General features: G+C 34.9%; 5 protein-coding genes and 2 pseudogenes across 6 annotated transcripts; 3 read left to right on the top strand and 4 right to left on the bottom strand.

The window, feature by feature from the left end:
- Positions 1–1,823: 1,823 nt before the first annotated feature.
- On the bottom strand, positions 1,824–3,047 carry LOC132172730 (serine/threonine-protein kinase ZRK1 pseudogene; annotated as a pseudogene).
- Positions 3,048–3,936: 889 nt separating this feature from the next.
- Positions 3,937–4,719, bottom strand: LOC132168486 (non-functional pseudokinase ZRK2-like; annotated as a pseudogene).
- A 1,560-nt stretch (positions 4,720–6,279) lies between these two features.
- LOC132170615 (auxin-responsive protein IAA9) lies at positions 6,280–11,472 on the bottom strand. 2 transcript variants are annotated; one of them, XM_059581651.2, is made up of 6 exons: positions 11,209–11,472; positions 9,471–10,184; positions 9,169–9,395; positions 8,865–9,006; positions 6,926–6,987; positions 6,280–6,719 (listed from the first exon to the last, which is right to left on the bottom strand). In XM_059581651.2, exons 2-6 carry the CDS (start codon positions 10,139–10,141, stop codon positions 6,682–6,684), a joined length of 1,140 nt encoding a protein of 379 aa, XP_059437634.2. In that variant the 5' UTR covers positions 10,142–10,184; positions 11,209–11,472; the 3' UTR covers positions 6,280–6,681. The 2 variants fall into 2 exon arrangements, with proteins under 2 accessions (XP_059437634.2, XP_059437633.2); XM_059581650.2 differs by having other exon boundaries at positions 9,471–10,160.
- Positions 11,473–34,025: 22,553 nt separating this feature from the next.
- LOC132171989 (hydroxyproline-rich glycoprotein family protein) lies at positions 34,026–34,806 on the top strand. Its single transcript, XM_059583407.2, has 2 exons — positions 34,026–34,335; positions 34,468–34,806. The coding sequence occupies exons 1-2, from the start codon at positions 34,105–34,107 to the stop codon at positions 34,633–34,635; spliced, it is 399 nt and encodes a 132-aa protein (XP_059439390.1). The 5' UTR covers positions 34,026–34,104; the 3' UTR covers positions 34,636–34,806.
- A 5,773-nt stretch (positions 34,807–40,579) lies between these two features.
- LOC132172219 (Homeodomain-like superfamily protein) lies at positions 40,580–43,847 on the top strand. Its single transcript, XM_059583682.2, has 2 exons — positions 40,580–41,562; positions 42,997–43,847. The coding sequence occupies exons 1-2, from the start codon at positions 40,636–40,638 to the stop codon at positions 43,759–43,761; spliced, it is 1,692 nt and encodes a 563-aa protein (XP_059439665.2). The 5' UTR covers positions 40,580–40,635; the 3' UTR covers positions 43,762–43,847.
- Positions 43,848–45,986: 2,139 nt separating this feature from the next.
- Positions 45,987–47,771, bottom strand: LOC132171016 (transcription factor bHLH93). Its single transcript, XM_059582210.2, has 4 exons — positions 47,094–47,771; positions 46,789–46,956; positions 46,509–46,676; positions 45,987–46,416 (listed from the first exon to the last, which is right to left on the bottom strand). The coding sequence occupies exons 1-4, from the start codon at positions 47,649–47,651 to the stop codon at positions 46,330–46,332; spliced, it is 981 nt and encodes a 326-aa protein (XP_059438193.1). The 5' UTR covers positions 47,652–47,771; the 3' UTR covers positions 45,987–46,329.
- Positions 47,772–66,283: 18,512 nt separating this feature from the next.
- Positions 66,284–69,882, top strand: LOC132170955 (Glycosyl hydrolase family protein). The gene is made up of 6 exons (XM_059582118.2): positions 66,284–67,133; positions 67,240–67,406; positions 67,505–67,602; positions 67,705–68,055; positions 68,422–68,838; positions 69,121–69,882. Exons 1-6 carry the CDS (start codon positions 66,360–66,362, stop codon positions 69,720–69,722), a joined length of 2,409 nt encoding a protein of 802 aa, XP_059438101.2. The 5' UTR covers positions 66,284–66,359; the 3' UTR covers positions 69,723–69,882.
- The last annotated feature ends 1,996 nt before the right edge of the window (positions 69,883–71,878 follow it).

Raw genomic sequence — 71,878 nt, 5'->3', positions numbered from 1 at the left:
TTTGCCGTTAAAGTTTACGTTTTCTTTTAGACGTGGTTAACTGGGTGTTTGATGATGTGGCTGATTTTGTACCTTAGATCATTTTAAAAAAAATCTGAGCCGTGAATTGGATGCTCTCCAGCTCAAATGAACTGGAGAGGATCCGGACCCTTTCCAATGTAAGACAACTTTCACTCAATGCTCTTTAAAACCTTCCATTTAAAAACACTCACAAGACACAAAATAATATCCATATTTGTATATATTTATTTTGAAAATATTTCAACAATCTTTCACCATTTTCAAAATCAAAATAACTCGAGTAGAATAAGAAAACTCATCCATAAATGAAGGTGTCTTGAGGATTTGAACCTTCACTTAGTGATAATATGTCAAAGTTAGTCAGAATAACATGGTAGATAAACTTTGAATTAGTTATCTTATTTGAGCAACCGGACATACCTCACACATTCTTTCTCTTCCCTTTGGGTATTTTCTTTTTAAGCCGACATGAGTTATACAGATTATTTTTGAGACGATGAGTTTTGGAAGATTCCGCACCATTTGCCGATAATAAGTTAATAACCTTATCTTTCTCTTTTCTTGTATTATTGCATTTTTTATTATTTGTTTCCACATCATAGCCGACCAACCCACCTAATTACTTTTTGTTTTCTTCTCCTTTCCCCATTTTTCAAACTAACGCAACTACTCCCGCTCTTCTTTTCCCTTTTTTTCTCCCTTATCCCCAAACTCATGCAACTACTTCCACTCCCGGATCGGGATTCTCAGCAATACTGCTAAAATTGCCCATCAAGTTTTCTTCAAATCCTAGCCATCCAATGTTATCCAACGGCCACCAGCTCGACACGTGTCCCACTCAAGATACATAATAAAATATTATTTATTTTTAAAAAAGAAAATGTAAAGAAAAATATTAAAATATTAAAATTAAAAAAATAAAACATTGGGGTGGCCAGCCACCCCAACTGAGCCCTTGCCACCCCCAAGGGCCAATTGGGGGTGGTTTGCCACCCCTATGGCCACGGGGTGGCTTCGGCCACCCGTCCCCCCCCCAAAAAAAAAAAAAATTTAAGGAAAAAAAAAAATAAATTAGGTATTTTTTACCAATTGGTCCCTCCCTAAAAAAATTTGGCCCTTGGTCCCTCCCCAAATTGAAAGTTGGATCCGTATCTGGAGGTACAGGAGTGTCACGCATGTCTGCGCCCAAGCTCTAGCTAGGTACCTCATTTGAAATTAATATTCCCTTTGATAACTGATAAATCTGAAATATCTATAATTTTGCTCATATTAAGTTTTCTGGAATTAGTCTCTTGGAGCAGCACATTCACTCCTCATTTCTACAAGTCTCTTTAAGCAACAACTTTTCTTTTTTTTTTTTTTGGAGGGTATTAATGAACATTTGGTCTATAATATATATAAGCAGCTTGTTCTCCGGACAACCCAATAATCCATAGCTTCATCTTCTCCTTTCATAAACTAAATTGTAAAGTAGTGTATTTTGAAAAAATTTTGAACGTAGTCATGCAAGATGAAGACATGTGTGTTATGTAAATTAACCATTTCTCATATTTTAACACTGAGAACCAATCATGTGCCATCCCACTAGTAAAGTTTATAAGAAAGGCAACGAATAGGCTTCAAAACATAAACATCGCATATAAATAATGGGATCACAAGATAATAAGCTCAATACAAGTTCTAAAAACTAAAATGATATCAAATTTAACTGCGTAATTAAATTTTGTTTTCTTATTTTACAAAGAAAGAAACAATCGAAAATTACAAAACATAATAGACTAACAGCCACTAATTGATTCAAGTAAAACTCAGGCTGATTGAACTGATTGAAGATATCAATGGAAGACATACTCAGATTTCAAGGGAAACGAGGCTCAAAATCAAGAATAAAATCAACTACAAAATATCTTATAAATTGACCCTTGATGGGAAGAAGAAATTAGATGGGCCAATTGAGAAAATAATCATCCGATGGACCTCTCAATCCGCCTAAGTTCTTTTGTAACATTCACCATCGTCGGCCTTATCTCTGGATCGTTCTCTATGCATATGAGAGCAAGCCGCAGGACAGCTTGCAATTGCGATTCCCCCAAACCAACTCCTCCATCCTCTGCTAGGATTGCAGGATCTACAATCTCATTTATAGCACAGTTTCTTACTAGCTCTAGTAAATTATGATCTCCAGTTGCGCGATTTTTATCAAATACAGGTCGTCCAGTTAAAATCTCTAGCATAACCACACCGAAGCTATAAACATCAGCTTTCTCCGTTATCCTTCCTGTAGCGACATAGCTAGGGCATGCATAACCACGAGTCCCCAGCACCTGATCGGACACATAAGTTTCACCCTCGGGAATTGAAATGGAAAGTTCAAAATTTGCAAGTTTGGGAACATCATGCTCGTCTAAGAAGATATTACTCAACTTTATATCTCTATGGATGATGGGCCTTGAGAATGCAGTGTGGACATATGAAATTGCGTGAGCAATCTGCCTTACAATCTTTAACCTGCTCTGCCACACTAAGGGCGTACCTTTTTGTCGGAATTGAAGTCTCGAGATAGCATCCTGCGAGTTGCAGAATATTCGATCGGCAAGGACTCCATTTTGAGCATATTCAAACACTAAAGCCGGAATTGAAGTCTCGAGACAGCATCCTGCGAGTTGCAGAATATGTTTGTGAGCGCTCATCTTTGCAGAAATACCTAAATCCGTTAGTGCATCGTTCTTGGTCGCATACACATGATCATAATTCTTAATGGAAAGTACTCGGGCTTCAAAAGAACCCTTGTACATATGAAAACACATGCCTTCATGTAGAATAAGGCGACGATGAAAGTTGTTGGTTGCCAAGAGAAGCTCTTTATAGGCGAAGGTGCGGATGGGAATAGGCCTTCCATTACAAGAGGCAACCAGCCTCTCCAATACAAGCCCTCCATTCTCATGAAATGCTCTCTTTCTCTCTCTCTTTTCCACTCTCTTTTCTACAAGAGCAGCAACCAGCTTCTTCGGTAGCATCCTTCCCCTTCTCTCTGTCTCTCCGCTCTGTAGGGCTTGAATATTGTGGCCTAGCTTTAATCCCCTTTCCCCTTATTTAACGTCGACAAGAGTAGAGGGAGATTTCGTGGAAAGTAAGCGGAGACGGGTCCCCGCCATTAATGTTCTACGCGTAAAGTCTCTCTCTCTCTCTCCAATCTATTCGTCTTCAATTATGCAGGCTTTATCAAAATCTCCATGAGTGAAGCACCACCCACCATGTTGGGTCCCAGTAATATCACTTTAAATTAAGGTAATTTGACTGAATTGTTGGGATCAAAGTTAATTTCAAAAATTGTCATGTAGCAACATGCTAGCATGGCATTTACTTTTAACTTCCATGTAGAATTTAAAAAGATACTTCCAAATTAACAGTCATTTCTGCAATCTAGCTAGCCATGGGTACCTTGCCATTTGCAAGGCCCCCGCTAGCTACTCTTCGTTTCTTCTTCTTGTTTTCTTTCTTTCAAATAATTACTCCGTTGCCATTAAATATTATCATATTCTATCCAAAATGAAATTAAGTTTATAGCAAAGACAACAAATAGGCTTGGAAACATAAACAACACATATGAGATCACAAGATAATATATAAGCTCAGTACAAGTTCTAAAAACTAAAATGATATCAAATTCAACTGCATAATTAACTTTTGTTTTTCTTCTTTTGAAAAGATAGAGACAATTGAAAATTACAAGAACAGAATCAACAAATTAACAACCTATGATAAATTCAAGTCAAACTTAGACAGAATGAAGATGTCAAGTACATACAAACTTAGATTTCAAACGAAACGAGGTTCAAAATTAACCATAAAACAAAAACATAATATAAATTGACTCATGATGGGAAGAGTTAGATGGGCCAAGTGAGAAAACAATTATGCGATGAACCTCTCAATCCGTCTAAGTTCTTTTGTAACATCCATCATTGTTGGCCTTATCTCTGGATCGACCTCTATGCATGTGAGACTAAGCTACCGCACAGCTTGCAATTGTTGCTCCACACCAGCTCCTCCTCCTCTGCCAGGATTGCAAGATCCCCGATCTCATTTAAAGCACGGTTTCTCAAATAATTCATCAACTCTTTATGTTCATGAGAAAAACAATTCCCCAACATGCCATTGTTTTTGGAAGCTAATGTCCATAGATTGAAATTATCTTGTCCAGTTAAAAGCTGAAACAGAACCATACCGAAGCTAAAGACATCGTTTTTTCTCAATTACTCTTTTCTTAGTCTAATAGCTAGGGCATAAGAAACCCACAGTCCCACACACCTCATCTTCCACGTCAGTTTCACCCTCGAGAATTGAAATGGAAAGTGAAAAACCTATAAGTTTGGGAACATCATGCTGGTCTAAGAAGATATTTTGTGGTTTTATATCTCTATAGATGATGGGTCTGGAGAATGCGGTGTGGAGATAAGAAATTGCATGAGCAATCTGTCTTACAATCTTTAACCTACTCTACCATACTGTGGACGTGCCTTGTCGTCGAGAGGTATAAATTCGATTGGCAAGGACTCCATTTTGAGCATATTCAAACCCTAAAGTTGGAATTGAAATCTCGAGACAACATCCTACCAGTCTTAAAATATTTTTGTGAGCACTCATCTTTGCAAAAATAGTCATATCCGTTAGGAATACTTTAATCCTATTTCCCATTGCGTCCATAAAAGTAAAGCTTCATTTCGTAGAAAGTAAGTGGAGCCTTCCCTCATCAATGTGTTAACTTGTTAAAACGTGGAAAGTCAGTCTCACTCACAAACAAGTGCTCCCTCCCTCCCTCTCTCGTCCACCAAAGTAGGACATCCAAACAAAACCTAGGTTTGTAAAATTTAGGGAAATTGGCCAATGCCCATCTTGATTTTTGACCTTGTGATAGATAAGGACCATGAACTTATAATTTTGACAAATAAGGATCTAAGTTTTGATAATGTAACAAATATATAGGTCATTTTGTCAATTTTTCTATCAAGTATTGAAGTGCCAGCTACCACCCTTTTCACATAAAACCAATAAAATTGTGTCACTTGTATTATAAAAAAAAACCATGTCATCATGCCACGTATATGCCATAAAAAAATAAATAAATAAATAACTACTAAAAAGGGTAGAGAGGCTGGCTCCACCCCCAACCCTCACCTCCACTCTATATGCAATCTAGCGTGTTATTTCGCTATCAATTTACTGTAAACTATGATAATGCTTAGTGCTTCAACTTGACAGCATATCATTTGTTTCAAATCCGCTTTAAGCACATAAAAGTTGACTACCACTTCATTTGTGACCCTATCATCTCAAGCAAGTTGTTCATAGCAAGTTAGCAACAAACAAGCAGCGAACGCTTGAACTAACCATAATTTTCTTTGCAATTTACTTTTTCCTGCCTACCTTTCTCAACTAACAGTATTTTTCATGTAAGATCAATAAAATTGTGCCACTTTTTCCTGCCTACCATGTCATCATGTTACATATGTCATAAATAACATATATAAAAAAGGAAAGAAAAAAAAATCTAATATAAAAAGAGTGGAGGAGTGACTCCACCTTCGCCACCACCCTCTGCCATGCTGCAGGGAGGTGGAGCAAGGGTACCAATACCTGCCACAAGGGCATAGGATGGAGCCACCCCTCCACTCCTCTCATCTTTATATATATTTTTATTTTTAATTTCATGTATACATCACATCAAGATGTAACTTTAATCATTGGTCTTACTCAGATTAAGAATATGGCAACTTCCGCTTCAGGTTTCAAAAACTTGCTGGCTATCATATGGTTAAAGCTCAAATCTTTAATTATCAAATTTTAAAACTCGACCTTTTCTTCCACATTGTTAAAGCTCAGGCAGATTTGAGACAATTTCCCGGAAATTTACTTTTACGAACATTGAATATGGTTTTAACAATATATCCAAAATTTACTATTAAAAAAAAAATCTAAAAGTTAATTGCTCAAATAGATCGCATGAAATTGAGTTTTTTTTTAAAAAAAATAAATAACATGAAATTGTGAATTTATTTATTGGTTAAAGAACAAAATTTGCCAAGAACTTGAGCTCAGTAAATCTTGCGACAGGACCCACAAGACTTTCCACCATAGACTGAGGTTTCCTTGAGCTATGAGAATGGGAAAAGTAGCGAAAGTTTAGAATTCTGAGAGTTTTGAGTTCATAAAAGAAAACCATTTTCAAGAGAGCGAGAGGAAGGATGCAAGAAGTCGCATTTAATCCATCATTACATAACTAAGAACACAGGCAGTCAACAAAGCAACAGAAGAACAGTATCCAAGTGATCTTCAATCAAACGAAGATTCATCAAATACAAAACACCTTGAACTAAGACTTTATAAGGACTATGAACTCCACAGTACTAATTTTTTTAATAGCTTTACGAGGTTTTAAATAACCTGACTTCAACTCAGACATAAGCAACTTTTTTGATTCAATCAAAACATAGATAAGTAAGACAGGATGTTCATCCGAACATGACCTATCATCCAGCAAAGAATCATCCTGTCATTTTCTTCATTCACAATTAAAAGCTTCCACCTCTTTCCTCACCCGCTTGAATTCCAAGCATTGAACTTGCCCGCCACAAAGCAATCAAGAGTTTCAGAGACTAGCTAGTTTCTATTCCTGGATTTCTCCATGGCCCTTGGAGCTATGGAACAAACGAAAAGTACAAAGTTCAGAGAACTAAGATATAGTCATCAATTGCAATTTAAAAATGTAATAACTGAAAAGGACTAAAAAAAAGGTAAATATTTCAGTTGACTTAACATCATCCAAAACAACAATTCACATGATAATATTGAGGGTGATAACTGATATATGCATACACTTGTGCATTCATAAAAATATACGCACCTAAGCCAATGGCATCAGATCCCTTCATGATCTTCAGCCTCTTGCATGAATCAATAAACATCCTGTAACAAACCAACTAGTAGTGAGATGTAGGAACATAATCTACAGTACCACAGAAGAACATAACGTTCATCAACAATAAAAACAGTTTATTCAAGGCAAAGATTAATATGTAATCATTTTCAAAAGTAACACAAAATTCTAATTTAGGCCTAATTTTTGCGCAATAGTTCAAAAGGGGAAACACTAGCTCAGCCTAGAAGTCTTGTACAATGGTAAAATTACAAAGCACCGAGTTCTCCACTTCAAAGTCTAGGTAACCTCAAAGCCACTGAGAAAGATACAAGTAGAACAAGAAGCTCATGTTAACATTATAGTTATCAAAGACACACCATGTATTTAAAATTCATAAGATTATCCACCTTAAATATTTGTGGATTCTAATTCACCCAACACATGCAATTATGTGACTTAAGATTTTCAATCTATAAGGTTTCAATAGGTCATGTATATAGTTGCTCAATAAAGCAGAAAACCGCATGCAAGTAAGTTTTAGAATACATATGGACTGACATGTAAAAGTGGAGATTTGAATAACAGTATTCATTTGGGTCTAAGAATCTACATTTATCTTGTTTTCTCTTTTACTGACTGGAGGATAAGGGAGGGGGTGAAGAGGTTGGGTTAATATTGTGACCAGGATTTACAATCATCAAAATTGATTGTCTTTATTATTTGGTAAGCCGATCCAAGAAGGCTGTATATGTATAGTACTCCAGTCTTTGAAGGATTGTGCATGATGTTTAGCTCCATGTTAACTGCACACTGAAATAACATATGACCACTATCTAGGATGAAACTTAAAACACCAAGCTCTGGGTCAGTGACTTCTGAACATAGAATCCAAATCTCTTATGCATCCTATATCATGTGTTTATGAGATCTAATAAAACATAGGGAACTTTTCCTGATATAGGACAACATGTGCGTTGACAGATCAGTCACTCTTCTAGTATGTCTATAATTTAAACTCTATGAGGGAATGCTACAGTCAATGGTGACAATCATCAAGTATCAGATTTGAACTCAAATCTTAGGAATTTGCCCTTTAATATAGACATCAAAATTATTTGCAAGTAACTCATTCTTGATGTAGAACTAACAATAATCACCAAAATCACACGGTGAAAATACGGAAAAGAGAGGATAAATAAGCTAAAAAAAAAAGGTGAGAAAGAAAGAAGCTAAGGGGAGAGAAAGAGAGAAACATCGAGATATACAATTCCACATATTTTTTATCTCATCAAAGTCTCCTCCAATAGAGTACAAAACACACTTGAATAGAATATCGACTAAACCCTAATCTAATTGACTTTGGGCAGAAGCCCATTTATTGAATAACAAAAACAACCTTGACTCTTGAAAATTAAATAAAAACATAAAACTAAATACTAATAACCCAATTAACTAATTGGGCCCAAATAAAACTGCATGGACAAACAGAATTGATATCTAAAATTAAATAAGACTAAATTAAAGTAAAATTTGTGTCTCTTCCCTTGCATCAACTCACCACTTTGTCACAATGTGTTGTTTTGCTCAACAAGTCTCATAGATAAAAATTCACATTCGCTATGTACTCTATAACTAAAAGAGTCAAAGCAGGATGAGTTAATCTAAATCTATCAATAAGATGATAGGCCATTGACTTTTCCACTTCCACTAATCCTTAACATTATTCACTAATAGAAGACAAATTTTGTAATTTCAAACGATTAGGCACATCAAGTTCAAAATGCTTCAGCTGAACCCTCAAAGTTAATTTTTCTTCTATACATCCCTTATAATTTCATTGTTATTTACTAATTTATTTCAAGGGAAACAATAGGAGGAATACGAAGGTTGATGAAAAAGATAGAAATGACAGATCAAAACTTACTCCCACGGAACATCCCCTACAAGCATCCAGTCACCATCTTTATCCTCGTATGTAAGTACATATTCTGATCCATGCAAAAGATCTCTTAACTTGCTCTCACTCAGCATTTCCCTCCCTGGTGTTCCTTGGGATCCACATTGACCTGATGTCATAATAAAGAATAGTAACCAAATCCAGGCAAAAATGAAGTGTTGTCCTTGTTCGACCAATAAGGATGATAATTCCAGAAATTTAAAAATTTAAATACTATAAATTAGTTCAAAAGCATATTGCCATTAAGATAAAAGCTAAAACATTCTCTCACCTATGGTGAAACAGCTGAACATCTTCTCAAGAGCAGTTGACAGCTCTTGATATTTAGAATAGGTTCTCAGATCGACCTTCCTGAGATAGGGAGCACCATCCATGCTGACCTTCACAAAAAGTGCACCAGGACCTGGTTTTCCATCCACTTCATCATTGTTTTTCGAAGTGGTAGCCAATGAATTCTTCCTAAATGATCTTATTGGAGGCCAACCAACAACCTGCGCCCTGTCATGGGGGGGATTAGATATAAATTACGAACAAAGCAAAACATCCATTATTCGTATATTATTCTTCACTTACTTCGGAGCTGGAGCACTGCTGTTGCCATTAGCATCAGTATTATTGCTGTGGCTAGTTCCATTGGTGGCACGAGGACATTCCTGCATCACCTTTGTGGGCAACTCTTTCATTATGGGTGACTGTGCCCCAGAAGGCCTGGATGATAGCACTACATTCATCCCTGAACTGCCAGGAAACTTTCCTTGCCCCACAGATTGTGGAGATTCAGAATCAGAAACTGCATGATACATCCAATTCCCCGCAGTATACACAGAACTTTTTACCTCTGAGAACCCATCCACAGTGTCAGAGAAACCTCTCTTGTTACCCGAAACAACATTCTTCTGTGATGACGAGCAGATTCCTTCCTTTGAAGGAAGTAAGGGAAACAGCGGCTTCTCATCAAGTTTCCCGGTGTTCAGCAAGCAGAGCTCAGGTATTCGATCGGGTGATTGGGATCCAGGAAGGCCAAGCCGCAACTCTGTAGCCTTCAAGTTCAGATTGTTCTTTTTCCCTTCTGACAAGCTCGAGACAGGAGAACTATCTACCGAAGAACAATCTGACAAACCCATGTAATTACGTTCTTTTAATCCTGAGCCACTTTGGGAGATACAGTCCATATTTGGTGACGAAGGCACTAGAGAGACATTGCTCTGCTCTCCCTCCTCAGCACTTAGCAGCGGAGGAGACATCAGACTCCAATATAATCAACTGTTTTGGAAGAGAAAAACCCACCTTCAACCAACATGTTTAATTGCCAAAATATGAAAACCCAGTAGTAATTTAGAAGGGGAAAATTAATTAGAGAACTCAAAATTTCCACATGACCAAAAAGAACTCTTTCAAGCACATCCCCTGCCTCTAGCTAATGATACCGTGCAAATTAAATTAGTCAATAATCAGACAACCGGAACCACAAGGTCCCAGATCACATACCTTTCCTGTTTCTTATGTTCTGGAAGAAATTAGTCACAATAACTAGAGTACGACTGGCTGGCTTATCAGAATATAATTTTACAGATTCTAAGACCCAAAATCCGTTGAAATTTGCTTCCAGAGAGAGGAAAAATACTTCAGTTTAAGCTAATTCTATAAGTAAGAGACGTAAAACAAAAAACTTGAAATTGTTGAAAGGAAAAACTGGACATAGTAACAAACAAGTCCAAAACCCTTCGCCGGCCCTCCTACAACCAATAATGGCAAAATAATATGCCATTAAAAATTATCAGATTCTTTAACAATACGAAAGTTCAGAATAAAGACAACAAAGAGACTCCAAAACATAAACATCACACACAAATGATGAGATCAGAGGATAGTAAGCTCAATCAACGTTCTAAAACACAAAATTTAACTGCTTACTTATCTGCAGGAGCTGAGCTTTCCTGAAAACTCAGAAAGTTCTAAACAGAATGTAGTTAACTCTTTTTTCTTTCTCATTTCCTCACTTTTCCCAGCAGACAAACAGACTCCAGGAAAAGTAAAACACTTAACGACACCCAAAAAAGGAAAAAAGTTGACCGAAAAAATGTACAATAACAAAGAAATCCTATGAAAAAGCCCAAAAAAAAAAAAAAAAAAAAAAAAAAAAACAACCACAGGATATTTCTAAAAAATAAAATAAAAACGGAACCAACCAACAGCAACTTATAGATTCAACTCAAACTCTGGTTTGAAGAGAGATGAAGCTCAACATCAAGCATAGAATCAACTACAAAATAAATAAATAAAACCGAAAGTGAAGATTCAAAACAAGTACCTGAGCTTTTTTGTGGATCAGACAAGGAAGAGAAGGCGGCCAACGCTTCTGGAATCTTTAAGAAAATGCACAAAACGTAGAAGTGGAAAAGCAGAGAGCGGAGCGGAGTGGAGAGAGAGAGAGAGAGAGAGCTCAAGGCCCTTCCATTAAGCAGAAAGCAACGGAAGAAGAAAGCTTTAGGCTGTGCTCGCCGAGAAACCCGAAGCTGAGAAATTAAAAATTGCGGAAGGGCAAACCGGCAAATAGAGCAAAAAGTTGGCGTTATTTTTTTAATTTTAGGAACGGCTTTGTTTTGTACTGCGGCGATATACGAAGGAATAATTATGATCCGACGGTTCAGATTAAAATCATGATGATCTGCTTTTCATTTGTCTTTTTTTTGTTTTTTTTTTTTGTTTTAATGATAAAATTTCATCTGTCTCTCTTGTGTGAACTACTTATTTTTTAATAGCATGTATTTTTTTTTTAATATTATTAAGGACATAAATATTTTATAAATTTGGTTATAAAAAAATTCTTCAACACAGTTTCTAAAAATATGATGTATAGTATTACTTATTTTTAATAATATAAATAAAAAATATATATACTTCTAACATAATTTTTATAATCCAATTTATAAGAAATTTATATCTTAGAATCAATAAAAACAAAAAAAAAAACAAAATACACGTACTTAAAGAATTTTTTTTTTTTTTGAAGTGTTAAAGAAATATTTTAATTTGTAAGAAATTTATATATTTTTTTTAATATAGAAAATTTCTCTATCTTTTTAAGGGGAAGAAAGTACACGAAAAGACGGTGGCTGATTCCGGCTTCCAAGTTGGGGCTAAAATCCGCTGGTTTGCAGGTCAAAAGTCGCTTTTGCCCTCTCCCATGTTTGCGCTAAAAATGACTAGAGTCTATGGCTTGTTTTTTTAACTCCTCTTTTGATTGCATTTCTGCGAGAGGTGGTGGCTATTACACAAATGGGAAAGTTACTTCGCTTGACCTCGCCAAAAAGCCCAGTTGAATTCAAATAAAATAAAAGATAATTTGGAGTATATTTATATATATATGAACTTTATTTACTCGTCCTTTTTTCTTTATTATTTAAGAAAAAAATCATTATGCTCTATTTAAAATGCAACTGAAATTTAATTATGTAATTCTTAAAACTATCAAACATGTGGGAATGACTCATGGTCATGGATGCTCGAAACACCCTCTACATTTTGTGTTTTGAAAAACCAAAATCATGTTTCGAATTTTTTGTTAATAATTTTGAAAAAAAAAAATTTGATTTTTGTTTTATTGTTTTCTCAATTATATAGGTTTAATTCATTTACCAGGGGATGGCTCGTGGACCTGGTACAAAATATCATGTTGTCTCCTTGATATCTCTCCAAAAAAAAAAAAAAATAGAAGTGGTGTGGCCCTGTGGAATTGAGATCTCTTTCAATTGGGGAGAAATTTGAAATTCTTCAATTGTTAATCGTGACCTTTCATTTTAAATTCAAATGTTGATAAAATGTCAGTTGTTTTTCTATAACCGAGGTATTAAATGTTGTTATTTGTTTTTATCGAGGTTTAAATTATTTTATAAATCATTAAATTTAAAATTAAGGATCACGATTAATAATTGGAAGATCTTCAATTTTTCTTCAATTGGAAGGGATCTAGATCGAGCCCTATGAATATGGCTGCGTTTGGGAATGGAATGGAAAAAATAGAGTGGAACAGTATGATAGGAAATTTAATTAATATGAAAGAAAAAAAGTATGAATGTTTTATTTTAAAAAGTTAAAAATTTTATTTTATAATAATTTTTTTATTTGTATAATAATAAAAAATAATTAATATAATATAAAAAATAAAAATATTAAAATTAATTTTAAGAATAATTTTTTAATTTTAAATCCGGTCCAATCTGACCATTTGCAAAACACAGCAATATGACTTTCCTTAAACAGAGTTTCATTTATAATGGCAAAGTATAAATCGAAGATCCCAAGACATCAAAACTAGCAGGTTGTTGCAGACATCAATTATTTCAAATTCAACCACTAATTTATAACTCTTGACTCATAATTTAATTTCATTGCGTGAATGACCAAAATGTCCGTCAACATGTTTGGCCAAAGCAAGTTTTCTATTTTATCGCATAAAAAAAAAAGGATAAGATTGACATAACGTGAAACAGAAAGGGTGAAGAGGGAAAACGGGAAGGAAGGAGAAAGAGAGCATTTAATGGGGGAGAGTTAGGATAAAGAGAGGGGAGGGGACAGAGGAAAACAGGGGAAATAGGTGTGATTGGGGGACAAGAAAGCGGCATTTGAAGTCGGTTTGCCGGGTGGTGAAGGGGACATCTAACCTGTCCCTTCATCAACTTTGGTCTTTTCCATCATTACCCTCTCTCTCTGTCTACTTTTAATTGGGTTTTGGTTGAAAGTCTTATATTACTAAAATATTTAGATTTGGTATTTCTTGGTCGCCCTGCCATCATCGACTGCAACTGCTTTTGCACGCTTGGTTTCATCTAACTTGCATGCCCCCGTTTCCGCCCATCATCACCCTCACATCACCCCACGTCACTTTTTAATAATGCCAAACTTTTTTTTTTTTGTTTTTTCCCCTTCCTGATTAAATTAAAGATTCGAAATGCGTTTGGTCGACCATCGATTGCGTGATAAAATTGCTCGTGAGTACGTGTGATTTGATGGATTTGAGGTTTTGGGCTCAATCTCACGGCTAATGACTAAAATGGAAGCTTCATCCCTTTTTTTTTTCTATAGTCTCACCAATTTTCTTTTTTTTTTTTTTTTTTCCATGTTTCCACAAGAAAGAGGAATGGGGAATAGGAATTTGAACTAGTCACCAAGTATGATTTTCAGCCCATTAAACTTATTAGAACATAATTATTAAATGATAAGAAGACTATACAAAAGTCTAAAGTCTATCAAACTTCCATCTTGTTTCAACGGTTACCAAAGTCTTTTTTTTTTAACATGTCCGCACAAAAGGAGGGAGGATATCAAAGTCCATTCTACTTCAAGTTCTAATAGTTACAAAAAATGAATAGTCTCAATTAATGTGGTTTTATTTAATTGTTATTTAATACATATATAAAAATGTCTCGTTAAATACCTTTGACTCCTATAGTTTAACAACTTATATTTTTTCCTCCTATGTTTTAGTTTTTATCATAAGTGGTACCACGGTTATTCATAAAGATGGAGATGGTACATACCTAACTTCCGTCCAAAATTTAACTGAAATCCACGTCAGCACTCCTAAAAACTTATGTCCATAGACTTAATTAAAAATAAAAAATAATTTTTTAAAAAAATAAAATGATTAAAAACATTAAAAAATTAAATTTAATTATATATATATATATATATAGAGAGAGAGAGAGAGAGAGAGAGAGAAAAGGGGTGGCTGATTTTGCCTTCAAGGGTAGCTGGCCACCCCAGGCCACTTTGGGGTAGTTCAGCCACCCCCAAGTTGCAAAGTGGGGGCGGTCGAAACCACTCCCAAGGCGGTTGAGCCACCCTATACTGGCTGATCTAGGGTGGCTGAACCACCCCCAAGCACCAAGCCTATTTATTTATTTTTTTTCATTGGCCTTTCTCGGCCTTTTGGGGTGGCTGAGACACCCCGCTGGGGTTTCGACCACCCCATTTTCAAGAAAAAAAATATTATTATTTGTTAAAAAAATTAAAAATTAAAATTTTAAATTGAAATTTTAATTTTTTTAATCATTTTAATTTTAAAAAATTTTATTTTTAATTTTTAATTAGGCATATAGACACATGTTGAGGTTTTAGGGGCACTGATGTGGATTTTCATCAAATTTTAGATGGATGTTAGACAAAGGTATAATCTCTATCTTTATCCATAACCAAAGTACTAGCTGTGATACAAAACGAAATGAAGAGGGTAAAAAATAAAGTTGTTAAATTACATGGGGCAAAAAAGTATTTAATCCTTAAAATAAATGAAGAAGTCTCCAACATATGAAGTGTGACGAACAATTATAAGCAGAGTTTGTTTGAGTTCTATTATGGTATCAAAACACCATTCATCATAAGTTAGTCTTATTGTTAATTGTGTTTAGGCTGTGATTCGATTATATATATACCAATTATTCAATCACCCTTTTCGGCTGTTCCTACCCTTTTGAAAAAAAAAAAAAAAATCGCTATTTTGGTAATCAATGTAGAGGAATGAACTTGGAGCCAATAAATATTCAACCCTATAACAATTTACTTCCCATTTTTTTAATAAAAAAGTGCATTACACCTTTGCATCAAAGGTTTGTATTTTTCTATTTTTTAAATCTACCATTAAATTTGTTACGGTAAATTATATATATATATATATATATATATATATATATATATAGTCTTTTGTTTGGTAACACTTTATTCTTGAGAATAGTCTATTTTCATGGGACTACTAATCTTATACACACAGGGTTAGCTAAGCCACTCAAAAACGAGTGGCTTAGCTAATCATTCCATGTGGGATTAAATTAATTGTGTAAATTGCCACAAAAAAACTTACTTGTAGGATTAAATTTCGTTCTCTCTCTGCTTCTTTTATATCTCTCTCTCTCTCTCTCTCTCTCTCTCTATATATATATATATATATATATATATATCTATTTCTCTTTTCTCCTTCTCTATATTTCGTTATCTCTCTTTCTATTTTCTCTTTGATTCTTCTGGTACAGTTTTTTCTGCAAGTGCAAACAGATTTTTTTTTTCTTTCTCTATGTCGTCTCCCTCTCTGCACTGTTTCTCAGTTTTTTTTTTTTTTTTTTAATTATGTTTTTTGATTTCTTTTGATTATCTGTACTGTCTCTCTTTGATTTTCTTCTCTCCGTTTCTCTGTTTTTTTTTTTTTTTTTTTTTTTTAATTTATGTACTTCTTTTCTTTTCTTTTTTTAATTTTTTTTTAAATTCTGTTTCTCCGAATCTCTTTTTTCTCAGTTTTTTTTTTCTTTGACGGATAAACAAAATCTGAAAGGTTTTTATAAAATACAAATATATAATATGTTTTATGATTTCTTTTGATTCTCTTTTCATTCTCCAACTATATTTTTTTGATTTCAAGATTGGGTTTGATTCTATTTTCTCAAACTATATATTTTATTTTGTATAAATAATTTTGTAGCATAATTGCAAAAAGAAAAAGAAAAAAGTCTACATACCTGACATAATTAAAAACAATAAAAAAAACAAAAAAAAAGAAATTATAGTAAAGTTGTATATATATATATATATAAAAGAATGAAAGTCCTTAATAATATAAATTATATTTGTATTATAAGGGTATTTTAAGAAATTTGATCACAATATGATTCAATTCACCAACATATTGTATTGTATCAAACAAAGGAATAAAATTAGCTAGTTATTTCAGCGTTACAATTAAACAAAGGAATATGAATAGCTAATCTATTCTACAATTTTCTATTCCCAATAGTAGTTAATTATTTTACATTGGACTAGACATTCCGCGAATCAAACGAGACATAAGTCCTTATCATGTTGGTTAATGACATTATTTTCTATATATATATATATATATATTCTAATTCAAGGAAATTATGATATTTTTCAGTTTATTTGAATTGAATAATATCTAATTAATTAAAGCGAAAGAATATAAAAAGACAAAAATTTCATTTCATTATAATTAATTTAATATTATTCAATTCAAATAAATTGAAAATGATCTTATTCCAATTCAAAGAAATTAACCAAGAACACGACTTAAAACATTAAAACTGTATTTACTTTTATTTTACTTCAAAAATTATTTTTTTTTTAAAAAAATAATAGAGATACTCTGAAAGTTCAATTGATTTCTATAGCATGGGTAATTGAGTGTAATGAGTATAATGAAAGTGACGGTGCCTAAAATAATAATTTAATAAAAAATGTGTAGAGTGGTACTTTGGTTTGGGGCCACGGATTGCGGTGCTGTGCTACGATAATGGGACCCAATGCCGGGTGATTTCCGCTTTTGCCGGTCACTTAAATCCTAACCACGGTTGAACTAACCACGGTCAAGGTACCGAGAGGTTTAGCCAACTGACTCCTGAGTAATGGTGATGGTTCCAAAGCAGAGACGTCAGATAAGCGTCCGAGACTCGGCACACTTTTTTCTGACGGTCTGTTATATCTAATAAGAGACTGACACGTCTTTATTATCTGGAAGCTTTGTGACAGGCATAATGGCACGTGGACTCTGACTGACGGGGATAGGGCCTGGGCTTGAAGGTCAATGAGGCTGACGAAGTAGGGGCCCGCTCTAACAGGCTCTTCTCTTCTCTGGTACTTCACGTGTGAAAGATACGTGTGTACGTGTATGCTTCATTGTCTTCTACCCCTTGACCTTTACGGATCGAAAAGTTGCTTCAATATGCTTTGAACACAAAAATTTATTTTTTGTTTTCACAAGAGCAGACAAATAAAATATTAATATTTTTTTACCCGTAGTTCCTATCACGAAATCACATCAATCCTTACACAGAAGGATTCAGGAAAAAAAATGAGTTATATTTGTGGTATTATCTTAAAAGGATTAATCAATTTAATTTTTTTTTAAAAATTTATTATAAAGTTCAATTTTACTTAAGCAATATAAAACTTAGTATTTATGACTATCTTTATAAATTACTCACTCTATATGAACTTCTTCTTATAGTTTTAATATAGGATCGGAGTGTTACAAACTCCCCCTCTTAAATTTTGTTCTGATACCACTTGTAACGACCCAAGAAAAAACGTTAGTCACATCTGTGCTATTACCTCAAAATAACTAATTAATTGAAGTTTTTCTAGAATTCATTATAAAGTTCAATTTTACTTAGTAACTAAGCAATATGAAACTTAGCATTCATAACTATTTTTATGAATCACACATTTTATGTGAGCTTCTTCTCATCTTCCCAATATGGGATCGGAGTATTACACCTTATCTTCTAGCCGTGGTTTTGGAAAAGATAAAGATAAAAAAAAAAAAAAAAAAAAAAACAAAAGGGTTTTGAGCAAACTTTTTTTTTTTTTTTTTTTTTTTGTATTGTATTGTATTGTATTGTATTGTATTGAATTCTACCATCATAGTTGGTGACCTTGCAGTTGATTATCGATTGTTTTGTGTACGTTTTCTTCACATTGCCTTTCTTGGTCTAGTCCGGACCGACGATTAGAGTTCTATAATTTTGTCTCGAATTCTAAGCTTTCAAGTTCGTTTTCTCAACTCGAATTGAACGAGCGAATTATATCTGGTCTATAAAATGGGATGATATATTTTCTTAGAACTAGATCGGACCTTCCAAAGAATCTATAAGACAATAGTCGAATTTGAAGACACATAATATAATTAGTTACTAGCATAAAAAGCAAAGCAAAACGTTTTTTGAGCATATTTTATAATTATAGTTTATCATCGTGTTTATTTTATAATTCTCATCATATTCTCAGTTGCAGAATATGATGGCAACACCCCTCCAAACAAAATGTCGTTTGACGTTGCTGCTTTCTGGGTAAGAATGTACAATCTCCCTTTATCTTGTATGGGAAGGGAGATGGGTTTCAAACTGGGAACAACAGTGGGCATAGTGGAAGATGTTGACACTGATGAAAATGGAGTTGGCTGGGGAGAATTTCTGAGGGTCAAAGCGCAAGTAAATGTTCTGAAACCTTTACCAAGGGGACGGATTCTGAAAATGAAAAACAAAACTCTGTGGATTGATTTCCAGTATGAAAGAATTCCGCACTTCTGTTTCAAATGTGGTGTAATCCGGCATGGTTCGGGGGGGTGCGTTAATGAAGTTTTACGTTGGAAACAAGGAAGGGGTGCCGTGAACGAATATGGACTATGGCTTCGTGCGGGTCACCCTCGGAGGCGGCAAACTCTGAGCAAAGGAAGCAATGGTGTTGAGGAAAACAATTACAGTGCCAACGCGTCTCCACGGAGGTCCTCCAGTTTCCGTCCGGCGAATGCAATGTCACCGGAGACTAACGGACTCCCAAAAAGGAAAGATGGAAGTAGCGGAGAGGAAGGCATGTCCGGATTTTCAGCAACCAATTTTAATGCTGCAACGGCTAAGTTTCCATTGACTAGGCCGATCTCCTTAATGGAGGAAGGTATTGCTGAGGCAGGAAGCGAAAATCGTGGAGGATTTATGAAGGAATCAAGGGACCAATTAAAAGAAAATTCGGCTGGAGGGAAGGGGGAGAATCACGCTACGGGGGGGAAGATTTTGGCAAATATCACGGAAAGAAGCGCTGTCCAGGGAGAAACGGAACCAATGAATGAGGAGCTAATGGGAAGGAAAATTGAATGTTACATGCAAAATAACGTCCCCTCCCAGTTGACTAAGGAGGCAATCTCATTGAATAACCCAGGAGGGGATTCGGTGCTAAATAAGGAAACATTTATGGCCTCTGTCATTGCGATTCCTACTGACCTGGCGAAAGTGCAATCAATTGAGGAAGCTGTCTATGCAGATTCTGGGGGACGAGTTACACGTGGGTCTAATGAGGGAACGGGGCTTTCTCAAGGTAGAAGGAGAAATTCATGGAAGAAGAGGGCCCGGGCTGGCCCATTGGCAAACTCTGAGCAGGGGAAGATGCAATGCTCTGGCCCACGAAAAGCGGAAGTTCTGGGATCAACTGAAATGATGAGCAATACAGTTAAGAAAGGTAAGTGGCAGGCGGAAGCGGACCAAGAAAATAAAAACACGGCGGCGGCTGCTTCCTAGCCCCGCCGGGAGCCATGATCATTTTAAGTTGGAACTGTCGGGGGCTTGGGAACCCCCGGACAGTTCGGGACCTTTGCCGTTTGGTAAAGGAAAAGAAGCCCAACTTGGTTTTCCTTATGGAAACCAAGCTTCTCTCACACCGGTTGGAAAAAATCAGAATTCGCACTGGTTTTGGAAGTGCGTTTGTTGTTGATAGCGTCGGAAGAAGTGGGGGTCTAGCTCTTCTCAGGAATTCGGAAGTAACGGTTGATATCCAAAACTACAGTCGTCGGCATATAAACGCTGTAGTGAAGGAGGCGGGGTACGGGCAAGATTGGAAGTTTACAGGTTTTTACGGTCATCCGGAAGTAGCAAAGAGAAGAGAATCATGGGCACTTCTTCGCCATCTTCGATCGTATATACCGTCGGCATGGCTGAGTATGGGCGACTTCAATGAAATCCTAAATGATGGTGAAAAAATGGGGGGACGCCGACAACCCAGATGGCAAATGGAGGCATTCCGTGATACCATTGAGGCTTGCCGGTTGAATGATCTTGGTGCGTCGGGGCCAAAATTCACTTGGACTAATGGCAAAAAGGATGACTTCTTCACGATGGAACGTCTGGATAGAGCTTTGGCGAATGACGAATGGAAGGACTTGTACCCTGTGTGCAGGGTGGAAATTCTGGCCTCTTGTGCTTCAGACCATGCCCCGGTTTTGATTAATTTCTCAAAAAATAATCCAGGACAGCTTAGAAGGAAGAGGATATTCAGGTATGAGTCTGCATGGCATAAATGTAAGCCACAAAAAGAAGTTATAAAAAAGGTGTGGAGGGTAAAACAGAAAAATAGAGACGGATGGAGCCTTGTCATGGGAAAATTAGAGGAATGTAAAAACTCTCTTACCCGATGGAAGAGAGAGAATAAAAACCCAGCTGATGATTGCTTAAAACAAATCATGGACAAAATATTGGAGATGCAGGGGGACACGGAGGAGTGGGATTTAGACGAGTTAAGGGAACTCCAATCAAAGGCGAACGACATTTTGGAGGAAGAGGAGATGAAGTGGCAACAACGTGCAAAAGCTGATTGGCTCAAGCACGGGGACAAAAACTCAAAATTTTTCCATGCCTGTGCCACCCAGAGGAGACGTGCAAACAAGATATCAAGGGTTATCGATGAAGAGGGGACCATTTGCGACCAAGCTGAGTCGATAGAAACAGCTTTTATCTCCTATTTCAAAGGAATTTTGACAACATCGAATCCCTCAGGATTGGAGGAGGCTCTTGCGGTCTTACCCCGGAGAATTACAGCTGCGATGAATGCGGATTTGGAGAAAGACCCTACCCTCGAGGAGGTCACTATGGCTCTCAGTCAAATGGCGCCCTTCAAATCTCCAGGTCCGGACGGGTTCCCAGCGGGTTTTTTCCAAGATAATTGGGCTGTTGTAGGAGAGGAGGTATTTATGGTTATAAAAGAATTTTTTTCCTCTGGATATATAAAATCTGAAGTCAATTCCACTTTCATTGCCCTTGTTCCCAAAAAACCAAATGCCACAAAAGTCTCTGATTTTCGCCCTATTTCATTGTGTAACGTTTTGTATAAAATCTTGGCAAAAGTTCTCGCGAATAGGTTGAAAATATTTTTACCCAATATCATCTCCTGCAACCAGTCTGCATTCATCCCGGGTAGGCTAATCTCGGACAACATTTTAGTAGCTTATGAAACCTTACATACTATGCATTCTAGGATGTATGGACGTACGGGTTACATGGCTCTAAAACTTGATATGAGTAAAGCCTACGACCGGGTGGAGTGGATTTTTTTGGAGAAAGGGATGGAAAAAATGGGGTTTTCCAGAAAATGGGTTCATATGGTGATGCAATGTGTTTCCACTGTCTCTTATTCTATCCTCATAAATGGAGAGCCAGTGGGGCTCTTAAAACCATCCAGAGGTATTCGCCAGGGCGATCCTCTCTCACCTTACCTGTTCATTCTTTGTGCGGAGGTTCTTAGTGCTCATCTTCAGCAATCAGAGATGTCTGGCATCCTTAGGGGGGTCCCTACCTCCCCAAGAGGTATACGAATAAATCACTTATTTTTTGCTGACGATAGTCTTCTATTTTGTAAAGCTTCTTCGCAGGATTGGGGGCATATGGTGAATATTTTGGACCTCTATGAACGAGCTTCAGGACAAAGGTTAAACAAAGAAAAAACTGCGGTTTTCTTTAGCCGTAATACACCTCAAGCTGCTCGTGATGAGTTGTCTTCTTTAGTGGGTGTTCCGATTTCACAACGCTATGACTCCTATTTAGGCCTTCCCGCTCTTGTGGGAAAATCCAGAGTGAGGGAATTTCAATTTTTGAAGGATAAGGTGAAGCGGAAAATTTCGGATTGGAAAACAAAATTGCTTTCACAAGCTGGGAAGGAAGTCTTACTCAAAGCGGTGATACAAGCCATACCGACGTACAGCATGAGTATCTTTTTACTCCCCAAAGAACTATGCAAGGACTTGAATAAGATGATGCAACAATTTTGGTGGGGTCATTCGGAGGAAGCAAACAAAATTCACTGGATGAGTTGGGAGAAAATGAGCACTGCCAAAGCAAACGGAGGGATGGGTTTTAGAGATATTGTGTGTTTCAACAAAGCACTATTGGCGAAACAAAGTTGGAGATTCATGCAAAACCCGGATAGTCTGGCTGCCAAGGTCATCTCGGCAAAGTATTTCCCTCGGGGTTCTTATATGACTGCAAAGATTGGGAACAAACCCTCTTATGCTTGGCGGAGTATCTTAGAGGGCAGGAAGCTTTTTCAGGAAGGAATTTTTTGGAGGATCGGGGATGGCCGAACAGTGTCCATTTGGGAGGATAAGTGGCTCCCCCGCCCGACAACCTATTCTGTTCAGGCCCCATGTAAGATTTTACCCAAGGAAGCGAAGGTGGCTGACCTTATAGACACAAACCCAGCTCAATGGAAAAGGGAGTTAATTCGGGAGATTTTTGGTGAGGTGGAGGCTGACATTATCTGCAATATCCCCATTAGTACCCATCATCAACCGGATAAATTAATTTGGCGTGGCACAAACACCGGGGAATTTTCTGTAAAAAGCGCGTATCACATTGAGAAGGAGCGCCAGGACAGAAAAAATGGAGAAGGATCTACCCCAGGGAGTGGAGAGGAGGTCTGGAAGACTCTATGGAATTTGAAGATCCCAAACTCCTCAAAAGTCTTTTCTTGGAGAGCATGTAAAAATATCCTGCCTACAAAGGTAAATCTTAAAAGAAGAGGCGTTATTGAGGATGAGATTTGCTTCTTCTGTTGCCAGGAGAGGGAAACGGTTATTCACATCTTATGGGGTTGTCCCTCGGCACAAGATGTATGGGGTTCTAGCACTCGGAAATTTCAAAAGTGCAGCATGGACTGTAGAAATTTTTTGGATCTCTTTGACGCTATGGCGCGGCAGCTGGACGAAGAAGACCTGAAACTTTTCGTTATCACGTCAAAAGGGATTTGGCAGCGTCGAAATGTGGTCCTGCATGGGGGTGATTTTACTCACCCAACTATAGTTGCAAACATGGCCAGAAATAGCCTGTTACAATTTTCACAGGCAAATTCTCAAGAGGCTAATGCAGGCGAAGAAGGGACAGCAAAGTTGAAATCCAAATGGCAGGCTCCACCTCCGGGTCTATACAAGGCAAACTGGGATATAGCTTTCTCAAAGGACAATAGCTGTATGGGAATTGGTGTGATCATACGAGACGAGGGAGGTCATGTTCTAGCAGCAAGAAGCAAATCGATCCAGGCCGTCCACGAACCTGTCACCGGAGAAGCATTGGCAGCCCTTCATGCAGCAGAATTCTGCCAGGAGCTTGGCTTCTTTGAGATTTTGCTAGAGGGAGACTCGATGTCGGTAGTCAAGGCCATCAGGGAGACATCTCAAAATTGGTTAAGGTATGGGCAGATTGTGGAAGACACGAAGACGGTGTTAAGGTCCTTTCGACATTGGGAGATTAGTCATGTGAAGCGCGAAGCAAATGAAGCTGCTCATATTTTGGCTAAGGAGGCATCTAGGACTGACACTGATAGAATTTGGATTGAGGAAATTCCTGTTTGTATTTCCAACATTGTCCTTTTAGAGCTTAGCGCTCTTTTTTCTTAGAGCTAAGGCTTTTGTATTCTTGTTCATTTATGAATAAAGAGTATTACCACTTCAAAAAAAAAAATAACGAACAATCAACCTGCATACTAATTATTATACTTTGGTATTACACTGATGAATATGGAATCCAACGCACAACACAATCATTATATAAAGTTGTCCGTATTATTTTATTATTGCTTTTTTGGTAATAAAATTTTACTCAACTCTTTTCTTGAATTATTATTATTTTTTTCGAAACCAATTTAATACAAAAATCTATCCACACATATGCATTGGATACGATCTCCTTACAACTTATGTAATGCCAAAACCAATAATGCTAGGATTAGAAATGATAGGAAGGATGTTGGGAACATGATGATGGCGGGGAGGCTAAGGTAAATATATAGGTTAATGCACTCTAAACAACCGACAAATTAAAAGCTTGTGATACTAATGGACATTGTTGTTAATCTTTTAGAAACATCTATAGTAACTTTTGAATCCACCCATTTGGTATAGAACACAAATTTTCCTTAGTTTATTTATTAAAATAAAAATGAAGATTTTAAAATGGAAATGGTGGAGATGGAGAGTAGGAGTTGGTGACTGATTTTACTTTTTTATTAATAAAATATTGGGAAAAGAAAGCCAGGCATTCGGTAGCATTAAAGAAAGTGAATTATTGAAACAAAAAAGAAAGGACCGTTCGATCGATCGACATCAAAAATTCAGAAACTGCAAGGCTTAATGAATGAAGTGAGTGATGATGAAGATGTATTGTTCTGACATGGCAGGGTAAATCAGTGAGTGAGGAGGAAGGGTGTATCTCGGAGGCAGTTTGGGAAAAAGAGATGTATAATTCTGGAAGAACATTCAATGCGTGACATGCAATTTCATTTAATTAAGCATTTAAAAGTTATAGTTTCACACGCTAGAATAATGGTCTTCTGATTCTATCGGGCGTTTATTTATTTAGATCCCAGAATCTAATATTTATGATGTCCGATAATTTATATTTGGATTAAATAATCTTTTATCTCTTAGAGTTTTAATATATATATATATATATTTTAAAGTTTTATTTTTATCACAGGACTACAGATTAAGATGGTACCTCCATTAAAATTTTATTTAAGATTTAACGGAACGTTACATCATTACCAATCACATATCGTCACATGTCATATAATTAATTTTTTTAAAAAAAATATTTAAAAAATATAATTTAGAAAGGCTCTTGACCGGTTTGGGGTGGCCCCACCCCCATCCGGCAGGATGGTGGCCAAGCCACCCCCATTCAGCCGTTGATAAAGCTTATTTCCACATCTACATTTCCAGGAGAGGAGATAGTAGCCTTCATCTTCTCCATGAGATGATATTATTGCATTGAAACCCATCTTTTTTTGGTAAGAAAGAATAACAAGAGTGGCAATGCAAGGCCTGCACTTTAAGCACCTGTTCTCGCAGCCAGGAGGCTTTGATCCTAGCACCATTTCCCTTTCCTTTAAATTCTCATTGTATCCTTTTTTTCATTCAGAACAAGAGTAGTAAAAATCTTTTTCCGTAACATTTTTTCCTTATTCAATTAAAAAAAAAAAAAAAAAATTCTCACCCCTGAGGATGATATGCCAAAGTAGGAAATAATTAATCAACAAGAAACACAAACTAAGCATTGTATATATTTGATAGAGCAAACAATGAAGAAATCATGAAAAGACTTTTTCCATGGAGAATAGGAAAACAACCAGATGGGTCTAATGTGAAAGAGAAAACACCCTGATAGGAAAACACTGTAGGGGTGGTGAGCGGGCCAGATGGGGTGGCCCTGCCACCCCCATGGCCAAACCACCCTCAACATTTTTTTTTTTTTTTTTTTTGAAAAAAAAAAATAGTTTTTTAATTTTTTTTAAAATTAATTATATGACACATTACGACATTTGATTGATGTTGGTGGAGCGTTTCATTAAGTTTTGGACTGAATATTAACGAATGTACCATTTTAGTCTTTATAAAAACCACAAGTACCTTTTGTGATAAAAATAAAATCCAAAAAAAATAAAAAAATAAAGTGTTAAAACCTTATGAAACAAAAGAGTATTTCACCCTTTATATTTTCTAATATGTCATCTCAAAGTCAAACCTCAAAAAAAAAAAAAAAAAAAAAAAAAAAAGTTAAGGCCCAATTAAGTAGTCAGATAGCTGCAAAGAGGGGACTTGGATCGGTCCTTTGCTTTTAAATTGGAAAAATTGTTATAAAAATAAATAAATAAAAAATAGAAATTGACAGTTTTGCCTCTATAAAAATAAAGGACATTTGAAATGAAAAAGACCCTTTCCCAAAGAGTAGTAGTCGACTTTGGGAAAGTAGTCGACCACCCCAAAACATGTTGGGGACTACTGGAGGCTTTCAAAATTTAGCTAGGATTTAACTTAAAGGTGGTAATATCTTACATGTTGCCCCCAAAAGCTGTTTTATTTTTATCTTCTTTCAATTTCAACTTTGTCTTATGAGAAGTGCTATTATATATATATATATATATATATATATATATATATAATAGCATTTCTCATAAGACAAAGTTGAAATTGAAAGAAGATAAAAATATATATATATTTTAAATGGTCATATGCCCATAAGTTGTTTTGACGATTTTGTGCACTCCCATGAAAATTGGTTCTTGCCGACCATTCAAGTAGCTGAAATCATGTTGGTAATTCTTATGGGTTTTGTTCTGTTTGCAGAATATTGTCATATTTAACCGTCTTCATTGGTAGTATCAGTTCATTTGATGGGCCATGTTATTTATTTGGCTCCTGCGTTATTTATTTGATTCATTCTCTTTTCTCCTTTTCCATATTAGATAAAAAATAAATTTAAAAAATCATTAAGAAAAAAAAAAAACTGAAATTGGACAAGCACCCAATTGTATTAGGGGAAATTTTTTTCAGCCAAATCTATTAAACATATATTCTTTTAACATATCAAATTAATAGGCCGAGTCGAATGAAGGTTCGGAACCTTATCCTTATTAAATTTGCATTGTGGACAATTTTCTGATTTTACGATCTTGAAAACCAGAAATGATGTGGCCCAAGTTACATCTACCAGGTCCATGCAAAGTAAGCCCAACATAGCGGAACTGCAGATGTTCAATGGCCAGTACTGGGCTGCTTCAGGTCCCTACATCCTCATATTTTAGGCCCAAGGCCCATCCCAGTAACATGTTTTAGTTGCTTTTGGAATATGAACCCCAAAATGACCCAAAACGGATTTGTTTTTTTTTGTTCCTTTTTAAAGCTCATTTACATTGTGGCTCGGTTGTAGTAACAAATTCAGTTTCTTGCGGAAGAGGATCCTCTTCAGTCTATTTTATCTAGTTAATAGTTAGGATCTCTTTTGCCATAAATAGGACATCTATCCAATTAATAAAAAAAATAATAAAATATTATATAGTTTTAAAAAACAATTATAAAACAAAATTATAAAAAATTAAGGGGTGGCTAACCACCCATTGGGGTGGTTAGGGGGTGGCCAGACCACCCTAGTTGGGGCTAGGGGTGGCCGAAGCCAACCCATGGCCCTTGGGGGTGGTCCGGCCACCCCTAAGAGCTAGATCAAAAAAAAAAAAAAAAAGTTTTGGCCCTTAGGCCACCCCCAAGGGCCAAATGATATAGATATATTTATTTTAGTTTGGGTTTAGAGGGTGGCTGGACCACCCCCAAGTGCCATGGAGTGGATAGGGTGGCTAGTCACCTTTTTTTTTATTATTATTATTATTAATTTGTTTATTATTTTTTTAATCTAAAATATTATTATTATTTTTTTTCTTTTTTATTTTTAGTGGGACAAGTGTTCTTTCCAGCTATGAACTGAATATTCTCCTGTCCATTATGGACTAGAGATGATCCTATTCCGTTTCTTGCATGGTCACAATTATTTTTTTACAAAGATCAACTAATTAAATCATTGAGAGTACTTAATTCAGAACAAGCTTAAGATTTATGCCCATGCTCTTCATCTATTTATCTCATTTTCTTAAACACTCAACAATTTAAAATCACCACTAATTTTAAAAGCTTAAGTTTTTAGATAATTTGTAATTTAACGTGGTATCAAATTAAATATCTTAATTTCGAACTCTACCTCCATATTTTGCTTCTCATTTTAATTAAATATTATATGATTTGAATCTCGATAAAAAGTTTGACCCGACACGGAAAGAAAAATGTTAGATTATTTTTTAGATAACCGATAATTTAACCAACAAAATATAACAAAAGATAAAGTATGAAGTCCTTTACAATTGCCATTGTGCTTCCTATAATTGGGAACACGAATTTGATAGCCACTAGCTCATAAGTCAGAGAGTAATCTACACAAAACACCACAATGTTAATTAGGAGCATAAACGTCGCATTAAAGTCATATCAATTAGTCAAAAAGTTAAAATTAAAAAATAAATAAATAAAAATGTAGAATTTCGTACCTTATAATCAAATCCATGGGCTGGAAAGCTTTGGTACCACATTCATCCAAACTCAACTTTCTACAAATAATTAAACAGAAAGAAACCTAATTGTATGTGCCTTACCCAATTAAGAATTCGATGACATCCATGTCATGATGTTCTTTTAAGAACACCTGAAATTGAAACTGTTGGCTGAAACATTTTGATAGGGAGCTTATTCATAGATGTCTGTCGTAAATATTGATGTTGATTAGACATGTGATCATATATATCCATATTATATTGTTACTTACTGTTTTTTATTTGGTATTTCCCTTATCTCTTGATGGAGTAGGAAACAAATTGTTGTTGTTTGATCTAGCACTAAGACGCAATATCGTGCTTTAGCCAACACCACCATAGAGTAACTTTGGTTGTAATGATAATAGGATATATGATTCTCTCCCATTTTTCTGCTACTCCTGTAATACAACAACAAAAGTATTATTCAAATTATCCATACTGACGTCTTCCATAAATGAACCAAATATATTGAGTTTGATTGTCACTTTGTTCATCATCATCTTTTTCAAGATTTGCTGCAGTTTCATTCCACTGAATATCACGATCAATTCGCAAACCTTTCACAAACTTATATCGTTCAGGGTGTTTTCGTAATATTGTCTCCAAATTCAAGTAAGTCCCTTGCAACCCCCATAAGTTTGAGGGGTTGCTAGGTTTATACGATTCAATATACATTCATACTTTCTACATATTTAGTCTAAGTTACACAGTTTTTCTTATCTTTTAACGGTGGGTTATTAAATCTTGGACAATTTTTTTTCAAATGGGGTTATAGAAAATTCTCTTAATTCAATCTATTAAATCAGACATGTATTCTTTATGTGATTTGTGAGAATCACATGTTCTATTAAGAATGTACGTTAGAACTAAAAATACATTTTTAATAAACTAAAATTAATTAACTTTTTCTCTAACTTTATTCTTAAATTTTGAACGTGACGTGTATATCACCATTTTGTGGTAGAAAACTCGTTAAAGCCGTGTTTCTTTTTAATGATGGTATATGCTATTCATCTTTCATTTTCCTAAATGCGTGTGCAGTTGGCATCATGAGCAATGATTTTGGTAGGCTTTTTTTTAGGCACCTTGTTGAGCCAAATGTGTTAATTTAACACACTTTAAGCCCACATCTCTGCCTGCTTTAAAGGCTGGCTGTCTTCTAAAATACTGCATAACTTCAAAATAATGCAAGCTGTTGTGTGATTAAAGAAAAATGCAAGACATTATTCATTCTCTTTGTCCTCTATATCTCATTCTTCTTAGTATCCGCCGGATTTGGGTTACGTGCTATTAAAAAAAATTACAATAAAGTATGTACTATGTACTATGTTGTACATAGTGCAATTTAGAAACTGTAGTCTATGACAAAGGCGGGATCAAACCCAAAAATTTTAAAAATTATTTTTCAAAATTAACTCAAATATTCTTACTTTTTACATCACATTAATTTTTTTTTTATTATTCAAATAAAAAAATCACTATAAAATAAAATTTTTCACTTTTTTATACAAAACATTCTGACTTTTTTCCTTCATATCAATCAAATATGTTACAATTTCATTTTTCTCATTTTTTCTATTACATTGCCAAACACAGCTATAAAGTTTAGAGTTTTCACTGCAAGTATTATGTGATCTGTAAAAGTGAAAAATGATGAGCATGCTAGATAGGATTCCCATGGTAAGTGATCAATCACAGAGAAAAGGACATATACCATCAATGGCAATGTCCAGAAAGAATCCAACCCTTTCAAAATGAGGAAGTTTCGTAAACATGCATTTTGCTTTATTCACAAAGATTTTGTGCTGCAAATTAAGCCTTTTTTTTTTTTTTTTTAATGGAAATTCCCTTGAAATTGCATGTTAAAGAGGATAAGATCAAAGAAAGAAGCTGCCAAGAAGCTGCAAGGGTGGGGGTGGGGGTGGGGCATAAAACTCCATTTCCGTTTGAGCAGAATGAAACAGTGAAGTGCTCTTCTTGGGCAGCAAGGCTGTGCCAGTGGGGCCGGTAGGTAGATGACGACTTGACTTGAGAAGATGCAAAGAAATTTGAAAATGACGTGCACTGGAAATTTGTGGTTTCTGCTTACGAAAACTCGTTTAAAATTTTTGTAATGGCCCAACTTTGAGCCTAATTATTTAATTAATTCATATTTTAATATAATCAAATTCATATATATATATATATATATATATATATATATATATTTTCTCCTCTATGATGTATTTATTTAATATAATTTCTTTCTTAGTGTAGAACGTTGTACTTGAATTTTTCTATTGGCTGTCTCTTAATTATTTTCTTCCGTCTTTTCAAACTTTAGGAGTAAAAAGAGTCAAGTCCAATCAAAATCTTGAATGACCACTAGATAGTGATTTAAGTGGCAAAATTAAAGCGATTAATTATACTGTCGGCTTCCAAAAATTCCTTTGTGAGTCCGCTAGATAATGATTGAGATACTCCACAACTAAAATAAAAATTACTATTTAAATTTATCTAATATATGTATATATATTATCTATTTGCACTATTTTCAAATAGGAGAGAATCATATTAATTAAATATTTTATTAGTTTTTTTTAAGAAATTTTTACAATTCAAACTTTAAAAAGTGGCATGAGTTTTTTTTAATAACAAACATGTCTAATAGTATTAATAACAAAACATATATTTCTTACATATTTAAAAGACCTGTTCTCTAGTTCAATGGGCTAATGACTACATCTCATAAAGTGTAGATTATTAGTTCGAATTTTATTTCTCTCAACTCTTGTTTAGACATGTTAAAAAAAAAAAAAAAAAAAAAGCCTGTCTTTTTTTAAAGCTAGATTATAAGAGTTCATATTACCTAATTTGTAAAAAAAATTATATATGTATATACACAAATTTGTTTAGCTAAAATAACTACCCAAATGCGAAACTTTTTTTTTTAAACTATTTTTTATAAAACTAGTCAAGATAATTTTTTTTTTAACTATTTTAACCACCCAAATTAATTCTGACATTCCGTAAGCAGAGGGGTAAAGTACAAAAAGATCCATCGTAGTCATTTCACAATTTGGATTCTACACGGCATATATTCTAGGATAGCAACCTAGGTTTTGTTGGCTGATAAACCATAGTCTCTGGCTGACTGAGAAACGGAACCTACAAACCTTCTTATGGCACGTATTAGCAGTACTCCAATGTACCTTGCACTGCACGGAGTAGAAAGGTCAAGTAGCTTTAGACTTTAATTTAGTCCAAGATATTTACAGATATTTTCAAATTTTATGTAAAATGACTAATTAATTTCTTAAAAGATATTTTCATTCCATTTTCCTACCACTCATTTTGAAGAAAAGTTTTATTATGTTCAAATTCGAATCCATTAATTTTTTAATATAATTGTAGTTAGTATATATATATATATATATAAAGCCTAATGGGTGTAAAGAACAAATTTTATGAAAATGATTATGACACCAAATGAACATTCAATGCAAATTACAAGACACAGAAGAAACAAATGTAACATCCATGTCGAAGCCCCAATGTTTGAATCCGTGGCCATGGTCCCCTGATGGAGTTACTTGAGACGTTGGAAAAGATGATATATATTCACAAGCTGCTGCTATCAAGAAGCTGGATATTTAGGAACATGCTCTGCAATTGAATGGCCCTCTTTGGTAGGGAAGCCAATGACACTGACTTGAGATTGAAATTAACTGTCTTTTACTACGAACTTTGACCTACTATCGTATATGACACGTTTGAAGATAAGTAGAGAAAGACAAGTTGGGCAAGTTGACACATTTTAATGCTTTAATTAATAGGTAGACTGTCACGTTAATTTGTGAAGATTGTAAGTGTTACGTATAACGTAATAAGTATTATGTAATAGTATTAACAGCTCTGTCGTCAATTAGTCAGTTGGGCTTCAAAAGTATGAGCTCAAGAAGTTAGAAAATGGCGGGGAAGTAAATTTCTTGCTTCAGAAGGTAAGTTGAATGGCATTTCAGGATTTAAATTCTACACGGCATTGTCTTGTGGGCATCTGGTGTATTGTTGGTGGTCACCGACTCACCGGCACAAACAACTGCAGACAGGTTTCACATACCTTTGTGTCGGTGGCATGAGGTTTTGGTGCCTTTCTAATATTCGCTTCACATCTTTTTATATTAACTACATCTTCATTATTTACACTCATGCAGTAGAAAATTTCTGAAGAATATTCCCAACTCTTAACTCTTTTCTTTAGAATAAGTTGCAGAATGAAATAAAATTCTCAAACTCCTATTTGGAAATGTTAATATATGCTCCAAATACTTCTGTCGAGGCCATTGTTGTGTGGAAGAAATATTACCACCAGTACTCTACCTCCACAAGGCCATGTTGTATAAAGATACTTGAAGCCCAAAGGAGTCATTATCCCCTCAATCTCCCTATTTTCTTAATGTTGCGTCATTTCTTTCTTTTTTATTTAGTTTTTTTAGTCTTCTATTTGAGTTATTAGAGTTTAAGTTTCCTCCTTCATCGCTGGCCTTCACTCTTGCGCATTTACTCGCGCCGCCACTTCTTTTGGTCTCTTGCAACATATCTCTTCCATCACATCTCTTTTAGCTCTCATTGTAGAGTCTTTTTGGTTTATCCAGAATTTCATATTTGGATCCGGATCTTAAAAATATTTGATCTTAGCGACTCTTTGCCTCATTGCCCTATATGACTACATGGTATCTCTTCCGCCGTTACACGTACACTAGCTCTTTTGTCTCTCTAGCTCCTTCATAAGCGAGACTTGGGTTAAATTAAAAAGGGTTTAGTTTTTTTATATATACACTATCTACAATGAATTGCTAAAACTAGCTTCGTTAACAGCTTTTTCGATTGTTTTCTCGACCTTTGGAAGATTATATTTTATTTTTAGTCTTTTGTATTTTGAATTTGTAATTTTCTGTTTTGAATTTATGTTATTTGTTGGTATTTTTTTTTTCTCGTCTTTAAAAAAAAAAAAAAAAAAAAAGGAAAAAGAAAAATTAGAAAGCCAAACTGATTTGAAAAGAAAGTAGAAAGCCAAACCAAACAAGAAAGCAAAGTTATTAAGGTGCCGGCCAGCTAATGGGCATTTTTCAATATCCATCTGATTTCATGCATTCACATTTACTGATTTACAAACATTTCTTGCCTTTTGTTTCCATCTTTTTGGTTTTGATTTTCCGTTTCTTTCCCTTTTCTTTAATTATTCCCCCAAGATTCCAATAAAACAAGCAAAAGGACGGTTTGCTTTAGCTAAGCACCAACCACGTGGGTCACATCCTTGTTCCGTACCATGGCCCGGACGTACCTTTACACGTACTCATCACCACCCATCTCTTCTATTTCTCTTTTATAAATTCTCACAAATCTCCCTCTCCTCCCCCTACTCCCTCAATCGCATTCCTTTCCCTCCTCTCTTCCTCCTCCAAACACATGAGAGAAGGAACAACCCCAACCGCAAATGATGGAGAGCCAGGATCTTTCGCCGCCCCACATGGACGCATCTCGTCCCTCGCTTGGGTTCCCCCTCGGTACGGCCCTCCTCTTGATCATCATCTTCAGCTTGAGTGGCATCTTCTCCTGCTGCTACCACTGGGACAAGTTCAGATCACTCCGTCGATCTTTTTCCCAAGACCCAGATCACGAGCCAGACATCGAAGCTTCACCCTCCAAATCTAAGCCCACATGCACGGTATCTAATCTCTCTCTCCCCCTCCCCAAGAAAATTCACTTTTTTCTTTCATGGGAATTAATTACTAGTTGATTAACTAGATATGAATCAGAAAATAACATGTTTGGTTTTTGATATTGTTCTTTTTAACAGGATTTAAAGCAAAACCTGAGTCAAAGCTTGCCTGTGTTGATGCCTGGGGATCGGATTCCGAAGTTCATAGCATTGCCATGTCCCTGCGAGCCTCCGCGTCCAGAAACCATCGTGGTGAAGGTGCAAAAGCCACCAAAACCACCTCGTATTGCAGTGCCTTTGTATTAGCTAAAAAATGACCATTTCATGTATATGTGACGCTGATTGGAAGCAAAATTTTTTACTTTCAATTCCCTTGTAAGGAGTAGATTTACCAATATTATTAGCCCATTTAGATAAGGTCATTCTGTAAATAGTTACCATTTCATTTTAATATGAGTGTTGTAGTAATTTTTGTAATTATCCAACTTGGTTGCTGAAGAATTTCAATTTCCTTTAACCTCTGTAGCCAATTTGATTTGAGAATATGGTTGATAAAGTAGACACTATTGCGAGTAAAATGGAGTTATTTGCAACCTAAAGGATGTGCCTTTTTCTGTTTTCAATATACTAGAGTAGTACAGAACAGAGTCCTCTGTTTTTGGTTATATTTTCTTCCGACAGTTTGTATCTTTCTTACATGGAAACGAATTTTAAAGAAAAAAACAATCATTGCTCTCTGTTTTTTCAGGAACAAGACAGCAAGTACAATGGAGTTTTGAATGCTCAAACTTGGTCTTCATCAGAAATTTAGGCAATCCTGCAAGATTTTTTTTGACCTTTTTTTATTGCAAGCATTGTTAGAAGTCAAGTATATTTGCTGTGCCCATGATTATGGTTGGTAAAGTACATCAAATCTTTCAAATGAGTTTCTGCTGGTGGTATTCTTATTGCTCCTTTTTCAGTCTTGCATGGAGGAAAGAAAGGCAAAATATCATTACCCATTTTAGTTATGTTGTGTGCCACATTTCAAGAATGTCATGTTGGCAGCAAATAAATTAGTCAGAATATCCACTGTTGGCAATTGCAGCAGCATGTTTTTGCCTTTTTGTGAAGCATTAGAGCATCGAGAATCCCAATAACTTGAAAACAATGAGATTTACCCACTGATTCACCAAGCTGACAAAGGAAAAAAAGTAAAATAAAGCATTGGTGGTGAAACAGGAAGGTACTTTACTCGGTCAAAAACCATAAATAACACACAGAAGTTGGTGCCTCAACATGTGATCACGAACAGAGATATGGTGCTCCACAGGCCCCCCACTTGGTTCCAGCGCCAGCTCCCCATGTCCTAATTTCACTGTTGCTAATCTAGACCACTTTCTTTTTCCCTTGAGTAGAAAATCTGTACTTTTTCCGTGATTGTTGCGAGTACATATCACTTTTCCGTTTCACTTTGCTTTCCGTCAAAGACTTGATATTGACAACATCATCTCATCTCATTCACTCAACTAAACAAGTGTCCCCACTTCTCACATTCATCCGTCATTCCTTAATTCAAATCAAATATCATTCCTTAATTCTTGACATGAAAAGAAGTAACCACGTTTTTCTAGCTTTCTTTTTCGTTGTAAAATGTGCATGTATTGGCCTTCTTGCCTTCTTTTCCTTGTTCATATCCTCGATTGTGAGTCGTGACAAAGATAGATGAGCATCCAAAGTTTTAGTTAAATTTATTTAAAATATCAATTTTTTTTATTTTAGCTATAAATTTTTTTAAAGCTTTTATCTCTAACTCAGCATTTTAATTATAAATTTTTAATATTTTATTTAAAATTTATTGTTTTTATTATTTTTTATTATTTATATAACTCTACGAGAGAGAGAGAGAGAGAGAGAGAGAGAGAGAGAGGGGGGGGGGGAGAAAAGTTTAAATAATTTTTAATTATAGGAGAAATGATGAAATAATTTTTTTATTAATAAAATTATAGATTGTTGAGCTATTGTGCTTAGCTTCTTAGCAAACTCTTGACTAGTTTGTTGAGCTGGCTGGGAGTGATTTTAACACTAACCAAAAGACTATTTTATTGAGCCGAATGTGAATGTTCTTAGTTTTTATTTGGTGAGTTTATTTTTAAGTGTGATCGACGAAAATCATAACAAAAAAAGAGGTGACCGAACCACCCATTCAACAAGAAGAATGGTTTACTCTTCCCCTAAGCCAATTATTTAAGTAATTGGATCACCCCATTTGACAAAGAAAGTGGTTGAACTACCCTATATTGACCACAAGGTGTGGACTGTGGTCGACGGGCGATTTGGTTATCTCATTAGCTACATTTTGAGCAACAAGCTGCCTCTCATTTTTGTTTTTTAAAATGTGTTATTGTGATTTACACCAAGTAGAAAGTATTGCATCAATCTCAATCCCAATCTTTTAACCCCATTTGGCAAACAAAAATGGGAAGTAAAAATAGTCTCGATCCGTTGTCCGAAAATCACATCGTTTAATTATCAATCTTTTCAAGGGTGCCTTGATGGAAAAGCTGATTTGGCAATTCGATGACATGGAGAAGAAAATATCTTGCAATGGACAAAAATAGTGTTTTAGGATGAATGTGGCGGCTTTTCTTTTTTTATTGTAAATAAAATCACTCCAAATGGTTGTAATTTTCTTCTTTTACCTTGATTAGCAGCCAGCTCTAAGATTGACCCGGACCCATTTTATGACCATCCCAAATGAATTTATCTACTCCACCTGCCTCTGCAATGAATAATATAAAAATAGTGTATTAGGAAAAAAAAAAAAAACAATAAGAAAGTAGTATTGTTTAGTAGAGGTTTTTATTTATTTTTTTAAATTTTTAATTTTTACAAATTTTGATTTAAAAATTAATTCTTATAAGAATATAATAATCTTAAACACATATATCATAGGAATAACTTCACTGAACATCATTGAATTTTCATCCAATTTAACAAACTCCCCTCCAAACTTCAAAATCTCTCAATTTGGTCCCTTGAACTTTCAATTGCTCTTAATGTGAACCCTCCGTCAGATTTTAAATGTTACATGACGTTTATACACTTGACTTTTGTATAAAATTCTAACTTTACCCTTAATTCCAAAATGATCAGGGATATTTTGATCTTTTTTGATATTTCTAACTGCTAAAATTGACGGAATGGTTCAAATTGATTGCAATTGAAAGTTCAAGGAACTAAATTGAGAGATTTTAAATTTTAAAAGAGATTTGTCAAATCGAATGAAAATTCAGAGATTTACAGTGAAATTACCCTATATCATAACTCTAATTGATTGTAATTGCATAATAGTGGCTTTATTTGTTATTGAGTTATTGAGTTTTGGAGATTTTTTTTTTTTTTTAATTTAAAAAATATTCTGATATGATATAATCATAAAAATTATTTTTAAACGTGATTTGCATTTAAATTTTTTGTTAATATAAAGAATAAAATATTTATGAAACGCAGCCACAAACTTTCTCAATGGAACTCATTTCAATATTGTCCGTTACGCACCCACTTAATATAATAAAAGCAAAGATGGTCGAGCCTGGCCCATGTGTTTGCTTTTGGATTCAAAGAAACTTTTAAGTGAAAAGCAGGATTTGTAAACGTACGATAAGGCAATGGGGGCCCATTCTAGGCGAAAATCACATGGGGACCGAGCCTTTCCAGGACAATGCTTAGTGGGTTCTGAGTGGTCTTATCCCAACAGTGGCCTATGATGTCAAAAACATTTTTCTTTTTTTTAAATCTCATCTTCTGTGTAGTGCCAAATATCATTGTCCCAATCAGATTTCATACCCTTCTCCTAATGCCACTTTAATCATGGTGGGATGAGCATAATTTTTGCAAAAAAGAATACAGCCGTTCATATAATTCCATCTTCATTTCTAGCATCAAAACAATCATCCAGAATCATTTAGGATAGGATGTCTTTTCGATTTTTTTAATGTTCTGATCTGTTTAATATTTTGAACTATTTGTTAAATCCATAAATGAATATGACTTTTCAAATCAATCAAAATTAGGGTTTGCAGTTTTTTGTACGATTTATGAATCTGACACGAACTCAATACGAAATGAATGAGTTATGATTAAAAGGTGTGTTTAATTAAATAAGTCGAATTAAAATTGATCACCCTTAATCAAAAAATGGGCAATTTTAGCTAGAAAACCAATTGGGTTTCATCCACTGATTGTCAAGTGTGGAATTATTAATGCCATCACATGATGCTAATTTGTTCAATCAGAATTTGCAAGCATAATTAAGAATCTAACATGAATGATTTTGTAATCAGCAAAGCAACAAAGGCAACACAGAATCCAATGCTTCATACCAATCAGTTTATAAAACTTGACATATACATCAGTTGCTACATCCAACAAAAGTGACAGAAACCAAATGAGGATAGGAGTGGAGCTTAAAAAGGAAAGAGAGCTTCATACTCAACTTAGAGTTAGAGATAGTAGGTTTTGGCCATAAATTTCAACAAGCTAATAGTGTAGGGAAGCACAATAAACCAATCAACTACTTCAATTACTTCATCTATAAATAATGCTTAATTATAGCGATAGTGGAAATCTTCTCGTAAAAAGTTAGGTATATATCTTAGAAAACACACACATATATATAATAGGAGAAACTTCGCTTTGATCCCTTGAACTTTCAAATTTCTTATTTTGAACCCTTGAACTTTTAATTACTCTCAATTAGAACATTCTATTAATTTTAGCCGTTAAAAATACAAAAAAGATTAAAATGTCATTGATTTTCATTTTTTAAAAAATAAAAAAGCATTTTGGAAGTTGAAATTTTATACAAAAGTCAGGAGTATAAACGTCATGTAATATTTAAAATCAGACGAAGGGGTTCATATTGAGAGAAAGTTCAGGGGTCCAAAATAAAAGATTTGAAAGTTTAAATAAAATTTGTAAAATAGAGTAAAAGTTCAAGGGATTAAAGTAAATTTTTTTTTATAAAATAATGTACATAGAGGATTAGTTAAAGAGTCGTTGATGCCCATGTAATATCAAAACTGAAAGGCTGGAATCATCATCATCATCATAATATATATATATATATATATATATATATAGTACCCCAGCCTCAAATGGATATCTTAATTTATTGGATTTGGTGAGATCATTGAGGATATGATTTCAAGATCAAGTGGTGGGGAAAGGCCATTGGAAAATGAGGTAGATAAGTGTCTTTTCTTCATCATATGCTATAATGTGGTTTGGGTGATCGATAAAACATTCGTCAAGTTGCATGAGTGGGATGCTTACTCCAACGTACATCCTCTTTTTATATTTAATTGTTTAATTTTTTTTTGTTTTCTTTTCCCGAGAATAAGATTCTTCCTGAAATTCAAGCATAAAATTTTAGTACATTCGGATCCCCAATTATATGGACAGTATGTAGTTTATATATAGATGTTGTTATATATTTACTGTTGTTATTGTATACAACAATAATAAATAATATAAAATTAAAAGATATTTGAAACACAAATTTACATAATTCAACAATATGCTTATGTTTATAGGAGATTACAACATAACATTTATATATATATATATATATATATATATATATAGAGGATAAAATTAAGTTCACGACTTAGTGAATAGTCACTTATGGAGCATGTCAATATGCAGTAAACTCAACCTTTTAAAAATATAAATAAACCACACAACATCATGCAACAGATTTTCCAGCAAGTAAAGCAAAAAATCATATTGGTATACTATAATAATAATAATAGATAATATCGAATGTGTTTTTGTAGTTATAACTGACCTCCATATGGCCTATATGTACCCATGTCATGCTCCAAATATTTGTCACATAGATTATAATGCTAAGCCAATGAATCCGTCAATTATGTAGTTAATAATTGTATGTGTTAGATGTAATAATTGTATTATTTATTTGTAAGTACTTGATGTTTTCAACCAAGACTTTGTACAAGAATGTCTAAATATTAACATGAGAGATGATTGCTGATATTGGAAATTGTGTGTTTTTCAAAGTGAAAATAGTAAATACTCACATATATACTACCAAAATTTAATTTCCAAAGTGTAAAAGTCCACTACTGTCCCTCTTTACTGAAACAGCAAATGAGCCCACTACCGTTGGGTTACGGCCCAAGGAAAGCTCTCTTTTAGTGTTTTTCTTAGCCATTTCGGGTTGTGTTAAAAAAGCCCACTTCTCTTTCGAGTTTGAATGGCGCATTTTCCCTCTCAAAGCTCCTGAAGAAGCACGAGCACCAAATGTTCGTGAAAATGCCAACAAGAAACCCCATCGTTGGCATCGAGCAACCCAAGACTCTCCGCAGATCTCCGAGATTTCTCCACCATAAAACCACCATAGAACCACAAACACCCACCTCTCTCCGAAAGTCCCCTAGACTCCACCCGAAGAATACAACCTCAGAACCCGAAGATCGGAAAACCCCCAAATCTAAGTCCAGAAACCACAGGGCACGCTCTCCTGGTCCTCCTCTCAGCTTAGCGCAAGATAAAAGGGATTACCCGGAAAAAGGTTCAAAGAAAACGAGTAAATCTGATTACGTGACAAGAAATGTCGCCAATTTATGTTCTGGGTCGAGAAGATCTCCAAGGTTGAACAATGGGGTCGAAGGGTCTCGGAGTCTCAGACGGTCGCCGAGGCTTTCTTATCAGCAAAACTTAGTCAATGAGTGTAAAGAATACTCGGAGAAAGTTTCGGGAAAGACGAGGAAATCCGATATTGGGTTGAGTAGTGGAGGTCTAAGTTCTGGGTCGAGCAAGTCTCCAAGTTCGAATTGTAGTATTAAGGAAGTTGGAGGCCTTAGACGATCTCAGAGGGTTTCTAATCAGCGAAATGTTGATGATGAACATGTCGAGAAGAGCGCTAAGTCTTCGGATAAAGTGGATTTAACAGATGACGGGGAAGCTGAAAGGGGATTGATCTCTTGTGAATACATTGTGGGGAAACGTGAAAGGAAGACAAAGGGGAGTTCTATTGGTCCTGAAGCGTTTATGGTGAAAGGCGAAGAGAGGACGGCTATGGAGATTGGGGTTAAGAAGAAGAGAAAGCGAGACGAGGAAGACAGTGGGATCAGTAATGGGTGGACAAAGGAACAAGAATTGGAATTGCAGAGAGCTTATTTTGCTGCCAAGCCGACACCCCATTTCTGGAAGAAGGTTTCCAAAATGGTATTTTGCTGTTCCTTTGATTCTCTAATTTGGAATATTTTGTTTATTTGTTCTGTTTGCTTCTCTGTTACATGCTTGAATTTCAACCGTGTAATGGGGTTGTTTGTGGTAGGTTCTTCATAGGGAACTTGAGCCTCACAACAAGGATTCAAGGAACTTGTTGATAAAAAAATTCTCTAGGATCCTTTATTGATTTTTGCTCTGTCTATGAATAGACTTTACAAATAAAGATATAAAATTAATCCTACTAACAAATCCTATCAAGATAAAATAATCAGCTTGCTCAAAGGATAATTACCCTTACTTGAATTATTTCACCTAATCTTATCACCTATTCCTAATTAATTATTAATTATAATCCTAATCTTATCACTAGGCTAAACACATGACATTATAGTTAAGGGCCTAACCATTGATCTAAAAGCCATAGGACTGTTGGATATTGGTTTGATTAAACCCTTAACCCTTATGATCATAACATTCCACCATGCTTTCGAATCTAATGTTCATGACGGCCTACTCTATTGACACTAACCCATTTCTCTTTTGATGGCTTTACTCACATATCAATATTCAATGACTTAATACTATGCTCATACATAAGACCAAAACATTTTAATTCAGTCAATAGGTCGTCTCCTTTGGGAGGAGGACTTGTGATGTGGTGCTTGCTCTCATATCAATTATTAAGGGCCTAATTATTTATCCCCAAGCCATAGGATTATTGGATACTGATTTGGTTAAACCTTTAACCCTTAGGATCATAACATGTTGTAAGGCCTAGGTTCCCTATGAAGAACTACCCCAAACAACCCCGTTATGCTCTTGAAATTTGAGCACTCAACATTATCATATGAATGAGGGGAGTATACTTTGGGAAAAGGGTGTAAACATGTTGTTTTCTCTTTAAGTATGATCTTGGAAGAGAAATGGCTTTTCAAGGAGTTATAAAGATGCTTTCTTATTGGAAAATGGTTGTGTAACATGTTCACGAAGTTTTAGTATTGTGGTTGAGACTGAAAATTAACTTTAATAACCGCAATGAAAAAACTATTTTCAGAGAAATCATTGCTCAACTTGAAGTGAAAGTTTTGGTACTTCAACTGATTGCAGGACCTATAAGAGAGCTTTGAAGCTCTATTGTTATTTCAAATAATCGAAATTGTTAACTTAAAATCATATACTAGAATTAGTTGTAAATATCAGTGTTATTCTGTCAAAAAAGGAATTAGAAAAGACAGAAACTAACTGTTTTCCTTGTAAGTCTAGAAGACAAGATTAACGCACGAGAACTAGATAAAGACATATGGTATCTGTCGTTAAGAATCTTTTTCTAAATCCTTGTGCCAACATATATTTGCTATTTAATATTTGAATTAGTGGAGTTAGCTTCTATCAATGGTGAACTTATACATACAACTATCCATCTCACAGGTGTCTGGAAAGACTGAACAGGAGTGCTTTGATAAAGTTCACTCCGAAAATTTAACCCCTCTTCAACCTCGGCCTCGATCAAGGTCCAAGAAAGCAAAGTATTCTCCCCTTCAACATGTTTCACTTTCTGCAAGTAGAATATTGCTTAAGCCAAGGGTTAAAATGTTGAGATGCAGTAAACAGAAGACTCATCATCTTGCACAAAAAACTGTCAGACACTTGTTACAAAAGCATTATCACGTGGACCAAGGATATGAAGCGGATCTATTTTCAGTACTTGAACCCAATATGGATCCATCTGCCCAAGCTTTTCAGCCGGGTGTTATACTTTCCACCCCAAAGCGGTTGCAGGAAGAGCAAGGATTTCTTCAGAAGCTCCGTGAGAGATCTTCTTCAAGCCGTAAAAAGTCCCTTTCAAGATTTAGTAGCTCGTCTCTGACGTCACTTGTTAGTTCCCCAGTACTGAAGCAGGTGAAAAACAGGGTCTTGCATGAGAAGTATATTGACCAACTACATTGTAGGGAAGCCAAAAGAAGAGCAGCGTCAGCACGCGCAGAAAAATCCTTTGTTGTTAAAGAGGATACAAAAGATCATGTTCAGAATCTTGATATGGTTAAAGCAGCAAAGAATGCACTGCAATCTGAAGCCAGATGTGTCATCAATCGGTATCAACTTTTGCAGGCCAATGCCCTGAGCAGCTCTGATTTTAACGATGACGATGGTGTTGACAGCAATGATCATCATGAAAGTGATGACGGAGTTTGAAAGTTTTCAAGATCAATTTGAAATGTAATTTTCTTCATATTGCTAAATGCTAATTGGAGCTGCCATGTGTGGCTGCTGACTTTGAATCCTGTATAATATCATTAACCCATTTTTGGAAACCCTTTTTTTTTTTTTTTTTTTTTTTTTTTTTTTTTTATAAAAAAAATTTTGGTAAATTTTTGTTTTTAACCTAAAGTAATTATAATTATTAGATGCAAAAGATTTGGGTTCTGGATAATTGTATCTTTGGGCGCGTATGAAGTCACCTAAATGCATGTGGAAAATGAAAGATTTGATGGTCGACATATTTTGGCTGTGTCTTGACAAACTGAACTCTATGAAGCTGAATTTAAGCATAGAGCCGCCAATTGTGGGCTTGAAGACAAGAAAGAAAATTATAATAGAAGTTTTGTTAAGCTAAGAATAAGTTTGTGATTTGAAAAAGATTTTTGGGCTTGTAGCTGTGTTCCTTTTAATTTCTTTTTAGATGATTCTTAATATCTTATTCCAAGTTCATGAACGGTGTCCTTGAATATTTGGAAAAAGGACAAAAGGTCCTTATCTAATGCTAGACTTTTAAAACTAGGAAAACTCCAATCCCATCTAGCTATTGCATCAATTAGTTACTTGTCCAGGATTTCATTTGATCCAGGAACAAGAAATCAAAGATGGTTTGTTAATAATAACATTTTAGCTGCAAAAAAAAAAAAAAAAAAAAAAAAAAAAAAAAAAAAGCATCTGCACTGGAAAATTAACCATTTCTAGCTCTTTCAAACTCTTAAAGATCCTCCTTTGTAACATTTTTCCACATTTGATTAGAAGAAGAAAAAAAAAAAAAAAACACTTAAAAGACGTCATGTTCTACTATATATGATCTTGAAGAAGCTTGCTTTAGTTATTGCTGCGAAACTAGGAAGAAGCATGCTGTTGAACCTAATTAAACATCTAGTGCTTTTAGGTTTGCCAATCATTTAGGAGTTCCTGCATATGAATTCTCAGTAATCAGTTGCAGGTCCTTTCTAGTTTCTACAAGGAAGCATTGCTTAGGCAAATAAAAGTTTAGGCGAAAAATATACTTTAACTCATACTACTACCACATTTTTATTTATGCTTTCAAACTTTAAAAAGTGATATCCAACCCCTCTTATACTATCATTGCATGTCAAATTAAACACTTTTACGTTTTTTTCTTCTTCTCAAAATACCCTTGAAATTATTAAAAATAAGATAATAACCATTTGAAAAAAAAATAATAATAATTAAGGGAGTTAATATGAAAAGGGTCACCCTTTTTTTTTTTTGTTTAATTGTTTTAATAATAATTTTTTTTTTCAAATTATTACTTTTAATAACTTCCAAGGATATTTTTGAAAGAAAAATACAAAAATGTCTAATTTGACGGGCGGTGGTAATATGGAATGCTCTAATGTCATTTTTTAATGTTAGAAGGCGTAAATAAAAATTGAATTAATGGTAGTTCAAAAAGCTAAGTATTTTTCACAAAGTTTAGGATTTTCCTAACTCATGCAGGGGTTTCTATATTACAAGTAGAGGGGGAGATCATAGAGCTTTGAAGAAATTCTACTTGGGATATTTTGAAGAGATAAATTTTAAGAACTCTGGCAATCTGCTGTATTACTAAGTATCAACCCTGCTTGCTTTTACTGAAAGAAATATGGAAGCCAAAATCAACTGTAAGAGAAAAAATGAACTCTCTCGCTTTCTCTCTCTCTCTCTCTCAAACACACACACAAACACAATTTGAGCTCCATAAATTTATCATGGCCAAAAGAGAAACTCAATTGAAAAGACCAAAATGCTCGCTAATTTGACATTTCATGTTTAGTGGAATGTCATCAAACACTTCATTCCTATCTAATCTTTAAGTTTATAGTGATCATCTCCAACTCTCTTATTAACTGTAAGGGAAAAGCCATAACCTTATTATGGTGAAACTATGCAATTTGGGTGTGTCACAGGATCAAATGTTACAAACCCAATGATTGTATTATCAATCCAAGTTAATATAACATAACCAGGCACTATAATAATACTGTGTGTGTACCATAGTGTTTGGGATATTCTTGGAATCTAGATTCAGAAACAGCAGCGAGTCACCATCCTCTACAATCCTAAATGCCAATAATTGCTGAATGGTCATATCTAGTGTAGCAATAAGATATCAATAATGATTTGTTTTTAAGATACTGAAAAGAACTTTAATCAATCACCAAATTATGTGCATTTATTCCATATACATTCTGATTGTATTGAAAACAATTTTTTGACAAACTGCTTTTATTATTTATTATTTGTATATCAGTTGAGTTAGACTAGGAACAAATATCCTTAAATTGAAAGAAAAAAAAAAAAAATGCACTGGACAATACATCATAGGTTGTGGGATGGACCTGATGAATGAGCAACACTTATTCAAAGAGAATACTATTACAACTTCTCACTTGCAAAATTCCTTGAAGAAGAGCAACTTAAGATTGTTTCCATGAATCTTTTTATCTCTTCAAGCCCTGTTAAGTAACCCCAGCAATCTCTCTTCATCCTTTTCTTCTACAAACATCTTCCTCCATAGCCTGCATTTCTAAACAATGCCTGCTTTATGTCTTCAGAACTTATCAGTTCTCGCTCCGGAGCTCCCTAACACCATTGTAAGAAAGTAGACATCAAATATTGATTTGAAGCATGCACGTCAAGATAATGTCAAGCAAATAATAAGACAACACACATACCTCAGAACAAGAAGCATGCACTGAAAAGTCATTGAAGCAGCTTATAACACACTGTTGAATCTCAAGGCCTAGTGCTTCTAGCGTGTTCACTGTTGATAGCAACAATCCTGGCTTAGCTGCACAGCATATCCCAATCCGGGTATCCATATCCCTCCTCTCCACATTAAACTGCAAGGTCACAAAGCCATAAAATTCCATTCAAGAATTAGAGTAAATATATATACCATCAGAAATTGAGCTAGAATTCTTAATGGGTAATGAAAAGTGCAGACATTTTTACCTTGGGGGAATTTCTCACCAATACTTCATTTGGCTTTAGCTCCTTGGACCCCATTAAATCAATCTGATCTGTACCCTCTTCCATGTTTTCTGCTTTCAATTTATTGATTCTTTCCAGAAGCTCTTTCATATAATCTATGGCATCTCCAAGTATAGATGTTCTGTCCATCTGCCAAAAGCATTCACATCACATCCTTCTGTTAATCTCATAAGTCATAAGAAAGGAATGAATACGCCAACCTCAGAGAGCAAACAAGAGATTTACCAGTGGTGAAATTAACAACAAGAAGAGTAAATTTAGATCACCTTGCTAATCTTAGGGACTATTGATCTGAGCATAGAAAGGCGGTCATTTAAGCGCTTCCTTCGTCTTCTTTCTGCCATAAGATTCTTAGAGGGCTGGCCTTCCAACTTCTTGGACTTGCTTCTTTTCTCCCCACACAAATCCATGTTGAAAGCAGCTGGAATGTCAGAGGCTTGTTCCATCTCAACTTTGCAGCCATTATTGTTGTCTTCCATGCTGTGATTTTCACTGCCAAGAAAACCAAGGTCTTCATCCTCCACCATCGATGGGTAATCCTCTTGGGATGGAAATGGTGGCTTGTCGTTCTTGGTGTATGATGCTTCAATCTCTGAGAACCCATCAAGAAAAGGGTATGCTTGGTCACTGAAATTACATTCAAAGGGTGTGGAGAATCCTAGAAATGGAGGGTTTGGAGTAGCCAACACTGGGTTCTCTTCCAAAGAATCAAAGTTCCACCCACCAGGGAAGAACTCGTTCACTCCATTAGGAAAAGTGTTCCAAGTAGTGTCTTTTCTAGGAGCAAGTAATTCCTCCAAGAAACCATGTTGAGTGAGCTCCATCTCTATTTCTCTCTCATAAAGTGGTGGAAGAGAAGATGTTCATCCAAAGAGAGTGAGAGAGGTTAATAACATGAAGCTGCACCAAGCTGAAGGAATATATAAAACATTATAAAAGGGTCCATTTGTCATCATAAATGCATTATATTATATATAGTATATTCATTACAGTGAACTTGTATGTAGTGGCACCTAGAGCTAGCCTAAGACAGAAATGGAATCTGCTTTTGCTCTCTCTCTCTCTCCCTCTCTCTCCCTCAAGGCTGATTAATGTCTTTTTCACCGAAATTATCAATGAGACAAATTCTCGATATTTAAATCCCACAACCTGAAAGCTTTGACCCGCAAGTCTGTCTGAAACGAAAATGGATGAATTTACAATAATAGACTGTCAGTTTCTGTTTGTATATATATCTGTATATATAACATCTTTAACAATTACTGGTTGATTACCACGAATAATTCCCGGTTGGGCCCCATACCTCAACCCTCTAAACATTGGCTTAGTGGATTTGTTTGTTCTAGCTTCTTCACTTTTCTCACGGCCTAGGCATGGAAAACTATGCTTAAATTGTCTCTTCTTATCTGCAATTCAATCTTATAAATGGATTTTCGTTTTTGTTGATAGAATTTGCTAGTTGGAAAAAGGATGTTGTATTCATCTTCCGGTCATAGCAAGTGAAAATTAGAGGAAAAAAAAAATACAAAGAAAAGAAAAAGTCATTGACACTACTAATGTCACAATTGGGACAAGTTAATATCATATAGTTGTGCTAAAACTCATATTCTTAACCTTTTGAGTTAAAATGATATTTCAACATGCTATATTATGATTTTATTAAAAGACTCTAAAAGATGTATGTTAATCTCTCTAACGAGCGGCATATCAAAGCTGATGGTAGCATGCGGTATGATGGAGTCACGCAAGCACTAACAAGGGTCTTCAAAGTATGGACAAATGTGCAAGGTGCTGGCATGGATGAGGATCCCTAGAGTAAGGGGTCGACAAAGATTTATGGTGCGGGCATAAACGAGAGCCACTAGATTAAGGGAAAAAGTGCATGGCGCAGGCAAACCCATATAGCACACAAGAGATCTTAGAGACAACTAATAAAATTAATAAAAACTTTCATTAGAGGAGGAGATTGTTGAGTACACATGTGCGGATATAACAAGATCGAGTCTCACATTATGGATAAAAGCTTCTGTTTGTGTGAGAGATTGATTGTTGAGTACACACATGATACAACATGTAATGTGCAACTGGAGGCATGATTTCAATGGTGATGCGCTAGACCAATTGCTCGTCGGCGTGATTGTTGTTAGCCAACGTCAGACTCATTTATCGAATTCATCTCATGTAGAGGAGGAATATGAATTTGTTGAAGGAGATTATCAATGGATTAAGAGCCTCCATTTATCTATGATATCTATCTTGCCAAAGAGGATTTATTAGAGGGGATTAGTTTTTCGATTGATACCGTAAAAATGGCTGAAGAGAATGATGTCGACCATGTATTTGATGAAAGTCCAAAAAGTGAAGTATCTCAGTTGGGTCTTGAGAAAATTACTTTTGTTAAATTTATAAAAATAAATCAAGAACTTATGAAGATTAATTTATCTGAAGTTGGTGCAAAGAACTTCATATCTATTATTCATAGTCATGTTGTGATGGGTTGCAAGTTGTTTCTCTTTTGGTATTCAAAAGTATGGGATGGAAAAAATTGATTAAAAAGATCGAGAGAAAAATGATCTGAATTTGAAGATGAATTCTCTCCATCCCGGCATGCATATTGGAATTTTTGCCTAATTGATCAAATTCTCAAATGTGTTATTTCCTTAGTTTGAATCAATCTTAGCATTAATATTTTTCATTTTTTTTTTTGAAGAGGAAAACATTCCAGTCACATTCATTAAAAGATAATACGAGCATAAAGCTTTTACAATACAGAGCAAAAAGCTCTGAAGTAACCATAGCCGAAGCTGCGAGGTTTCAAACGTTGAAGATGACATCAAAGATACAACCATCCCAATCTCAAACAAGATCCGCTAACCCATGACCAATCTTCAGATATAACAACATATCTGTTCCAAACAGACTCATTCTAATGCATAGGTAGCTCTTATTCCTCAACCTGGGAGTAGAAAACCCGCATATCGAAACTCTTTCTCCTCAACCCGAAAGCCATAATATAGATCTCATCCACAACCCAAATGTTTGGACCATAAACAAATACCTCACGGATCAACAAAAGAATAGAGCCTTATTACAAACAACAAAACAATAGGAAATATAAAATAAAGAACAAATAACAGGGAAAAAAACAACAGAAACCGAAAAATACAGGGAAAATGAAAGCAAAAAAACCAGAAAGCCAAAAAATAGGAGTACACTAGGCGGATGACGGTGACAGGAAGAAAGGTTGATCGCGTGCTTGCCTGAAACCGAAGCTGGTGTTGGAAACGAATAGGGCTAGTGAAACGCGGTGGGGGGCATGATAACAGACTCGGCAATGAATGGTGAACGACAAAGCGGCGCGGAGGAGATCAGCGGCGCACTCAAAGAACTGGGGGTAGTTTGAGTGAATCCCCCAAGAATGGCACCTACAAAGTATGCCAAAAACAAACAAGCAGAAAACAAAGTCAAGCAAAAGGGGAAAAAGAGGGGGAGGGAAGAGGCGGGGAGGGAAGGGGAAGAAAAACCAAGGAGGAAGAGGGGAGGAAGTTCTCCTCCTCTAGGCAGCGCTCTCTGCTAGGAGAAGAAACCCTAGCAGAGTAATATTTTTCATATTAGATACTTGCCAACTGTTGTTATTTTCCCTTAAAACAATATGATTTGCCTTTTAAGTTTAGTTTTCCATCTTTAGAATTTTTATTAACATTTTAAACGTTAGGTTACACTGTTATAAGAACAAAATGGATGTATTGAGAAAAATCATTTTTTAAAGTATAATAAATTTTTTGAATTTTGAGAAATGTAATATACCACATTTTTATTTTCCAATTATTATATAATGTTAAGGTCACCATCCCAACAAACCCTTAATTTTTTTTTTTCCTTTTTAACGATGATTAATCAAATAGTTGATTGGCACGGACCAGCCTAAGTATAAGGGCCTATGGGTAATTTCCGCAGGATAAACACGAAGTAGCTAAGGCTAAGGAAAAGGTAGGCACATAAGGTACAAAAACTACTCACACATGACACATTCAATCAATATATAGATAACAATGTGCAAAAGAATAAGCTATGGCTGCATCACCTAGAGAGTTGTCGGCCTCTTTATTGGACATTTCCAAAACCTTCCAATCAAACCTAATCCAACACCAAGACAAATTCGGATTCCCCTATAGCTATACCAGATTTATTACAGCTTCAACCAAGATTGCAATTTGTAGCATTTAAATCAAAATGAAAATTGAAATTGTAGAAAAGAAAACCCCAGAAATTTTTCTTGGTAGTGCGGTTGGTGAAGTAGGGAATTGGCAAATGGTGTGGACACAACTCACTCATCAACTGGTGCAATGGCAATTGCAATAGCAATAGGATCTTGTATTTTTATGCAAAGTATAGGCCATCATGATTTCTGATTATGAGTACTCGTTTTTTTTTATCATTGATGCCTGACTTTTACTTAGGCTCCCCGTGACCCAAGGACAATAATACTTCAACACAACGAAGTGCATGTTTGCAGCTTTAACTTAATAATTAGCCCCTACCTCATATGTCCATGTTTTTGTTTTTCACCACATTTATCCTTTGTATTTATATGTTTCCAATTTTGTTATTTTTGAGAAAAATAAAAAATAAAAAATAAGGTTTTAAATTATTGTGAAAATTAACAAAATGTTTGATAACCATTCGAAAAAAAAAAAAAATGGATGGGTCCTAATTCTTCAAATTTTAAAACTTGTAAACTGTTTTAGAAAAGGGTAATGCATGTTAAAACTATTCTACAATATTAACATGAAAGTCCCAACTAATTATCGGAAATTTTTTATTTATTATTTTTTATTAAAAATAAGTCGAGAGTTAGTTGGAATTGACACATTAGCAATATGAGATAAAAATATAGTTCCTAGCATTACTCTTTAGGAAATCAAAAATAATTATAAATTATAGTTTAATCTTACAATCCGTAATGGTTACATTCCGTAGTCCATTTAAGTTCTACCCATGAAAAAAGAAAAAAAGAAAAAAAAGAAGTGAATTCTTATGCATGTTATGGAAAAAAGAGTCATGCTATATTTAAGGGTGGTATACGTAATTCGTATTCACGTATCGTATTTAGGTTGTGTCAATGTATGAATATAAGACTATATATGTTAACTCTATATAATTCGATTTATTTAATTAAACAGGTCAAATTCTTTAACCTCGACACGCTAATTTCATGTTTAAGTGTCGAATTTTAATCATAGGTTGTGTTAAAAATTGTATATGCCTATAATTTTTTTATAATTTTTTATTTTTGATTTGCTAACATATGTGAACATGTGATTTGAGTAATGTCAACCCACTTATAAATCTAGCATTTTTTATTTTTTTTTACGGAGAATGGTGCAATATTTATAATTTGTAATAAATTATTATTTAAATGATTGGTATTTCCTGTTATCTGTGGGACAATATAGCTGTCGAGAAAGAAATTCGATAAATTTGGGGAAACGGGGACGACACGTAGGTCCTAAATGTGTATTTTTTTTAATACACGCAGGTCCATTGTTTGAGTAGTGCACGCCAACATTGTACCAATCACAATTATCCATCTCCACATCTGACATTTTAAACAAACGTACCGACAAAATTCACAATCTAAATTATGCTACACTTTCCTGCAAATAGATGGTCTGACAGGGAACAACATTCATGTGAGACCTAGAAAGGATCATCACCCTCCATCTTCCCAAACTTGGACTGGAATTTTCAGTAATTTATTATGTAAATTATTAGTAATTTGAACAATAATTATAAAAAAGTTTATATGTGATTCTATCTATATCAATAATTCGAAATACAGTTTAAGGGGAAATATACTTTGGTCGTCTCTTGTGGTACGTATAAGACGAGTTTATTTTACCAACTTGTGTTTATGAAATTGTATTTATGTGGTCTGATCAATGAGACGGTTTGAATTTGTTTAAGCTCAAAAACATTGAAAATCTCTCCAAAATAACTGAGAAACTACCTCTCTAAGTCCTTGTAAATTGTGGTATGTGAGGCTTTTATATATATAGAGAGGAAAAACGGGGGTTTAATGTGAAGGTCGGTTTAATAAAAACACTACTAGAGAAGGTGGCGTTCGAATGTCAAGAGCAAATCTTGTTCGAACATCAACTAGGTTTTCACAGTTTACTACCTATGGCGTTTGAACGTTCTTTGAATATTGTTGCGAACGGAAGGTTTTCCTTGACTTATTGAGCACTACGTTTGAACATTTTTTGCAAAGTACTCTAGGCGTTGATGTTCGAACATTTTTTGAACATTATTGCGAATGTAACATTCTGGAACTTGAATTTTTAATTTCTTAATTGATTTCTCATGTTCAAACCTTCTTTGAACAAAATTTCGAACGAAGCACCCTGCCTCTCAGTTTGAAATCTGCTGATCGAGCTTTCTCATTTGAACATACTTCAAATGTTTGTGATTGCAAACGACATGTACTGCCTTACACTCTGAATCACTTTTTTTCGAACACCAACTTAAGACCGACTCAACCACTAACTAGGGGTGTCAAAAATTACCGGAGAACTGAAATTGGAACCAGTAAACCAAAAACCAAGAAACTAGGACCCGGTTTCAGTACCCGGTTTTTACCGAGTTATCGGAACCGGATGCATATATATATATATAAACCGGTTACTGAACCGGGTACAAACCGGACCGGCTGGTAACTGGGTTTCCGGTTAACTGGGGTCCCAGTTCCTATTTTCGGTTTTTCAAAACTAAGAACCGGATACCCTAATTCCAGTACCCGGTTTTGACAAAAAGTCAAAAAATCGGACCGGGTTGACACCTTTACCACTAACCCTATAATTATAGTCAACTAAGTTTTGATACTAAATATGCCAACATAAATCATAACATATTTAAAAATAAATGTAGACTAATTAATAAATTAAATTCGAAGATAGAAAAATTCTAATTCCAAGAAAAATAAGTTTTGATCCGTTTTGCACCAAAATAATTTGCAGTTTCATAGAAAGTGGTAAATCATTCCAAACACACATATCAAGGAAAGTACGACGAGAGAAGGCGTTTGACCCACGACCACGTGAACATAATCAACAGGTGTATTAGTGTCAGACGACTCATATGTTCATGTGTTTAAGCAATCAAAAAATTTCCATATACGCCAAATTTCTAACAAACAAGCTAGCTACTTCCCCCCTTTTTTTTTCGAGCAAACAAACAAGCACTTAAAAAACTGGATGGTATGATTCTTTCCGGATAAAAAACTAAATGACATATTAGTCTTTCTTAAAAATCAAATATAATTATTGATTTTGTCTCTATAATAGGCTGTCCACGCATGCATGGATGTGATCTAAATCATACATTATTTATTTATATTAATTCTTATCCATTTTAATAACCTAAAGAAGATGGCTTCTCTCTTTTATATATACCTGGTCACTGGTCAGCGAAGTTGAGTGAAAGTAGTTATTCCAAACTACTGATGATAAATTTGTATGTATTTGGTTTAGAACTTACCAAAAATAATGACAGTTTATTTTATTACCAAAATCAAAAGGAATGATATATAAGAGGGTCACCAATAAATTTGTATAATATAAATGGATATGTATATTACCAAAATCAAAAGGAATAGTAAGAGGTTTCCTATAACTTTGTATAATATATATAAATGGATATATGTATAACTATATATGTTTGAACATACATGTCAATTTTCACTTTGCACTTTGAGAAGTGGCATTCTATGCCAAAGACTATATTTGTGCACTAGTTGATCCATTCAAAGAAATTCAAAGGAATTTTTGCTTACCACAATGAGTTTTATGCCACTTTCTATATATCTTAGGGAGCTATTTGCAATTTGGTGCAACCTCAAGGATTGATTTTGTATTTATCTCTAAAATTTAATTTAGGTTCCTCCAATTTTGTCAGACCAAATGAAAATAGAAAGACCTTCCATTGTATAACAAAAATTGACAATTTTTCAACTTGTGATACTAACGGCTCTGTTTGTTAATGTGTTTTAGGTTGTATTTTTAGTTTTGGTTTGAAAATTTGATGTGACATAAAAAAGAAATTTGTTTTTGTGTTTTTAGGAGTATTTTGTTTTTAAATTAATTAATTGTTAATGTTTTGTTTTGAGAACGTAATACAAAATGTTTAACAAACATAACTTTATTTGATATATTTTTTTTTAAAAATGATACACGTTTTAATATTATTGGTGTTGGTATGACACGTTAACATATTCCATCCCCTTCGAAATTGATGAAGGGCAGTTTTTCATCAGACAAGTCTATGTGAAAAGGTCATATATTGTGATTTTAACATCGGACGGAAGAAATCCAGATAGAGTTGGAAAGCTAATTTAAAGGTCTACAAAGTCATGTTTTCGTAAAGTATTGCTAATTTCAACTTTTACTAGGTCAAAGTGGGCCGTAAAGAAAATACTGAAAAGCTAGACAAAATAGCTCATTTTTAAGTTTAAGTTTGAAAGAGTTGGTAGAATGGCTTATTCCAACTTTAAGTTCGAATGAACTTTAGAATGAATTGGTAGAATAACTCGTTCTAAATCTCGTATTAAGTCAGTTCGAATGCGCTGCTTCAAAAAGCTATGAAATGCCTTTAAAAGATATGAAACCTAGTCAGATTTGAATGAATAAGTAATCTGTTCAAATGAGAAACTGATTGTTAAGTTTATTTCAATTCTTCGTGATCCCGTTCAAACGAGTTGCAGCAATTTTTTAAAACCAACTTTATTTAAGTGTCTTTAGGTTTAGGAGTACTCTAGGTAAGTATAAAGCATGTTATATAGCTGTCTAGAGCCATAGTTTTTTTTTTATGTGTTTTGATTAGTTATCAATAAGAAACAATTTGAGAGTAGTTTTCTTTTCTTTTTTCTTTTTTCTTTTTTATTTATTTATTTTTTATCTTACATCAAATCTTAATTTTGATCGACTCTTAATTTTAAAAAGAGTTGTAATTCTTGTACTTGTTTTTGCAAACCCACTTAACCGAGTTACATCACTAAAGAAAAACTCGTCAAGAAACCTATTTGTATTTTTGCTTATTCCGAAGAGGTTTTAGTTTATTTTTAAACCTCAAAATTAGCTATTTGCAACTCAATGATACCATGTATACTAATTTTGTATGCTTTATTTTTTAAGTTATATGTAATATGCTGTTTTTGAAAAAAAAAAAAAAAAAAAAAAAAAAAAAAAAAACTCAATACAAATTATATGACCTTGCAATCTAATTACCACTGGGAATAAGATTTTGATAAAATGTTTATTTATTATTTTTTTCCTGTTGGTGATGAAGATTTGAGCAATAAGAAAGAAATTTATAGAAGCTAAGTAGGAGCCTGGGGGTAGCTTAGCAATGCTCATAAAAGACAGTGTTCGTGACAAGACCACGAGAGCAATAATGATAGGTACGAAGACACAGATAAGGACTAAAGATGATGCATGAAAAAGACCAGAGCGAATCAGCGATTGATCTGCCTCTCTCACATGAACAGAGAGTGGTTTTTTGTTTTTGCCGAGACCAAAACTTGTGGTACCCATACGCTCATATGCCTTGTCTTTTGTTTGCTTTCGTTTCGCCATTGCTTGCATGGGATTTTATTCAATCCAACCGGCAGCGCCCACAATATATACACACAAACTCTCCTCTCCTCTCCTCTCTCATCTCTCCCAAAACCAAAACCGCTTTTCATTCCCTTTTGTTTTTGCTTTAAACTTTGACTGGGTCCTACGTCGATTGTGTAACTACTGTTCTGAGCTGCCTTTTGCATGACTCATGGGAAACCCCACGTCACTGTTATTTACGTGCATTCACGTTCATTACAAAAAAGTTCTGCCCAAGCCTGGATTTCCAGTCCCCTCCAGTCCAGGCTCTCTCTCTCTCTCTCTCTTTCACTACACTGTTGTACGAAAAGTGAAAAAGACACAACTGCTGATAATTATTAATTAATTAAGGTTTAGGAATCGTTAACAGTAGCCCTCGGTTTGCGGGTGGGGATATGTTCTTTCTCTATCTGATCAGAAAGAGAAAGAAAAGAGAGAGGAGGGGGGGTTGGGGGGTGGCCTGTGGTGGTGGGTAGTTAGGTCGTTGTTGGCGTGGGAAGAGAAAAGGAAAGAGAGGTTGTGAGGTCTCTCAAGGGTCCTTTCAAGGACAAGAAAACGAGGGCCGACCCAAAAGAAAAGTGCACATCAAAAGACGTGTAGTGAACTAACAGTGACAAGCTCTCATTCATCATGTCGACTCATCACTGGGCCAAAATCATTATAAATATTAATATATTTATAAATCCTGATTATGATTGTTCACACATTTCATAATTACAGGCCCTTTGTTTGTACGTAAAGATATATGCTTGCTTAATTATATGCAACCAAGAGAAGTTTAGGGATACAAATTAATAATGATGCTACAAGACAATTCTCTCCGAATTTCACCCCTCCTCAACAACTATAGCATGACAACGTTGGAGATAAGAAGGATTTACAGATAAGAAAGATTTACTATCAGTCTTTCTATCAATATGACCTTTTCACACTTAGAAAAGAGAGATCAAATATTGTCCTTAATTTATTCATTTAAAAAAAACCTATTATTTGGAATAAATAATTTTTAAATAAGGTTTTGATATATCTATTAAAATATTAATTAAATGATTAAATTTATATATTTTTAGTTTTTCATACTTTTAGAATAAGTGGTAATTTAACATGTTATACGAATTAGAGGTATTGAGTTTAAACCCTAATTTCAAAGCTTATCTTTCATTTTAGTTAATTATTTCACTTATTAAGTGATCATTTTGATTAGATTTAGCTTAAACATTTGAGATTAGGGTTGATTTAAAAATATCATTTATTTTAAAAGTTTAAATATATGAATTTATATTATATTAATAACTTACCTTTATAATATTTATTAATTTAATATAAAGTTAATCATTCACACTAACATTTTTTTTTGTGATGTAACATAAATGTGAAAGTAATTTTAAATGTGTTGTAAATGTTTTGTATTTATAAGTTGGTTGTTAATATTTTTATTTTGCGAAGAACCAAAAATTTATCCTAAAAAGCAAAGCAGCACGATCTATAGTCGGTTTTGGTTTGCAACTTAAAAATGTACGATTTTAAAAATGTGATTTTTAAAAACACAGTTAAGTGTTTGATAAGATCGCAATTTGGCCTTTAAAATTACAGTTTAGCCTTTTAAATAACGTGTTTTTGAAAAGCACCCCATTTTTGCTTGCTTTTTAAAAACACATATTTTTGTGTCTTTAAATCGTAATTTTAAAAAAAACGCAATTCCAAACGATCCATTTTTAACGATATGGTTTAAATCATAATCCCAAACACACCTTTAGTTACCTAGGTCATTATCTAACTAAATAAATCTGGCTAAATTAACTGACTTCTTGTTTTTTTTTTTTTTTTTTGGTCTCTTGGCAAGTGCAAAAAAACATGGCACAACAAGGGAACAGAGCGAGGAAGCAAAATAAAAATAAAAATGGAAGAAAGGAAAGCGGCCGGGAAGTGATCGAATGGAAATTAAAATGGAGATTCCGACGAAAGTGATTGATCTAGCTGGTTAAATTATTTAAACTTTTGTAGCAAACATTATATATAATATTTATTTATTAGAATTTAAGAAATGGCCTCCTTCCCAGCTGATGTCGATGGAGTTTCCTCGATGGCCCCAGCTGAAGGGTTGATTGATAGTGCGCCAGCCAGCCTAAAAACTAGTCCGGGTTCTGTTCCAGATCATGGAGAAAGCTTTCCTGGTCGGTACGCAATTCAGAAACCGACAACAAATGTTTTTGGAGTTACGTGGTGAGACATGCACCTGTGATCTTATTATGTTGCCTTCTGCAGAGCGTCCGGAATGTCAATCCTCATAAATGAACCAAGACAACTCCGCCCACTGCAGGCAACCTAAATCCGCCATTAATGCCGCCTTCACTACTGGATCCTACCAACCCCGCCGGCCAGAATAATCATATATACCCTGATCGATCCTTTCTTTATAACTGTTTTCGATCTGGGAACAACAATGAGAAATTTCTCACAGCTTTTTGTTTCAACATATTATTATTATTATTATTGTTATTATTATTTGTTTCTTGGAAATTGTTACTCCAAATTATTTATTTTTTTACAACACCAAAATGGATCGTGTTTCTTGAAAAATATTATTTATTACTTTTTCTAGATTCTAAAAAATCTCAAAACACGAACCAAACATATAATATATTCTGTTTGCAACCGTTTTGGGTAACTTGTAGGCCCGCATATATATAAAAATTAAAAAGAAACGAGTACTGATAAATTATTATTATTTTTTTATTGTTGAAAAGAATTTCATATTATTGTTAGAATATAAATTAAATGGTTAAATTTATGGTATTAGGAGAAGTATTAGAATATAAACTAAATGATTAAATTCATTACTTCTTATATATTAACATAAACTTAATTTCCATCATTAATTTGAAAGCCTTGGATATCAAAACATACGTGAATACAGATACAAATCTGAAGTATTAACTCCATTACAAATTCCTCAATACTTTGATATTAGTAGCTATAAGACAAACGTATAGAAAATAATTTTAAAAAAAAGTATGTGACAAACGTCAACAAATGCGACAATTAAAATTACCCGATAGAATTTCTATACATTCTAGCTACTTCCTTTTCCTCATGGATATTCCAAATTTTTAATATATAACATATATATAGTGTGGTCCAGTTCAACGGAATCCCATGAACTATATCAATATTGTATGTGGTTGGCCCCATAAGCACGAACCACCAATCTAATTAACTTGTTCACATTGGTGGGGAGAAATATATTTATAAGGCCATCTTAAAAAAATAAAAAAAAAATCGGCAAATACAAGGTGGATAGGTAAGTTTAATTTATTGGTTTTAAGAAATTCGCATTTGTAAATGTTACGATATTAATTAAACAATTAAACAAGCTATTTTTTATAAGTTTAAATTTTTTGGATAAGTAGTGATTTAACACAAAATAAAGATCATAAGTTCAAACAATATTGTATTTGTTATTCACCTTTTTTTTTTAATTAAATATTAATTGAACCTTGGTATTCTTCATTTACCTCTCATTTTAATTAAATATTATTTGATGTGTTGGGAATCAATATTATTAAGGGGAAGTTTGAACTCATAAGTGAGGTCTTATAAGCTTAACTTAAACTTTTGGAACAAATGCTGATTTAACAATACAAATCTACAATTGATTATGAACATCATCTTGTGAGGACTTCAAGCTTTCATAATCAACTAGATTATTTTGAATAATTTTATAAGGGTGGACCTTAGCCTTATTAGTGTTATGACTTTCTTAGCTGCCCTATGCTCGGTAACCGACTTAGCCGATAGTTTAGTGCTGCCCGCATAAGAATGTATTACGGGTATTGACATTCTTGAAGCCAGTGTGGTGCATCCTAAGTGAAGGTAGTGAGCCATCGTTGTCCGGTGGTTTGGGGCCCCTTTGAAGGTTCCCTCCATACAAGGATGGGTTGTCCCCGATTGAAGTGTGTTATAAGTATCACCCGAGGTGCCAGGGGTAAAGCTTTGCTTTATATATAAGAAATTTGGTCTTCTTGGGCGCTCGATACTTATTTTAGGACATTAAAATTTGACGATGGGGAACTTCAAATCAACTAAGTAAGCAATTTAACTTTTATTTGGTTAATTTTATGCTAAGTATACACATGTGAGTGTAAACAAGATTGAGTCTCACATTAGAAAAACATTACAAGTGTGAGTGATTAATATAGTATAATTGGACCAAAACTCAAAAGTTTAAGCTTTTAGGTTGAGTGATATCCCAACATGCTATATTATAGTCTCACTGAAAGACTCTCTAAGGTGACAATCTCACTAACAAGTGGGATTAGGGCCAAAATGGTGGAGTGGAAGAGGGACATACAAGAATTCTTAGAGTAGAGACAAATATGCAGTTCTAAATTTACATGATACACAAGCGATTCTAGAGAGGAGAAAAATTGTTGAGTATATATGCATATATACGTAGAAAAGATTGAATCCCATAGCATAAGTAGTTAATATAGTATAGTTCTTGAACTCATACCAATAGATTTAAGCTTTTTAAATTGAGTAATGTCCCAACATAAATACTACATTATGGGCTCATTAATTAAAAGACTCCACAAAGTGCAAATCTCCCTAACATTTTCATTTTATAAAGGAAACCTTCGATCCTAAAGGCAGATGTTCTTCAAAAGTAGCTCAAAAGAAAATTTTGACCATCCAAGCAAAAAAGAAAAAGAAAGAAAAAAACTTATATCCAAAGCTATGATCCATATAAATTAAGCTGGTGTTTCTTTGGTAATTAGTCACTCTAACCTCTGCTTTGGCATCGAGAAGTTCTTGATAATCTAGCCATTATAAACCAAACTTGGCTAATTGCATACAAGTATTGAGCTAGCTTTGTGGTGCTCGCAGCTGCAACTAGCTTAATTGGTAGCTCTGCAGCTTTTTCATGACAAATTTCCAGAAGCACCAGAATCTAACATGCATATGCTCGGTAATGATGAGAAGAATATTTTATTGTCAAACTTTACAGCATATCATCATGAAGGTGATCGATAAAGGAAAAAGCAGTCAGCACTCAGCAGTAACAGTCCTTTAATACAAGTCAATATGGGCTCTCTCAAGGGTTTGAGCACAAAAGAACCACATGACACAGAGAGAAGTCAAATGTTGAAGCACTATTTTTTTTCTTCCATCTTCATTCTTCCTATCAATCACAAGAAACTAGTCAATTTCTAATCATTATACTTGCCATTACAAGTACTCCTTGAAGATGCTTCAATGCTTGGTAATGATCGTGTCTAGCTGATCGAAGAATTAGTTCAATTTGTTTAGGACAAGAACCCCAGGCCAGCTATATATCAACAGCTCTTAAATAGACACGTGATCACCTTGTCTCCCAAAACCCTAACTAGATTTTTGTATTTAGTCCCCATTATGCCTTTCCCTTTTGTTTTTTTACGACACTGTGATTAACCTAAGGAGACTTTTCACAAATGCCATTAACGCATGACATAGCTAAACCACATTTCCAGCGGTGGAAAATTGCCTAGGGTTGTAGCATACTTAAAAACCCTAAGTTCATGCAGGGCCCTAACTCAATCGAACCTTATAGAAATTCTATCTTTTTTTTTTCTGATCTTGTTGAAACTTTAGTGTCTTTTTATGCATTGCCAATATATGTTCACGTGTCTTAGTTACCGAATACACCCTAATTATGATTCATGTGAAATTCAAACCCATTATTAATCCAACTCATGAATGATATATAGTCATTAATTACCAAGCAATATTCTGGACATACATTTTGCATATAGAATTTGAAAGTTTTGGCAATCTTTCACCGCTTTCAATCATGGGGAAGATTGAAATTAATCAATCTGATCTAACTAACATTTAGCTGAGTTGAAATTAATAAATCTGTTTATTTCATGTCATCTCTCTAGCCATTATACATGCATGCCTTAGCCACCAAAATATGGTGTTACCTAATTATTATTAAGTACTGATATTATAAATACCCTCATTTTACTTCATCTTTTATACTTTCTAAGACAAAAATTTAACCCCCCTCCCCCCATCTTTTGGTCAGCATCACCTCTGACTACAATATTGTAACAGTTAGGATCATTTGATTTGGTTTTGCAGTCACTAGATAAGAGAGATATGGTGGTCACAACCGCCAGATCACACGATACGACTGCCCTTGATGGGCCTAGAGGAGATTGCAACCACCTTCAATGGCTTTGGTGGAAGAATGGGCAATTTTTTTGGATGACGTGGCAACACCCTATCACTATATGTCACGGAGCTTTTATAAAAGGTAAGAATAAAATGAAAGTGTGTTTAGCATTTTTCATGGTTTTAAAATGAAATAGTTGGACTCACATGACACAACTTAGCTAAAACGTGGGACTCATTGTAGGAATTCCTGCACTCTCTCTTTCTTTCTCTCTTTCAAACTCTCCTCCTTAATCAGGGGTACGGTCGCCCCATGTCTGTCTTTGCAAAACACAATTACTCTCTCTTTAAAACATAATCATTGATCTCTCCGCATTATATATATCATCATTATTTTAATTAATTATTTAGTCATATATAGTTTATATAAATCTTTTAGACATAAGTTTCATGTGCTTTTTTTTTTTTTTTGATAACCTTTCTTAAACTACTTGATCCGATTTCATAAAACAAATTTAAGAAAAAATTTCAAAAGCCTTAAAGAAATACAATTATTAATCTAACTTTATTAAATTTGAATTACCTTACATTTTTTTTTAAAAAAAAAAAAAAATTGATATTAACAAAAGCCTCGAGCGAATAATTAAGTGCAAAACTATAAATTTTAAATTTTTTGATATATTTACTTAAGTACATTATCTTCATCTTATTATGGTTTATTACTTTCTATTTCTCTATTTGTATATCTCAAGAGATTATATAAAGGAAAAGCTTTGATGTTACCCTGCACAACAATAGTGAATACTATAGAATCGAAAAGAGAGATTAAGAAATAGTCGAAATATAGATTTAACATGGTTCGGCAATGTGTCTACGTCCACAGAGAGTGTGGCTGCATTTTGCTACTAATGATTCAGGATTACATCATAACATATATATAGGAAAACCCTAATTGTACTGACGTATTTTGGAAAACCTGTTCACTTCGCTTCGTCTACTTGGCCCACCACTGGTGTTCTAATATGAGTCACTAGTTCCAACAGGTTTCATCTTAATTAAATAAATAGTCAAATGTATAATTATGCCTTTTTAAAGATATGTTGTTGTAGAAAATTCTGATCTTAATTTCTTGAAAGTCTTAGTTTATGCATAAAGTTGACCCCTAGTTTATACATTGTGCAAATGACCAGGTTATGTGAAACAAAAAACGTGTTTCATGAAATTTCTATATTCTATATATATTATTATTCATCAAAAAAAAAAAAAAATCTATATTATTTGTGTCTCTCTGGAGTTAAGCAATTATGTTAGGGAAGTAGGGACTAGGAAAATACAAAGCCTAACCCAACAAGATGTACAGCTTCATCGAAATATATTTGTTAAATTAATATGATATTGCTTTGTTGCTTATCATCATGTAGGGCTCCAGCTACCTTTTGTTGACTGCTCAAGTTTTGGGGACTTGAAGCTTCTTAATTTGTTTGGAAATGATAAAATAATTTAAATTATTAGCAAAAGATTTTATTTATTTTTTCTTTTGTGATCCTGAGTTGCATTTTGTCATGCTTAATTCGGACCCAAGACCAACAAAAAAAAAAAAAAAAAAAAAAAAAGTCATATATTGCAGGTTCAAGTATTAATGACCTTGTCTATCTATTGAGATCATCTAGCATTGAAATTGTAAGAGGCTCCACCTATCCAAACAAGTGCTTGGACACGATTGCAATTGTATTCCGAACAGAAAGTTGTAGGGAATTTCAATCCTTGGAGCATTGAAGTTTCATTCTTGAAAGGAGAAAAGTGTTGGGAGGGTGGATGCGAGCAGCTAGCATTGATGAAGGAGGGTGATGAGGATGCCATAAATGCAAAACCTTGTTGATCAGAAGATTTAATGTACGTTTTCTAGATATTCAGGAGGATGCTCATTTTGTCATTTTGGTTGAACAAACTGTACTATTTTAAGGTGGTCCAAGATTAATTGTTAGCAGAGATGAATAAAGGTGTGGAAAATGATTCCTTGAGGGCACAACCTCCGAAAGGAAGAAGTACCAGAAGACATTCCTTTTTCATGCAAAGAGTCCAAAAATACAAGCAAAGCAGGCATTTAATATCCCTGTTTTATATGGTGGCTTCATGCAGCAAAATTAAAATAAAATCAAGCTGCTGCAAACTGCCTTTTCTTTCCTGTTTTTTCTTTGGATTTATATATCAAACTGGGTTGGAGAAAGTGTTCAACCCCACCTTCCGTTTGTCTAATTTGTAGTATTCTGGCTAGCTTTGTATCTTCACTCAAAAAAATCTGACAGGAATATCTTCACATGCTGTTTACATATTATCTTGGTAAAATGGACCACGATTTGTGGCCACATGGATTAGTTTACCTAACCAACATAGATATCTAAAAAAAATTTGGATAAGAGCAAGGGTCATATTGTTGGTCGGGCCATTTTGTGATAAAGATTAAAACCCTAAATCCAATGGCGAACTTATTTTATGGCGCTGTCAATGATGACTTTTTCACTTTCTAGATGACTAGATGATTTAGTTTTTTACTTTGTTACTCTTTGTATGATCTATGTATTTATGAAGCAAACTCTTCATGTAAAAAATCCTGATTTCGCACCGGCCTAAACTCTAAACTCTAAATCTTAGTTTTACCCGTGTTTGATTCATGACGAAAAGTTTACCAATTAAGCTAATTGGCACCCACAATTGAAAAGTTATTAGAACATGTGCTTGACTGCTTGAGGTTGTGCTGGTGTAACTGTCAGCCTGTCATTGAGAATATCATACCACACAATCCAATCTTCGGCCCATCCAACTCCATAATGTAGGGAGTTAAGAAAGTTGGGCTTCTTTATTCTATGAGGCCCAACAAAATCCAATCTTCGGCCCATCCAACTCCATAATAAGAAAGTTGGGCATCTTTATTTTATGAGGCCCAAGTCTTGGGCTGGATTGAGACAATACGTAACCAGTTCAACGCCATTCCAAGCCCAAAGTTTGAGGAATTTTAGGCGTGCAAGGCTGAGATCATATATGTTTCAACAAATTAGACTCCCCAACAACCTCTTCTTCTTTTTTTTTGTCCCAACTCCCCAACAACCTAAAGCAATTAAGGCTGAATAATGTGGAAACGTAAGATGCGTGACATTCCAAAAAGTCAGTTTCACGATAGAGAAATTTTATATTAATTCTTTATTATATGAGACTAAACCTTATTAATAATTTGAAGGAGTTCTACTTGTAATTTCAACTAAATCTTTTAGAGTAAAAGTGTAGATATAATTATCATTTTTTCTGGGTATCAGAAAAACCTAATAACAATCTTAATTATTGGATCAATCAAAGACTTCTATTATTTCAATAGGTCACACAATCCATATGCTATACAAAATGTGAATTTCCATCATAATGATTATATTACAATATGTCCTCGAAGGATAGTTCGAGATCACGTCTCATGAAATCGAAGTCATTAGTTCGAATCCGTTTCTCATTTTTTGCGGACACATAAAAAATAAATAAATCATATAACAATATAAAGCAACCAACCTTGTCTTCTTATTTATAAATAAATAAATAATTATCAATCTTCTAAAAAAAAAAAAAAAAAATCCTTTCTTGCATGTTTCAAAGCAAATTACTCAAAAGTACCCAAAAGCTAAAATTAGAAAATCCAAAATATAATTCAGAAGTCAGATCCAAAAAGCCCCTCCCAGATTGATGTCGTCCCAATGGAGATACCTCTTCTTCCTTTTCCTAGAATTCCTCAAATTCTCCACCTCCATCTCCAAACCAATTACTCTGACGACACCAAATCCACACCTCCGGTTCCCATGCAAGCCACCCCACCACAATTCCTATCCCTTCTGCGATGTCTCCCTCCCCATCACTGCCAGAGCTCAGTCCCTCATCTCCCTCCTCACCCTCCCGGAAAAGATCCAGCAGCTCACGAACAACGCCTCCGGCATCCCAAGGTTCGGCATACCCGCCTATGAATGGTGGTCGGAGTCCCTCCACGGTGTCGCCACCAATGGCCCGGGAGTCTCATTCGATGGGAAGATTGCTTCAGCCACCAGCTTCCCTCAAGTCCTTGTCACGGCCGCTACTTTCAATAGAAGCCTCTGGTTCTTGATCGGATCCGCCATTGCCGTTGAGGCCAGAGCAATGTACAACGTTGGACAAGCTGGGTTGACGTTCTGGGCACCCAATATCAATATTTTCAGGGACCCCAGATGGGGAAGAGGCCAAGAAACGCCGGGGGAAGACCCTATGGTCGCTTCAGCTTATGCTGTGGAGTTCGTGAGGGGCTTTCAGGGCGGGAATCGGAAAGCTAGAGGTGAAATTAGGGATGGGTTTGTGGGTAAAAGAGTATTGAAAGCAATGAAAGGTTATGATGGGAGTGGAGGGCTAATGGTCTCTGCTTGTTGCAAGCATTTCACTGCTTATGACTTGGACAAGTGGCACAATTTTAGTAGATATAGCTTCAACGCTGTGGTAACATTTATTCCTCTCAATTTTTACTATTATTATTTTTTTATAGTATGTTAGTCAATTTCATCTGGGTTTAGTCTGTTTTAGCTTGTTTCGCTTTTGATTGTAGGTTTCTGAGCAAGATTTGGAGGACACTTATCAGCCGCCATTTCGTAGTTGCATTCAAAAAGGCAAAGCAAGCTGCTTAATGTGTTCTTACAATGCAATTAATGGAGTTCCTGCTTGCGCGCGAGGGGATCTTTTACAAAAAGCTCGAACTGAATGGGGCTTCAACGGGTAAAGTTCTTTATTTGATTTGAATGAAAAATTGAACATTCAAACTTGATTGACCGTAAATCTCATATATGCGTATGTAACCCTTGGCGGCAGTACAGGTATATCACCTCAGACTGTGATGCTGTGGCCACGGTTTATGAATATCAGAATTACACAAAAACCCCTGAGGATGGAGTTGCTCTTGTCCTAAAAGCAGGTCTTTTTAACGATTAGTTTTCATTGTACTCTTTGACAATTTTAGTTATAAAGCCAATTGATCTTTCTCCACCAGAAGTTACAATATATGTTTTGATTGTAGGAATGGATATTAATTGTGGAACATATTTGCTTCGAAAAACACAATCTGCGATTGAAATGGGGAAGGTGCAAGAAGAAGACATAGACAGAGCCCTTCTCAATCTTTTCTTGGTTCAACTCCGTCTCGGGCTGTTTGATGGAGATCCCAGGAAAGGGAAATTCGGAAAGTTGGGACCTGATGATGTCTGTACGTCGGAGCACAAGACACTGGCACTTGAAGCAGCAAGGCAGGGAATTGTTCTTCTGAAAAATGATAAAAAGTTCTTGCCTTTGGATAAAAATGTTGTGACTTCGCTGGCTGTTATAGGTCCAATGGCAAACAATGCAAGCCTACTAAGTGGTGGCTACACAGGTATGGTTTCCCATATGAATGTATGGTAAATGGGTTCATCTAAGTTTCGAATTATGTATATATCTTATTTTCAGTTATTGGCTTTCTGATTTAATGCTCTTAGCCAAGTGTTTGGGACTGTCAGACTTGTAGAATTTTCACCCACCCTTCTCTGTTTGACTACATCATGTCTTCCTCCTTTCATTCTCTTTGTTTTTCTTAGTAAATGCTCAATGTTCCTACTTATGTTTTTGTGGATACCACTTCTCAATTATGCAGCAAATGTATAGCTCTTCAAAATGCTTAGCAATAAAAATTAAATTAAATAATTGAACTTCATGTTGGCAACTGTGCTAAATGCTTTATAGCGGTTTATTAACTATGTAGGAGTTCCTTGCTACCCAAAGAGTATTTATGAGAGATTTCAAGTACACATAAAGAAGACGTCATTTGTGGATGGTTGCTTTAATGTATCTTGTGATTCTGATGATGGATTTGATGAAGCCGTTGCTACTGCCAAAGAAGCTGATTTTGTTATCATAGTTGCTGGGCTGGATTTGTCCCAAGAAACAGAAGATCAAGACCGAGTTAGTCTTCTCTTACCTGGTAAACAGATGGCCCTTGTGTCCTCCGTAGCCGCTGCAAGTAAAAAACCAGTGATTCTAGTTCTTACTGGAGGTGGACCCCTTGATGTATCATTTGCCGAGGAAGATCCACGAGTTGCGAGCATTCTCTGGACTGGTTACCCCAGTGAAGCCGGAGGAAAAGCACTTGCAGAAGTCGTCTTTGGAGATTATAATCCTGGTTGGTATCAAAAACAGTAGTTTTGTATGCACAGCATGATTCTAAATTATCCTTGTCATGGCATCTAAAGTTATGAATCTCTCCTCTTAAATAGTATCACTGGCAGAAGTAAAAACCAAGTGGAAATGAGTCATTCGCTGCAATACTCGCATGATTTGGAGACAAGACTCTTAACTTGAATGCTGTGAAATGAATTAAGATTGACTCATTGCTGTGGAACTTAAATACTTGAGATTATTTCTAATGCAGAAATTTATTGGAACATTTGGATCTGAATAACAGGTGGAAGGCTGCCCATGACTTGGTATCCTGAGGCATTCACCAGCGTACCCATGAATGATATGAACATGCGGGCTGATCCTTCTCGTGGTTATCCTGGAAGAACCTACAGATTTTACACTGGTAGTAGACTCTATGGATTTGGACATGGCTTAAGCTACACCAATTTCACTTGCAAGTTCTTATCAGTGCCAAACAAAATTAGTTTATTGGGATCTCTCAAGGCTGGTTCAAGGAAGAACATTCTGCACCAGGCAGGGCATGGACCTGATCTTATTCACATTGACGAGGTTGAATCTTGCAATTCGCTGAGATTCCATGTGCAGATCTCTGTTATGAACCTGGGTGATATGGACGGAAGCCATGTTGTGATGTTGTTCTCTAGAGTGGCAAAAGTTTTTAGAGGCACTCCAGAAAAACAGCTAATTGGATTTGATCGTGTGCATTCCATATCATATGGGTCTACTCAAACAAGCATCTTAGTAGATCCTTGTCAACATCTTAGCTTTGCCAATGAGGATGGAAAAATGATAATTCCCTTGGGTGACCATATACTAATGCTGGGAGATAATTTGGAGCATGTTATCTCAATTCAAACTGATTAAGGCCATTTATGATTCACAATGGGAGCTGTCTTTGTATATAAGCAGAATATTCTCTTCTTCTTCTTTTTTTTTTTTTTTTCAAGCAACATATTCTATTTATTGAAGCGCCTGCATTGCTTGAAAAAAGGTATAATGTTGAAAAAGTTGGAACATCGTTTTTTACTTTTCATTGGCCCCAGATTCTGAAAATCTTGTGATTGTTTATACTCTATGATATCAAATGCTATAGCTCAATGAAGTAGAAATATTGCAGTATAGGCTGTATAGCACAATGGAATTGGAACATGGTTTTTTACTTTTCAGAACAGAGCATATTCTACCTGCAAAACTTGCTAGAACGGAAGACCAAAAAATAAAAATAAAATAAAAGGGTTTAGCAGTCAATGTTTCCTGAGAAAATGAAAATATGATCAGACTTTATGCTTACTTGTGCCAACGTTAATCAAGGCGTCCAACAATGAGGATGTCAATGGGAAATATTTTTATTTAGCCATGAGATAAACTCTGGAAGCTTAAGCACATTAAATTCTTTTTAGTTGTGAATAAAAGGAAGGAAAAGACATTAGAGCTTGCCAAAGTGGGTTGGCAAGGAATAACTTCGATGCCTAAATCAATATATTTGTGAAGACAAGAAGAGGAGAGTTAAGGATCAGTTGAGAGAGATTGAGAGTCCAAGAGAGATTTTACATGCATTTAACTCCTCATTTTAGGTTGTCTTCCACATTTGATGGCCGAGTGGCGTGTAATAGTTGAAAGCTATCCTGTCACAATGTCCTCTAAGCCAAGTGGTCCCTAACTAAACTGAGATTTTATGAAACAACTCGTTCCAATTTCATCTTTTAAGTCAGTTTAAACACGTCTCTATAGAAAAGTTTAAATGAGGTGTGACCGGCTCAAACGTCAGACATACAATTTGCATTAAATGAGTGATTCAATTTTCTACTTGGAACTAGACTGTCAAGTCTATTTTAAGGACTTTTTATAGGCCACAATACATCATGTTAAGAGAAGATTTCTTTATTCTCAAAACATCTTCAGGCTCTAACTGAAGCTCAAGAGTAAGGCAACCACAATTGGTCCACAAAGCTACTCTATACTAGTATCCCATGAGCAAAATCCCGAACATAGTCAAAATTATGGTTACATATTATTATCACTCTCTCTCTTGACCTACACGGTTTGTCTATATCAATCGGGCATATTGATATATAGACAAGCACCTCCTGCCATATGATTTGGTAAAGCATGACGTGACGAAAATAATGGAGGATGGGGGTTGGTGTTCGTATATCACAACAAATACGTGGTTAATTTAAGTAGGTTAGTTAACACATGACGAAAACTAATTACCCCTATCCATCATATATAATTATTACTTTTGTAGATGCTTCTGCTCACGATCAAATATATATATATATATATAGGATTAATACGGTCTAATTTGATTATATAAAGTGAAATGCCAGATCAAAAAGAGTCCCTTTGAGTTTGAGCACCATGCATGCATGCAACCTTTCCGTATTCCTCACCAGGCTAACATCATAAGCCCTTCTTTTTCTTTTCCTCTTTCCACCACCCTTAGAAAAAAAGATAAAAAAGAGATCAATACTTTTGAACTCACGAAGAAAAGTAGATTCTTACGAGATTAATGAGAGACTGAGAGTGATAAGTATCACAAGTAAGATTACGAAACCTATAACAAGGGTATGGGTTCGACTCTCGTAATAAAATTTTGTCTGATTAATGTAAATTATTTTGGATTTCACTTACGTCTTGATGTAGTTAAGTCAAACTATGACTCATCCAGAGTTTAGAGAGCGTTTGCGGTTGCAATCGTCTAAATCTTTCTTGTCATTGGTTTTCAGTGGATAGTTGCTACTATAATTACGCGTAAATAGAGTAATCACTCTAATCGCCCACTCTAATGAAAAGCAAAATGGTATTTTGACAAGTTTAGTATACATGGGTTTTAGACTTTTAGTATAACAATACATAAATAAACCTAATTAATTAAGGTCTCAAATAAATAATTTCATAGGTTTCTTAGCCTTATCTCAACACGCAACTCATGATGTGAACGAAATGGTGCATTCAAATTATATCGTGTAGAAAAAAAGATAATCAAAAGAAAGATTTGACTCCCCAGATGATCAAAT

The sequence above is a fragment of the Corylus avellana genome, chromosome 1 (assembly GCF_965113065.1).
Source record: "Corylus avellana chromosome 1, dhCorAvel1.hap1.2, whole genome shotgun sequence".
Classification (NCBI taxonomy): Eukaryota; Viridiplantae; Streptophyta; class Magnoliopsida; order Fagales; family Betulaceae; genus Corylus; species Corylus avellana.
The sequence above is the reverse complement of the archived record's forward strand: the minus strand, read 5'-3'. Positions and strand labels throughout refer to the sequence as shown.

Excerpts from the sequence above, each read along its gene's own strand:
- LOC132172219 (XM_059583682.2), top strand. The coding sequence starts at position 40,636 with ATGTTCGTGAAAATGCCAACAAGAAACCCCATCGTTGGCATCGAGCAA. Across the intron at positions 41,563-42,996 it reads GGAAGAAGGTTTCCAAAATG|GTGTCTGGAAAGACTGAACA; the intron begins GTATTTTGCTGT and ends TCCATCTCACAG.
- LOC132171989 (XM_059583407.2), top strand. The coding sequence starts at position 34,105 with ATGATGGAGAGCCAGGATCTTTCGCCGCCCCACATGGACGCATCTCGT. Across the intron at positions 34,336-34,467 it reads AATCTAAGCCCACATGCACG|GATTTAAAGCAAAACCTGAG; the intron begins GTATCTAATCTC and ends TCTTTTTAACAG.
- LOC132170955 (XM_059582118.2), top strand. The coding sequence starts at position 66,360 with ATGTCGTCCCAATGGAGATACCTCTTCTTCCTTTTCCTAGAATTCCTC. Across the intron at positions 67,407-67,504 it reads ACTGAATGGGGCTTCAACGG|GTATATCACCTCAGACTGTG; the intron begins GTAAAGTTCTTT and ends GCGGCAGTACAG. Across the intron at positions 68,839-69,120 it reads CTTTGGAGATTATAATCCTG|GTGGAAGGCTGCCCATGACT; the intron begins GTTGGTATCAAA and ends TCTGAATAACAG.
- LOC132170615 (XM_059581651.2), bottom strand. The coding sequence starts at position 10,141 with ATGTCTCCTCCGCTGCTAAGTGCTGAGGAGGGAGAGCAGAGCAATGTC. Across the intron at positions 9,396-9,470 it reads AGCAGTGCTCCAGCTCCGAA|GGCGCAGGTTGTTGGTTGGC; the intron begins GTAAGTGAAGAA and ends CCCCCATGACAG. Across the intron at positions 6,720-6,925 it reads ATCTGATGCCATTGGCTTAG|CTCCAAGGGCCATGGAGAAA; the intron begins GTGCGTATATTT and ends TTTGTTCCATAG.
- LOC132171016 (XM_059582210.2), bottom strand. The coding sequence starts at position 47,651 with ATGGAGCTCACTCAACATGGTTTCTTGGAGGAATTACTTGCTCCTAGA. Across the intron at positions 46,957-47,093 it reads TAGTCCCTAAGATTAGCAAG|ATGGACAGAACATCTATACT; the intron begins GTGATCTAAATT and ends TGCTTTTGGCAG. Across the intron at positions 46,417-46,508 it reads TGCATGCTTCTTGTTCTGAG|GGAGCTCCGGAGCGAGAACT; the intron begins GTATGTGTGTTG and ends CAATGGTGTTAG.